The sequence below is a fragment of the Mauremys mutica genome, chromosome 1, assembly GCF_020497125.1.
Source record: "Mauremys mutica isolate MM-2020 ecotype Southern chromosome 1, ASM2049712v1, whole genome shotgun sequence".
NCBI lineage: Eukaryota > Metazoa > Chordata > Testudines > Geoemydidae > Mauremys > Mauremys mutica.
The window spans coordinates 300,209,149-300,281,237 of NC_059072.1; the positions used below are offsets into that span (position 1 = coordinate 300,209,149).

General features: G+C 41.5%; 1 long non-coding RNA gene across 2 annotated transcripts; it reads right to left on the reverse strand.

Annotated features, from left to right (window-relative positions):
- Positions 1-9,732: 9,732 nt before the first annotated feature.
- LOC123348691 lies at positions 9,733-46,978 on the reverse strand. 2 transcript variants are annotated; one of them, XR_006573243.1, is made up of 3 exons: positions 46,806-46,978; positions 11,722-11,824; positions 9,733-9,938 (listed from the first exon to the last, which is right to left on the reverse strand). It is a non-coding gene; the product is annotated as an uncharacterized LOC123348691 (long non-coding RNA). The 2 variants fall into 2 exon arrangements; XR_006573244.1 differs by lacking the exon at positions 46,806-46,978 and adding an exon at positions 40,730-40,812.
- Between the last annotated feature and the right edge of the window lie 25,111 nt (positions 46,979-72,089).

Genomic DNA, 72,089 nt, shown 5'->3' on the forward strand with positions numbered 1-72,089 from the left:
ACACCTAAATTTTAAATGCACAAAACATTTCATAACATAGAAAATAGCAGGCATTCTATTTTCCTTTGCAGATTGTACCTTTCCAAGGCATGTGGCATCGCATTCTTACATAATGTCACATAATGGCTCAACCTCCAGAGCATCATTCATCTCTTGTTTATTTCTTATTTTAATGATGCCAAGTTTCAAGTATATTTTTCATCATTAGGGCCAAAGGTGTTGTCCCTGATTCATGGAAAAATAAGTAATCAGGAGCATAACTATTATTATTAATAATGAATCTTTGTATTAGGTTAGAATCCAAAGACCTGAACCAGGATTATAGAGGCACTGCACAAACACAGAAGACCCTGAAGAGCTTGCATAAGTAGGAATTTTAGGAAAAAATAATCAAATTAAAGTAAAGTTAAGATCTCTTTGGAAGAGACATGAATCTATAGAAGGTAAGAACATGAGACTATAGATTTAAATATTATCTGTGGGGGGGGGCTAATTCCTCAGCTATACCATGCCACCTTTCAGTTTCCTTGATCCTGAGGCTAAAATGGCCACCGAACAAGCTGCTTCAAGTGGAGTGTTCCCATAGGCAGCCAACACTGAGGAGGGTGAAGGAGATGGCTTATAGTTGGTACATAGGGCACTTAGTCCAGGGCTGAGATAGACACTGATGTGTATGTATCTTTATAACTGAAGGAAGTCTATATACAAATATATGTATGTAATATATCAGAGAAAGTGGGGATTTAATAATTAGGAAAATTCTCAGATAATAAATCTGACTTCTAGATGGGAACAAAAAATGTCACTCTTGCTTGAGCCAGATTTTAATGCAATCTTCAAGGTGTAAGAAGTGTGGAAAATCAATGGCAAATCCCAGTGTCCTTATGCTGAGATATTCAAAATGTTAGCTCTAATGGGAGTCATATAAAAGTGGCCATAAACCAGTACTGATCAGTTCACACATGTGCTGTAAAGAGATACAGTTCAGAATTTAAATACCTCATATATCTTTTGTAAAAAGCTCCCCCCCAACACCCATAATAATAAGTTTAACCAACATTGCAGCCTTTCTCAAAACTGAGACCACAGATGTAAAGGTAGATAATTTTTGAGAAATTATTTTCTTTTGTTGGGTAATTATCATTAATGAAAGAAAATTTCCTTAAATCCTAATAAATCAGGGACTGAATTGACTGACCATGCATCCAAATTGCTGCATTATTCACACTGGAATTACTCCAAAGATTAGCTGCAAATTGCCCTCTAAATTGAATTTATGGTTTCATTTTTCATAACTACTGTGTTGTGACAGATGAGAGGAATTGCTGAGAAAAATGACAATGATGGGCCCAATTTCTTAGTACTCTATCTTCAAGACAGACCCAAACTATCTCTGTTTACCATTAGGCATTGTATAATCTATTTTGGCAAGCATAAAAACCTGTTATGAAACACAGTAGATCCTATTTTATACACCATTCAGTAAAAATATCATGGAAAAGCTCTACATTTCTTTTTGAAAATATAGGCCAATCAAATTAAAAACAAAATGAAGCTATAGAGACAGCTACTGAACAGAATTATTGATTAGGGACTATTAAAAAGCGTATTGTATATCATCATCATGTATCTTCTTCTAATCATTTCGAATAATCCTCAATGACTGAGCAGTGGATAGCACAGAAAAAAAAAAAAGATTGCCACTACCCACCGAACTGTACATAACATATAGCTTTTGTACAGTGGCTAGCACAATGGAGCTAAGGCTCACAGGTAATAGAGCAATACAAATAATAAATAACAACAATAATCAAGTTTAACAAAGCTGTTGGACTATTATATAAAAACTGATTCAAAATTGTAGGCTGCCAGATATGAGACAAAGGATTTGCCCCAAAATGGCTCTCTAACATACAACTTGCTTCCAATACAGAAAAAAATAAAAACAATTTTGTAGGCTTTCGAACAAGCTTAGTATTGTCCAGGGCTCTTGGGCTACACATGATTGAAAGCAAGTTTTGGATTATAGTTAGTCACAAATACAGTTGGTGCCTGAAGGTTTATAGGGACAGAAAATATAGGAACATTTATAGTGTTAGTAAGATAAAGTCAGTACAATTGATACGAACATCTACAGCTTAGCTGTTTCTAACAATACACAAACTGCAAGTGTCCTTTGATACTGAAACTTTATTGTTTAACTAAGCTCAAGGGCCAGATTCTTTCCCCCTTACACACATTAAATAGTAGCTTACTCAGCAAGAGTATTGGCAGAATAAATGGATACTGAGTGTGAGGATGGTAGAACTTAGCCTCGTGATCATATCTGTGTATATAGAGTCCATGTTTACCCCTTTTCCACATCTTTTAGATGCACAAATGGGATCAACATAAAGATGAGCACGTAGCCAGTACTGGGGCCATCTGCTAATGTACAGCAGGAGGGCTAATGTCCATCCCATCTGCTGGTTCTCTGCCAGCCTTGGGATGGACAGAAGACAAGGGGAGTGGACTGAGGGGAAAAAAAGGTAAGAGGGGTTATATCCCCAAATTTGATCCACACACGGAGTGCTACAAATATATTGGATACAATAAAACTGCATGACCCTCGCTTCTTGTACCTAACAGCTGGAATAAAGCAGCGCCCAGTGCATCAGGAGTATCTGTATGAACATGAAAGAGGAAAAGTATTTAGGGCCTGTTCCAGCTCCCACTGGAGTTATTGGAAAGATTCCCATTAACATCACTAGGAGTGAGATCAAGTCCTTAGAGCAGAGCACATGATGCCTGGCATGAAACCAGCGAGGGCACTAAATGGGAAAGGCAGGGCTTCCCACCCTACAGTGGTCACTGGAAAGGATGACTTGCTTCAATGACAAGGCCTCTCTCTCAGGAGCCCCATTGGCCAACATCATCAGCTAGATGGACAGAGATTGGTGAACCTGGATATGATCCTGCAGATCCACCAGTTATGGGAATTTCCTGCTTCCATCCCAGAATTCTAGTAATAAAATAATAATACCAAACTTTTATGTACTAATTTTCATCAGTAGATCTCAGAGCACTTTACAAAGGAAATCAGTATCCTTATCTTCACTTTACAGTCACAGAGAGGAAAAGTGACTTGCCCAAGGTCACTCAACAAGACAGATGCAGAGCCAGGACCAGAACCCAGGTCTCCCAAATACCAGTCCAGGCCACACTGCATACACAAGTCAGAATCTGGTCCAGATGACACCAGTCTCCACTCAGTATATACACATAACTCCATTTAATTCATTCCCATTAGATGCTCTGATACCATGGTAATGAGGATAGCATAAATACTCAGCTAGACAGATTAATGGGAATTTCCTGTCCTTGATGATGATAATTATACATAGCCTGTATACAACACGATTTTCAAAGCACTGTACAAAAAAATATAACTAATCAATCATGACAACAGCATAATAATTACTCTAAAGCAAGTTAAGTTAAGTAGTAGTATCCCTATTTTACATGAGCAGCAGCAAAGAAAAGGTCTAAGATGTTGAGAAATCTGCTTGTGCAATTCCAGTAACCTTGCGTGCAAAGCTGCATTCACGTTTATGTGAAAATGTAGCCCTAAAACATTTCGCCCAAGGTCATATAGAAAGTCTGAGGTAAAACCAGGAATAGAACAGTGGCCTCCCAGGCCAGTATTTTAAACACAAGACCCACCTGCAATATGCAAGATAGAAATTGCTGTTCTTATTCTTTGAAGTTTTTCACTTTGGCAGATTTACAATCTATATGCAAATAGATGTACCCTCTTATTTTTTCATAACCGTCTAAGCAATTAATTGAACTGGTTACGGTTGGCAGCAGGATAGTCCACAATGGAAATTGTAACAGTTAACATATACTGTGTGTCCATTCCATCTTCACACTAAGGGCCTCATCCAGCAATATGAATGTCAAGAGGGCCAACCTGAATATATGAATCTGCTATGCTGTCTTCTACTTTTTCAAATTACTTCCACAGTAGAGCATTTTTCATAGTAGAAACATGACTAATAAAGTAAATGGTTACAGAAAAGTGCCAAGATTGCTCTTGTTTGGCATAACTGTTGTTTCCCTATCACCAGTGCTTAATTTCTAATGAAAGAGGTGCCAGGGATCAAGCAACTGGGTGCCTGGGCACCAGCATTTTATTTTTTTTAAAACTTTCCTGACACCGCAAGCCCAGAGGTGCTGGTGCTCAGCCCTGGCAAGCCCCTGCACAAATTAAGCACTGCCTATCACTCTGTCATCAAGACCATGCCAGTAGCTCTGGTCAAAAGAATTCAACAGAAAAGTTTCCTGATGGAAAATACTCTTTAATTGACATCTAAGCATTTGTGGGAATGTGCCTATTTTGACTAAATTTTCAACAAGAGAAAATCAAAACAAATTTTGCTTCAATGTCTAAATATTTTGCTTCAACACGGTAAAAACATTTTGTTTTTACTAGGGCTGGAGATTAATCGCAGTTAACTCATGCAATTAACTCAAAAAAAATTAACTGATTAAAAAATTAATTGTGATTAATAGCACTGTTAATAGAATGCCAATTGACATTTAATTAAATATTTTTGGATGTTTTTCCTACATTTTCAATATATTGATTTCCATTACAACACAGAATACAAAGTGTGTACAGTGCTCACTTTATATTATTTTTATTACAGATATTTGCACTGTAAAAATGATAAAAAGAAATAGTATTTTTCAGTTCACCTCATACAAGTACTGTAATGCAATCTCTTTATCGTGAAAGTGTAACTTACAAATGTTGATTTTTTTTTGTTACATAACTTCACTCAAAAACAAAACAAGTAAAACTTTAGAGCCTACAAGTCCATCACAATACCAGGATTTTTTTTCAGTAGTTCCAGTAGCTATGTGATGCTGTCTCATAGTGTCCAGGATCGTGAGTCACCCTGTCACCCCCACCTCAGTGAGAGAGATCCCCAGTCTGTACAGCCCCAGTCTGTTAGCCACCCAAACAATCTTCAGGGCTCTGACAGTTCTTACTTTGCCTTGCAGGTTAGCACTTCATGTACCCAGTCCCTGAGATCCTCTGAAGCATCCCCCTGTAGTGCCCAGTCCCTGTCACTGGACACTCACAGTAACTGCCTGGTTTACCATTCCCAAGGGAACAGTATACACACAGCTCCACTGGTACAACTCAGGATCAGGTCCTTTAGAACAACAAAGCACAGGATATAGTTATAGTGAAACAATCAAATTTATTATTAAAGATTAATATTAAAGAGCTACTGAGAAAAGATCATGGAAACAGAAGTGATTAAATAGAAAACAAAAGGTATAACATACTTATTAGAATCTAAATTTAACTTTAACAGACTCAAACCCTTGTCTAAAACAATTTTACACCGAAAGCTTCCTTGCTGCATTTCCATCCAGGACAGGCTGGAATCCTGTTTTCATGAATATAATCTCACTTCTCAATTACTTTTTCAGGTGCGGGATGACAGGGTGTTGTCCCTGGCCCCCAGTTATACTCCAAATCAGGGGTCGGCAACCTCTGGTCAGGTTTGGCCGATCGCAGCTTCCACTGGCTGCGGTTCACCATCCCAGGCCAATGGGGGTGGCAGGAAGCCGCAGCCAGCACATCCGTTGCCCGCGCCGCTTCCTGCCTCCCCCATTGGGTTGGAGCAGCGAAACATGGCCAGTGGAAGCTGCAATCGGCCAAACATGCCAATGCGGCAGGTAAACAAATTGGCCCAGCCCACCAGGGTGTTTACCCTGGCGAGCCGCGTGCCAGAGGTTGCCAACCCCAAGTCCAAACAAACCTTTGGAGTGCATCCCCAACCAAACCTCTTTTACCGCTACTGTTCTCCGCTTCCTACATTTAGCTCAGACTGGTAACTGTGAATGACAATACTCATTTTTTCCATTTCCACAGACAGATGGATTAACATCTCTGGTCTGGCAGGAAAACAATTTCTCACCTCTACTGGAGTGTAACACATTGATACACACTAAGGACATAGTTTTAGTATATAGATATAACTTTAATATAATCAGTACATACATTTCACAATGATAGCAATGACCAGCATGATTCATTTAAGACCTTTCATGACACTCTTTATAGATAGATACTATGACAGCAGTGAGGCTTAGGCCTAGTCTACACTAGAAAACTACATTGGCATAACTACGTTGGTCAGGGGTATGAAAAATCCAACCACTGAGCAGCATAGAATTCTTCTGTCAACCTATCTACTGCCTCCTGGGGAACTGGATTACCTCTGCTGATGGGAGAATCCTTTCTGTTGGTGTAGGTAGTGTCTACACTGAAGCACTACAGCAGCACAGCTGCAGTGGCACTATTGTGCCACTGTAATGTTTTAAGTGTAGACAAGCCCTTAGGGAATTTGTCAGCCCTGATAGGAGATGCTGACATAGTAGTGAACCCTCTGACACCAATGGGCCACTGCATCACAAGCTAATTTTAGCCTATTTATTCTTCCAGATCATATTTCCTTTGTCTCCTCTTTTAGTTTCAAATATTTGTTCATCATTTGTGTGAAATTCACCCCAGTTCAGAAGATTCCCTAAAAAAAGTTTTGTACATTTCTAAGTTCCTATATAAACCTTTACAATGGGGTTTAGTCATGTGGGCCATCTTTTCCGAGGTGAATGTCACCGCTTGAGAATAATGTCCCAGGTTAATTCTGGTGATATGACTTTATGGCTACAAACTGCTCATTCTTCCAGCTGGTTATGATTTCTGAAAACACTCTGATCTTACAGCAATCCGTATCACAGTATGAAACCCAATATATTTTCTCTTCCGTGTCATATGTTGTTATAGTTTGCACTTGCACAGCCATTCATTAATTGTGAGCTAGGGAGCTTCTGCATCAGCTGAATACACTTTAGCTAATATGTACATTGAAATATCAGTGACACTTTTGTGCTGTTGAAATGAGTTAATGAAAACTATGCAAACCAACTGCTCCATAATGTTTATTGTCTTTTCCATTTCCCCACATCTATAATGAACTAAAACAGACTTTCACCTTGCAATAACTTCTTTCTGCTCCCAATTAAGTCAGCAAGAGATTACCTTTGACACCTATGAGGCCAGGATAGAATTTTACATGTTGAAAATACAATAAATCAACATATTGCATTTTATCAGTATGGTATCATTGTTACTGAATTAAATCTTATTTTAACTATATGTATATTGCAGTCTGTTCACTATACGGGGTTTTTTTTGTTTGTTTGTTCCCTGTTTATCTATTTAACTGGAGAACATTTAATCTTATGACCTTTTTGGTAGTAAAGACTTCAGCTCTTTTCTACTCCTCCCACCAATGAATTGGGAAAAATGAAGTTCTTCTCCATTATTACCCAGGGTGTTTGTTATGGTTGTCCAATAACTGAAACTGACAGTTTCAGTGACAGCAGCATCTTCTAGGCTTTGTGGCAGAATGGTGGCAATAGATCAGTTAAAGTTAGCAGCATAATGTTTGTCAAAAATGAGTTCAGACCAGTACAATTTCTAGGTGGAACAGGCAAAAAAATGTAATTTTCCATTATTTTGTGAGTTAGTAATCAATTCCTATATCTTCCGTTTAATTAGGAATTTGAGTTTCTCTGATACACGCAAAGGGCATTTTGACACATAGAGGCATGGCAAAGTAAGACATATTGTAATAATTAGTTGAATTATTCCTGGCATGCCATGAACAATTAAAGGATTGATAACTACACTGCCAAATAGTGATATATTGGAATAAATTGACCGACAAAATTTTTCAGTTAGGAAATGAAGCTCAGATGGATCATCAATAAAATACCACTGTGGAGAGCAGACTTTGAGGACTTCAGTGTTTTACATTTAGAAAATATGAATATGATAACTGTGTTTAATGATTTGAAGAAGCTATTTAAAATATCATTTAGAATATTTTTTGCCCCGTTTAATTGCCTGGCCAAAGCCATAGTCACTGACAGACACACTAATGTACCATGCAACCTATGTTTAATTTTGTATTCTGATCAAATTGAGATACCTGATAGGTCTCTTAATCAACCACCCCCGCCTTCTGTAAAGAAATAATTTTTTCTAATTTTTAATGCTTGCTGAGTTACTCTCGGTTATGTGTCATGTGATGCCATGACATATGATACAATGCTGGTTATTAGAGGGAATGCAATCTACAAAAATAGTCCTAGATTCAGTTATGGTCTTAAGTACCTTGCTAATTTCATGCATGTGAGTAGTCCTTTTGCTTCAGTAGAACTACTGCTTAAAATTAGACACATGATTAAGTAACTTGAGTCAGGGCATATATTCTGAACACTGGGGTCAGGTCTCAGAGGTGAAGAATGATACTAGCAATGCGACAGGTCAGAACAGATATCACAGGCATACCATGGTGATGGACATGGTATAAGAATAGAGCAGAATGTCAGATAGGTTATGTGAAACAAGAGGTTTTTAAACTGTTTGTGCGCAGCTGGCATAAGAGAGATGCATTCCGGCCTGAAAATGGGTTATAGCTAAAAGTGTGAATGCAACCCTACATTTGTATGTTTCCCCACAATATTTACTTACTTACAGATACTGACTTTTAAAAAACTGGAAATCTCTTCAACATTCTCCCTTTGTTTTTAAACTATTATTTTTCATAATGTTATTTTTCAGAAATCACCATATTAAAGGTTCTCCAATGACACTTCATTAACAGGCAATGCTGCCCCATCCTCTGGGGTTGTGAAGAGTCCCTTGCTAGTGGAACTAATGCATTTCTATGTGTGCGGTAGAGGACTAGCTTTGTGTAACACTGACAGACCCCGATCGTCGGCAGGTGGGATCGAACCTGAGACCTCTAGAGCTAAATGCATGAGCTAAAAGCCATATTGCCCTTAGAGAGAGATTAATGAGTCTGCTCTACAGCCTTAGCTAAGTGGTTTCGGTGCCACTACATGGGACAGAACACCACACCCAGTAGGTGTGTGGGTTACACCTGCACAATATATAGCCTGGCGCCATGTACAGTAATATACAAGACTCAGGTGAGGCATAGCAAACCTGGGCAACAGTAGGGCTGGCAGATCTGCGGTCCATAGATCCTCCCTTCCTTCTCTAAAGTGAGCCCTACATTAGGATCACAGTATAGTGGCCACAGAATAGCACCCTAACCACATAGCCCTTCTCCATTTCAGGATGCAATCTTTAGCTTCATGTCACTCAGAAAATGCAAAAGGTTCCAATAATAATGTTACTTTTTATGTGTTGTATTTCTGTGGTTGAAAGTTGCAAAACAATGTTTATGAACATCTGTTCACATTCTGGTTCATCCATGTTTGTGTTCCCTTGCCATGCCTTATTTGTGAATATTATTATTGATAATGATATTCTGTGTGACTTGGGAAATGTCTGTTCTTCATAAGAATACCCATATATCCCTGCTTACAAAGGGAGTGGCAAATGTACAAGAATATTTGTTATCCACAATTCATTATTTGTTATTCTGATGTTTTAAAAGTGTTGCTTAGACAAGCAGAGAGCAGAAACTATATCTTACAAATTAGGTGACCAATCACATGCCACGAACAGTGAATAATGAAGAGAAATAGTCAAATCAAACAGTTTGTAAGCAACAGGTAGCCTAAAAATCAAAAACTCCTCACAAGCACATCAAGTAAGGCTCCTGAAGACTGCATGAGAAGTTCATTCTTCCTCTGGATTCTTCTGACATCTATTTTAGTATTGTGCAGGTTTAATGTCTACATTAAATGTCGGCTTCCCCTGGTCATTTTCTTTGGAAGTGCAGTTTGAGTTATAACAATGGTATCAGTCATCCCAAAGTCTTTATATTTCATTATTTATCTCTTTCTGAGAAAGGTCTCTTCATATTATCTTGTGTGTGTTGCTACTTCCTTTGATTCTGTAGAGTAGTGTCAGAGTTAGTATAACTTCAAAGTAAAGGTTACACAATTTCTGCATTTAGGATTCGGAAACTTTGACCAAAAGGAATAGTAATATGAGATGCAGCATCCTTAGATATTTGAGGATTTCCATCCTTCTCTAGAATGCACTCTTATATTCTTACTTTAAAGAAAGTAGTAGGCTTGTGTACCTGACTACTGTATCTTTTGTAGTTTCCTGTGTTGCCTAAGATACTGTACAGCTTACTTAGATTTCACAGATTATGGATCTAACAAATTATTCTAAGTCATTGGAAAAGATTAGGAAAAATACATAGATCTAATTGGCTGTTGATGGGTTGTCTGAGTGAAATGAACATAACTATTTCACAGGTAAGAAGCCGTGTGCTAGATCATCTGATTAATATGTTCAAGGAAAGGCCCAAAAGAATTTTGCATATAATGTGCCAGATTCATGGCATAAGCGGACTAAGCTCAATGGAGTTGCACCAAGGATGAATTTGGTCCCTTACTTTTAACTTACCAGATATTGATTTTGGCCCATCCTTGGAATATGATACCCCAGAACTTGTATGTTTTAGACCAATTAAAGTATGGGTCTGAATTATCCATTGGTTTGGTTTTCATGTGATAAAACAAACATCTGACTGGTGAGATTTTCCAAAACTTAAGCAATTATGGGAGGGGACAAAATTCAAATCTTTCTTCTCACCCTCCCCAAAGTTTGGTAGCTCAAGCAAAATGAAATCTAGATCCGAACCACTGTGGTTTGTGTTTTCTAAATCCAAAATCCAAATCAATAAGCTTTTGCAAAAACAAAAAGACCTCTTCCTCCAGTTTCATTTTGGACAAGCTGCCAAAATTTGGTCATGAAGTATCATCATGAATGTTCTGGGTCTGCAAAATGGAGATAAGAATATCATGACAATAGTCTCTCCATTTTCTGGTGTTTCTTGCTTTGAATGGTATGGAAATACTATTAGAAGAGTCTCTCTCTTCTAGCTCTTCCATTTCTAGTCCTGAATTGAACCAGGAAGTGTGAAGACAGACAACAATGAAAAATACTAGAGGCAGGGGAAGGGAGAGTTGAAAGAGAGACTCTTCTTGTCCAACAGTTAGTGAATGCTTGTCTCAATTCTTATTTGATCCAAACTGGTTCTCTCACCTCTAGTTCCAATATTCCACCATTTTCATTTTTTAACAATTCTGTTATTGCATCTCATCAAATTTCGATTCGAACAAAATGAAACTCTGGCATCTAAATTTGGCCTTCTCTTCACCACTTCATTTATAGTCTTCAAAGGAAATTATTTTACTTTCACATCCTTATCTTGTATATCCAAGAATATCCTCACCTTGTTGCTACAGACTTAATGACCATTATCATGCACGCTTATGTACCTGCTAAATTGACTTTAGTCTTTCAATGTGGTCTAAATTGTGTTGAATCTGCTCTCTCCATACTACGAGCACTCCAGGCCACAAGTGCTTTACAAGCTGAACAACTTTAATTTGGTGTCTTTTGTACGGACTAGCCCTTCAAACCTGTCTTTAAAACTTTAAAGGTTCTGTCCATCTTGCCTCAATATTACAAATGCATATGTAACCTTTAGAGAAATCTCACTGCAAAATGATTATTTTCCGCACCAAAAAAAAAAATTTGCTCATTGAATTAGGCATTTCCCCCCCATCAGATGTTTCTTATGATGTATCTGCCTATCATTACATCTTTTGCAAGATAAAATATACTGTTTGTTGTAAGGTGTAGATGCTTATTCTTACCTGCCTTTCATTTCTTTGGTCTATGTTCCAACTCTGTTATGCTCGATGGCATGTAGATTTGAAATGGCTGTTCATACGCTTTTCCAATTATCAGCTAGATTCCCTGTGAAGGCAAGGAGTTCAGAAGGTTTCATTTTCTATTATTCTTGTTTATTTCACTCATTTTTAATCTTGTCACAATATGCAATATAAAAAGGCGAATTTGTAGTGTAAGTAAAACTTATAAACATTTACTTAAATACAGGCTCCAGACGTGCACATACATACATATTACACAGACAGAGAAAGCTGAAAAATGGCATTCCAAGCTAGGGATGAATCCTATATCATCTGCTGTATTGATGCTTTAACACTACACTAAGCTCCTTACATTGTTGTGTCCACTACTGCCATATAATTATTAACACTTTGTACTATAATAATACCTATAGGCTCCAATTAACATCAGGGTCCTATTGAACTATGCTCTGTACAAACATATAGTGAGAGACAGCCTTCACCATAAAGATCTTATAATCTACAATCTTACAATTTGAAATTCACTTTCTGTAAATATTTTGCAATATTCACTTCGTATTGGGGTGGCCAGTAGACAGAAATGATGTTTCATGAAAAATTGAGGTTTCAGTATTTGTTTCTGTTACACTAGGAAATGAAATCAAGACTGAAATTTTGCTAGGAAAAAGAAAAACAAAAACAGACCTAATCCCCCCTCCAAATTGGCTAGGGAACTTAACTTCAATTTAAGAGGCTCACTATTCTACCTGATTCTGACCCAAGACTTGAACCTAGGTCTCCCAAATCGCCACTGATCTGGCTGGATGTTTCTCTCTCTTTTCTTGACAGTTCCAGCCTGGACCTGAAAAATCTTCCCAACAAAAGTTTTGTAGCTGCCAATGTTTGTGTGTAAAGTTTTGGTTTCAACACATCTTCACTTGCCAATAAAAAAAAATATTTCATCAAGAGGGTCTTCACAAGCTCTACTTGAAATACACCTGCTGGCCCTGAACTTGCTCCTACTGAATGAAGCACATGGAATATCTCCCATTGACTTCAGTAATGTCAGATCAAGCCTTTGTGAGCATTCTTGCTAGTAAACTCATTCTCGATGCATCCCAGAAAGTAAATACAAAAAGAGGCACCCAGCTAAAAGGAACATATTTAAAATGCACAGAAAAGTTTGTCTGTCTCCAGCTATGCTTCTGAATAGATTTAATGGGTTTCAAAAGACTATAAAGCAAATATAGTCTATATAATCTGTACTCCATCATCTGTGCCCATGTCTACATTTCCTGCTTGATTTAAACATTCTTCTCCTGGCACACAGATATGTATAACTGTAACTATGATATCAGCATTGGCATAAACTCGGAGGACCCATGTAGAACAAATGTCACTTGAAGGGTGATGCAGGCTGCCTACATTATATTATGATCAGACTTTGGTCACAATTACAAGCAAATTTTAATTTTACACAGATGTTCGTTGGGGGTGAAAATAAGATAATTAACTTACTGATTTGTGCTGGAATTAGGTTATGAAATAGTTCAGAAAACTGACCAACTTCTGAGTGGGCAGCATGCCCTCCAAAGAGAGTCAAAAGAACACACAAGTTAGAAAATAAATGAGGAAATGAGCCATATTTGTTCAATGAAAGCTCCAAGCTGATGATGTTGAAACAGCCATCTGGTGTAGCTCGGCCTCCTGTGGTTAAGGGGATGTGTCATTGCTAAGAGGGAATAATGCTGTGTGGAGGTGGATACAGTCATTCTAATCAGTCTGCATCCACTTTTGACTCTTCACAGGAGGCCTACATTCGGAAGGGTGAAATAAGCTTCTGCTGTCCAGTTTTGCTTTGCAATAACAGCTCAGAATATTTCACAATAGTACCCTCTCCATTAAAAATTCACTCTGCACTGATTCTCTCTAGCTAGATCATTTTCTAACATGGAATATTTGGAATTATCACAAACCTTGATCCAACACAAATGTTTTCCATGCTCTTCTAATTCTGTAAACAGTTTATAATTTGGTTTGTGTGATTTATTTATATTTTCCCCTCCAATCAGAATGTTTTAATGAACCAAATAACCCACCACCCACCTCAGATCCCAAACACACACATACACACACACACCTTGGGAAGGGGGGCAGGGAATGACAAAGGGGATGTGGTAGAAATAAAGTTATCATCCTTTCTGAAATCAATTTATCATTTGGAAGTAATTCATCAATATTTCTTTTTTCTCCTCTTTGCATTTGTTCCTTATGGTGGCAGCTACCAGGAGGAAAATCTTTGATATAATCACAGACATAATTGAAGATGATTGGTAGGATAGTCACCCTTCACTTAGGGTAAAGATAAGAAGCAAGTAGATGCCTTTATGAAGTAAGAAAGCTGAAACAATAGAAGTCACCACTCAAGAGACTAGTAACTCACAAGCTGAACTATTTGAGCTGAGGGACTGATCACAAATGTAGTAGGTATACGTGTGTTGGTCTGTCTGTCTCAGATGCAGAAAGCCCAAAGGAAAGCAGACAGAAAGCCAATGAACAGCCAAAGAAGCACTGGTGAGTGTGGCCTCAGGAGGCAGCCAAGAGAAAGCTTCTTTGGGGCAGAGTGCTGACTAGAAGCAGATTTACATTTCTAAACAAGGAAACTGCCTCCTCTTTGATTCCTATCATATTCAGGAAAACAGGCCTTTGTGTACATACTTTGTAAATAGGATTGCATCAAAGAAACACGACTATCATCTATTTCTCCTCCTAACAGAAACAACACAGCAAGGCTCCAAATATTGGCTAACTGCTCAGTTGAAAAGGGACAACTATATATAACTACTGTGACAAAGTTCCTCCTCTACCTTGGTGGGTCCTGCGCTTATTTGGAAGATTTGCTCACCTCAGTGATCTTCCCCACAGTCTGGGTCAACTTCTCCTGTGTCTGATCAGGAGTTGGGAGGTTTGGGGGGAACCTGGGCCCACCCTCTACTCCGGGTTCCAGCCCAGGGCCCTGTGGATTGCAGCTGTCTATAGTGCCTCCTGTGACAGCTGCGTGACAGCTGCATGACAGCTACAACTCCCTGGGCTACTTCCCCATGGCCTCCTTCAAACACCTTCTTTATCCTCACCACAGGACCTTCCTCCTGGTGTCTGATAATGCTTGTAGTCCTTACTCCTCCAGCAGCACTCCCACTCCTTGCGCCTCTTGCTCCCAGCTCCTCACACACACTTCCTCTCCTCTGGCTCCCTCTCGCCTGACTGGAGTGAGCTCCTTTTTAAACCTAGGTGCCCTGATTAGCCTGCCTTGATTGGCTGCAGGTGTTCTAATCAGCCTGTCTGCCTTAATTGGTTCTAGCAGGTTCCTGATTACTCTAGTGCAGCCCCTGCTTTGGTCACTCAGGGAACAGAAAACGACTCATCCAGTGACCAGTATATTTGCCCTCGACTAGACTCCTGTACCCCACTGGTTTGGATCTGTCACATTACATGTATAACACACACACACTTGTATTTTGCAGTGTTCATGATTTTAGTTTCTGTGCTAGATCCTCAACTGATGTAAATCAATATTGCTCCATTTACTTCTAGAGAGCCACACTGATTTATACCAGGTGAGGATCTGCCCCAAATTTAATTAAAGATAACAGATTATTATTTTTTTTTATGGAAGTCATGTCTTTTTCTCAGTGCTTAGTCTTTTATTTTACATCCTTGCAACAGGCCAAGTCAGCTGTGCAGCCTGATTTTTATATCTCATAGTAAATTCCAAGTGCTGACGTGTTTATTTTTAAATCATTTTTCCATTACTCAAGTCATATATATTACCATAAAAATAATATTCACACTTTTTGGACAACAGGACATCAATACGTATTTGGAACTATGTCACCTGCGAAAGGAGGCTCCTCTTGAGAGCCCTAGCTGTACCTTTGTTCAAATAGTACCCTCTGGCCCTAACCTCTACACAAAGTAATTTTAATTCCAGCACAAATCATTAAGTTAATTATCTTATTTTCACCCCCAACTAATATCAGTCTGAAAAACTAAAATGTGCTTGTAATTGTGACCCAAGTCTGATCATAGAAGCAGATGTCAACACATGCTAATAAAGGCAGTAGTTAGTACCAAAGAAAAGAAGTTTTGAAAAACTGTTTTCCTCCACACCAGCGTCCTCGTATATTTTCAGCAATCTTGTGAATTCTGTAATTACTTTTATAACTAAATGTTAATGTGGGTAAACTGGAATTCAGCAATTACAAAATACCATCAGTTAGAGGTGGACTTTAAACAGAGCCCCAAGCAAAGGTGGGTGTATAAGTTGTACCACCTCAGAAGCAGCCCTGGGATACACTGCGATTCATGGACACACCTGTGAGTGGTAACTCCTCTCCTGCCTGTCACTCATTTGATCCAAGGGTGGAGGATGGGGTAGTAATTTTCTGCTGCTTTGTACTAGCAGCAAATCAGCACACTCCCAACACGGGTTCAGCTGGGCTGAGACAACAAGTAAGAGGATGGAGCTAAGGTTCCACATATTCAGGACCGCTGACAGCAATTCCGGGCCACAGGGCAGAACAATCAATGGGCCCCCATGCATGCACAAGCTATGCCCACGGGAACGCAGTCCATCTCTCATTTGGGCGGTGCTGCTCCTGTGGCCTGGCTGGTGCCCAGTGAGCTGCCAGCTGCGCTGCTGGGCGTGCTCTTCTGGCATGGCCAGTGCTTCCACATGCCTGCCCAGTTGGCAACCCTACCATCTAATTGCACAAACCCAAAGACCCTTGTCCTGCCCCCTGTTCAACCCCTTCCCTGAGGCCCTGCCCCCTGCTCACTCCATCCCCCCTCCACCCACTGCTCACTCTCCCCCACCCTCACTCACTTTCACCAGGCTGGGGCAGGAGGTTGGGGTGTGGGATCTAGGAGGGAGTTGTGGTGTGGGCTCTAGGTTGCGGCAGGAGGTTGGGGTGCAAGAGGGGGTCAGAGGATGAGCACTTACCTTGGGAAGCTCCTGAAAGCGACCAGCACACCCCTCTGGCAGCAGCTTCTAGGTGGGGGGTCCCATGGGATCTCTGCACGCCTCTGCCTGCAGACACTGTCCCCGCAGCTCCCATTGGCTGCAGTTCCCAGCCAATGGGATCTGCAGATTTGGCATTCGGGGCAGGGGCAGCGCACGGAGATCCCCTCTCCAGGGGCCTCAGGGATGTGCCGGCTGCTTCCGGGAGCAGTACAGAGCCAGGGCAGGCAGGAAGCCTGCCTTAGCCCCACTGCGCTGCCAGCGGCGGTGGCCAGGGACCCCAGGCCTTTTTAAATTGCCCAGGCTCCTGCGCAATTGCCCCCTCAACCCCCGTCGGTGGGCCTCCATATATTCCCTGCCTTCTCACTGCCCACCTGCCTGGGATGGGGAGAGGGGAGAAAAGGCAAACAAATCCTTTTATTCCTATGTCTCCAGATCCAAGGTCCAGGTAACTGGTATGAGGGAATAAAGAGGGTTCTTACTCATATAGAAAGAGTCATGATCAGTCCCAAAGGCACTGATTTATATATTGATCATCAAATTGGAGATGTACTGTACTCTTTTACCTAATTTCAGTATGGACTTTTGTGCTATAAAAGACTATTTTGTACAATGCCTTTCTCCTATTTCTTATTTATCTTGAATATTTTAATTAAATCATCAGTTCATTTTCACGTTGGTGCTAATTTTGGAAGATGTCTCAACCAGTATTTGTTTATAAAAAGCTTCTTGTAAGCAAGGCATGCATTAAGCTTCGCCTGGTAATCTACTGTGTTCATTATCACAGGGCAATTGCTACTGCTGTATCATTAAGCTTTAAATACTTTGTTCTCTTTTATCTTCATTCGTGATACATGCTTTAAATTATTAGGAACATGCTGCAATTTTTCCCCTTAGCTGGCACAAATGCCATTCCACTGACTTCTGCTATAATACTAAATGTCCCAGGGAAAAAAACAACCCAAAGACCATTCATTTTTTTAATATGCCTTTTCTCAACATACTTGTTAGCTGAGTGAATTAACAAATAACCCACCATTCCCCAAGGGAAGCCTCAAATCCATACTATTAATGACCATCATATTCTTTCCAAACAAATTAATTACATGTGTTGACTTGCTAAAATCTTCTTAGTTTGAAAACATTCTCAGTAGCCTATATCATGCATCATTTCGGAAAAGAAACAGAACAGATTGATTGCTTTCTAAGTGTAGATATAAGAGTAAGAAGGAATCCGTTTTAAAATCTCTTTCTTCCAAGTCAGAGTTATTCAACAGAATGCAAAGAAAAGGTACTTAAGATATTGTTACCCCTTTATGACCTGAGCAGATAGTCTACGTTTGTGCCCCTGCGGGTTGTTTCCACTAGGAGGAGAAACTGATGATACAGCCAGATATTTTCTTTGATGTAATTTTATTTATTTACAAAGATTATACACAAAGTCCTGTTTTCATAAACACAGAGCAATTTCCATGCCTACCTTTCCAGCCAGCACGCTGTGCTCAGAAAGTTCCCTCTCTTTGCTTTCTCTCGGGTCCTCATTACCAGCACTTCTTTTACTATCATCTTAGTTTTCTAGCTGCTTTTGTCCCTTCTCTCATATGCCTGCCCACCTATCATACAACCAGCAAAACATTCTCCGATACATATTTCTAATTCCTGGGCAAATTTAAATATGCTTTTTTGGGGGCAGTGACATGTATCTTTGTTTGAAGGTGAAGACCACTATTATTTCATAAGAGCCTAATGGTTTCTTACAGCCATTTTAAAGGAACAGCAGTGGTTACAACCCTAATTTCAATGCCACTTCACCCAGCCCACAGCAATGTTATTATGCTGTGATTTTTCCTGGAAATCTTGTGTTTCTTTTATAATATTGGAACAGAAATAGATTTAGCTGAACAATACATAGGGGAGTGACTTTGATTACAGCTTGTTGATTTAATATAAAGAATAAAAACAAGGTTTTTTGCCTTTTCTTAGTGGTCTAGCACAGCACTTTTCAAAGCGGTGATCTCTTGTCTGATCATCCAGCCATGTTCTTTCAGAACCCGTCTGCCCTCCCTCTGCCCATTATACCTCCAGCAAAATAAATGATGTAACAATCTCTTCTCCAAGTGTTCCAGTCAAATTATTCACTGTAAATAAATTTAATTTTTTTTGTCTGTCAATAGTTTGAGAAGAGACTTTGATTTCAAATATATTTGCTTTTCATACTTATATGACAAAAGGTTTATGCAAGTAAATTTCACTGAATAGGGTCTACAGAGTAGACTGACAGTTCTCTATCCATTGAGAGTGTGAGAAAGGATATAATTTTCTCCCTGATTGACTGAAACCTTATAAACAATGGAATAAGAAATAACAAACAACCAGCAGCAGTTAACAGATAGTAAATGTAAAACAAATACCCTTGTTCATACACAAATATTCTCATTCATCTATGAAGACAGACAGCTGCAAAACAGACATTTTCCCAGAGAAGACACATGCCTGCCGATAGTGGGGGGAGAAGAGAGAGAGGGCAGAGTTGAGGGCAGATGGGTTCAGCCGTGTTACTGAGCACGTTAAGTCCATGTGAGCATGATTGATATCAACCAAGCAGCAAATCTGGGAGGGCATGTGATCCCACATGCCCCCACTCACTTTGCCTCTGCATTTTCCAAACATTCATAAGCAGAAAAACCCATTCACATGAACATTCGTCAATGATGATGAAAATGGGAAATGGTCATGGTGCAATCAGACATTCAGACTCTAAGCAAACTTTCACCAACACTGTTTTTACAGTGTTTAACCAACTCCATCCAATGATGTGTAATGGTTACAATTCCAATATTTTCTTGCTAACTAAGTAGCCCACAAATCCTCATTCTTCCAACATTTGTCTGTCTCCCCAAAGGAAGGACACTTTTTTTGACTGCATTGCTATCCAGAACAGAGTTTGCCATCTAAGCAAGCACACATTTCATTCAAGAACCTAAAATAGAATAACTTTCTTTGCTCCAAATTCAGGAGACAATGTAGCCTAATGGACAGAACACTAGACTCAGAATCAGAGCTGACCCAAGCTCGTGGAATAAACTCCCACAGGAACGTAGGCACATTTCTTTGACAGACATATAGGAACATGTGTAAATTAAAAAAAAATGCTTCACTTCACACTGTTCTCTCAGTGGGGAGAGGAGAGAATGAACTACTTGTGACATATGTTAGTCACATTACTTAATGCTCTACTGGAAGGTGTTTAGATACCACAATGGTGAATGTGCTATATGACCCTGTATAAAACATTAATAACTGATTATTTTTAAAAATGTGTTTATGTTAGGAGCCCTTATTTAAAAGGGTACAAATGTCTGTACCACCAGCCTAATAATAGCATAGAATAGAATGCAGAATAATGAAAAGGAAAAAGTCAAGTCATTAAAATTAATGGATAAGATGCAACTCAGTTTCTATGCCAGCTTCTACCACCAAAGATCCTGGTAGAGGCCTCTGTGAGGGACATTGAATCTAGAGAAAGAGAATACAACCTCACTTTTGCTCTAAGAATATGTCTACACTGCTGCTGGGAGCATGTCTCCCAGCTCAGGTAAACAGACATGCACTAGCTCTGCTCATGCTAGCGTGCTAAAAATAGCCATGTAGATGTTGCAGCATAGATGACAGCACAAGCTAGCACCCAAGTGCAATCCTGCTGGACCCTATGTGTTCATAGATGGTTGGATGGCTCATGCTAATATCCATACCATAATGGCCACACTGCTATTGTTCCAGCACTAGCTCCAGCACAGCTAGCATGTGTCTGTTTACTCAGACTGGAAAGCACAGTCTTTGCCACACTGCAGACATACCCTAATGGGCCAAAATGGGCCAAGAAAGTTGGTAATGCTAGCCAAGGAGAAAGCATGCCCAGGGCAGCTAGGGCATACACTATTCAATACAACTTCAAAGCAGCCTTCACTGGAGCCCCAGCTGTAACAAAGCTGATTGTCCAAGAGGAAAACATATAAGGAAGGACAGTACTACCATCTGTCCTTCTTCCTGATGAAACCCCTCTGGCGAGCCCTGTGCCAGGATGGGGGAATCTCTTCTAGCCTAATAACTTTTTATATTATTGCATCCTCAAACATCACAAAGTAATTTGAGAAGGCTCACAGGAAAGAGAACCTAATATGCAATCACTCCTACAACTCATTAATTACCCAATAGACATGAATAATGTTTTCAAAACTCTAAGAGAAAGTAGGCAACAGGGGTGTTACTAAGAAGGGAGTGTTAAATTCCCGAGATTCATCAGTGAATGTCATAGTGCTAGCTAATGAATTATTCCTGACATTAGAGAAGTCGTTTTCTGTTGTCTGAAACTTTTCACCTTTGGGAGTTTAAAGTAAATGCCAGCTTGGAAATGTGTGCTCCTGAAATGTATTCTAGCATCATCCTGCGAGACGAAAATCAGCAGCTTGTCGACAATTTTCTTAGAGCATTTCATACAGAACCAACTGCCAATACTCCATCTAGTCAGATGCCCTGCATCCCAACAGTGACCTAATTCTGAAAGAAAGTTAAAAACCAAACATGATGCATCCTGTCAACTATGTTGCAGGTTGACTGGCCCCTATGCTAAGGAGCTTACCCTTGACTTTGTATGATGAAGGAGAATAAATAGAACCGCTAGACTGACATTTACTATAGCAGAGGTTCTCAAACTATGGTCTGTGGACCACTGGTCACATGGTGCTAGCTCTTCCTCCTTATTTCTCAACTGCTAACCTGCATTAAAAGGCCACTAAAACTGGCCAGATGCATTATGACTTCCAAATACTACTTTTTCATTTGTATAAAAATTACTTGTAAGCAATTGCTGTAATTGCCACAAGGCTGTGAACAGGACTGCAGGTGGCTCACAAGAGAATCCCTGCATTATTTTATAAACCTCGGTCATATGCTTTCCAATTATTTTTTCTTTCCCAACTTTTAGAAGTAATTCTATGCTTTATAATCTCATCACACGGAATATCTTCAACCTCCCACTTAACACAATTCCAGCCAGTTTTCCTCATCTATGAATTTTCTTCATTTTCTTTTTCAACACATCTTTTTAAAGTCAAGGTCACCAAAACCAAATGCAGTGTTCAAGATGTGCCAGAGATACTTATAGCCAGTGACACATATGTCCTCATTAGTCTCTTTCTTTCTTAATATAACCTAACATCCTAGCTCATTCCCCTGAAGCCTAACTCTGCAATCCTTACTCATGGTGAGTGATGTTAAGTAGTCCCATTTACATCAATGGGACTAATCATGTGAGTACAACTACTCAATGTGAGTAAAGGTTGCAGATTTTGGCTTGTGAAATATCCAGCTATGACTCTGGGAGGGTAAAAAACATACCAGTAATATACATAAAGGAAAACGTTGGCTTAACAACAAAATCTTAAGGGATGCATTTCTCCTTCCAATAGCCATCCCTGAGCAAAGCATTCTAATTAATTCCTTCCATCTAATGTGGTGAAAGAAGTCTCCTGGGACCATTTTCACTTACAACAGAGTCTCAATGGGAAAGGTAACATATGTTATTTCCCTAAGCTTCAATTACCACTCCTTTTACTTTAGCCAGAGATATTGTGGTCATGCCACTACTAACAGGAGGCTTTAAGAGGACTTTAAACAAGTATATGTAGAATCCAACAGAGAAATCTTTTGATTGAGTTACTGTACATGCCTTTCTATCCTTCACAAAACCATTCTGTAAAAACAGTTCACTCCCCATTTAGGAAACTTGTTCCCCTGTCAGCTCTTACTGTTGAAGCAAAGACTTAATCCTGATTTGTAATCTTTAAACTTTCACTCAGCATAGTGTCTAAATTCTTCCAAACAGCAAGGTTCGCTTTCCTGGCACGACTAGATTCTCTTATGACCAAGTAACAAGGAATTATTTTCCTCTTTGGCGATTCAAGTTCACAGACTATTTATAGCACCTATACACACTATTTGAGAAGCCTAATTTTTTAAAAAAATGTATTGCTACAAAGGGCTGCTATGATAAAGTTAGGAAACCCTGCTCTAAAATTGATCTTGGTATTTTTTCAAGCAGGAATGAAATTTACTTGTATATGTTTGGGATTTGTATTTAAAATGAGCAAGGGACTTAAGTGTGATGGATACATATTACTTTTTCTAGAGTATAATCAATGAAGACAATTGGAGAATTTCTTTCCATAACTTCCATGGGCTTTAGATCAGGCCTCTAGAATAGATCAGTAGTGACATACAGGCAACATATTTTCAATAACAATTGGTCTTCATAAAGTGTTGCCATACATAATATATAAGCTATGGTCAAAATTTCCAAATACAGGAACTGAAATTTAGGCAGCAAAATACACATTTAGGCATATATAGAAATGCAGCCTCACTTACCTCAACTTACTTCAATGCAATCTGTAGCTCAGGGGTTCTCAAACTGAGGGGCAGGAACCCTCAAGGGGTCACAAGGTTATTACATGGGGGGTCACGAGCTGTCAGCCTCCAACCCAAACCTCACTTTGCCTCCAGCATTTATAATGGCATTAAATATGTAAAAAAGTGTTTTTAATTTATAAGAGGGGGTCGCACTCAGAGGCTTGCTGTGTGAAATGGGTCACCAGTACAAAAGTTTGAGAACCCCTGCTGTAGCTGATCAGCACCTTTGACAATCAGGTCACTTTTATTTACTGGGCTACATTTAGGCACCCATGTTTGGAATCTTTGGTCAAATATTCTCTAGTTATTATTGTGGTATATACTGGGCCCCATAATATGGGTTTATATTGAACTTGTGGACACTGACCACATTGTAGAATTTTGTGGGCTGCACATTGACTATCCTAGAAACTTTCTCTGTCTCCTTTTCTTGCATATGTTTAAATGTAAAGAGCTCTATGATCCCACCCATTTCATCAAGTGAAGGGCAGCAAAACTGATGGCTTCATAGCATGCTCTTTTCTGCTGCTATGCACCCCTTTCTTCTCCCCCCCCAAAGATGTTGTGGGAGCCTCTTCACTAATGCTGTTTGCAGTGGGGTTCTTCAAGGGGGCTGAAGAATAATTCTTTAATAAGATTTAAATAATTATTTTGAAGTTCTTTAAAGCGACACACACAGAGAGAACCACCAGCCTAGCAGTAACATGGAAGAATAGAATGTCCTAAAAATAGTACAAAGTAATTGAAATCAACGGGGCAGATACAGCTCAGGTCCTATGCCACATTATACGGTGTTTTTCCATTTTCAAAGCACCTAAAATCATGAATGAGTTATCATATTGTTATGTGAGAAGGTGTTAATGGCTGCCATCAAGTGTTTCTTTGATCTGTGGGCAATAAATGACCTCATTAAAGATAATGGGAGTGCTAGCTACCCTTCATTCAAGCTAAATGGAAGAAATAAATAAGCTCCTTTATGGAATAAGATAGCTGAAATAACAGAAACCACTGCCCAAGGCACTGGGACTCATGGGAAGAGAACTAACTCAGGGAGAATAAGAGGGTTTTCTCTGAGGAAAGAATGAAAATTGATTGATTGCAGCTTTGTGTATCTGTGTGGGTGTCTGAATCAACAAGAAACAAAAAAGTGAGAGACCGTGAGGATAATGTCAGCAGATGGTGAGAGAAGCAGTCATGAGTGAGGCCATGAGAGAGAGCAGTGGAGACAGAGTTCCCTGGAGCACAGAACTGACTGGAAAAGCAGGATTTCTGAGCAAAGAAAATACCTTCAGTTTGTTCCTACGTTGTTCAGGGAAACAGGACTTTGTGGGCATATCTACACTGCAATGTAGGCCCAGGTTTCGAACTCAAGCTCAAGCCTAACCCCCTTTCCACACAAATCACACAGGACCCCATGGGGGTAGAGGGTCTGAGCCTGAGTCAAGCTAGGACCCAGGGCTCAAGTTCTGTTGCTTTGCAGCTTAAATGCAGCTCCACTGGACTCATACTTTTGGTGGACCCTCAGGGTATCCCACAATCCTACAGACTGACTGGTTTTTGTCCTGTGGACAGTCAAGTTTGATGGACAGCCAAGTTTTCCCACACTCTACCATGAATAAAGAGCTAGATCAGCCACATTTCAAAAGGGTGTTAGGAAGTCTGGTTTGTGGTTGATTGGACACAGGTCTGTATACTGAAACGTGGATGCAGGCCCAGGTTATAAAATTCTTAATCTAGAGTTGACAATCCATGTAAATACTCAAGACCTTTAATCCAGGGTCTGCTGACTTGAATTCCACTAACCCCAGGCTTACATAGCAGTGTAGACATACCCTGTGTGCATTCCTGTTTATTTACAAAGAAATACCTGAGTCACATACTCCATTTGTCTCCTAATGAAAACAGCCTGACAAGGCCCCAAATATTGGCTAGCTGCCAAGGGGCAACAACCAACTATATTTTTATATTATACATGCTTGACGAGTGTTTTATTACTATGCAAGTCAGCTAATCACTACAAATCCCTAATACTTGCATACACTTTTCATCCATAGCCCTCAAAGCATTTTATGAATGTGGATATCATTAGCACCCTTTCACAACTAGAGGAACAGCCATATAGAAGTAGGTAAGGGACTTGGCTAAGTTCACATGAGTTTGACACAGTCAGGGCTAGAACCTAACTCCCCTGACTCCCAGTGTGGTTCCCCTGTTGGTTGCACAATGTGTGTGAACTGAGTGCGTGTGGAGTGAATTTGAAACACAGGAATTCAGAACATGGCAGGAGCTCCAGATCTCGTAACGGTCACTTGACTTTAAGTTAAACCTGAGCTGCTCATATTCAGCCAAGAGGCTCTTTGAAGCCACCGCTGCCATGAGAACCCATGCTATCTGAGGCAACTTTTCCTGCAAACATAGGATCAGAGATTTCTAAAACAACAGTGTTACTCCTGAGTCTTAGCAGCTTCAAGGTGAACACAAAGCAAAACATCCATCCCAACTAGAAACAAAAAATATATAGATAAGTGGACAGGAATATAGAAACTAAAACGTGCATTAGCTACAACTCCAACATCATACCCCTGCCTCCATAGTTACATACTTTAATGTATTTGAATTGGTAGCAGAAAATCCACTGGATTTTTTATTTGGGCTATTCTTAGGTTGAAAACTTGTTTCCTAAATACTTTTTGCTGCTTCTCATGATTATGGAAACTAGAAAACACAGAGGAAAACAAAGGAACTCAGACAGTAGAATATAACAGCCAATAGCAGAGGCACTTCTATGCTGAATATTACAAGTGTACTAGCACAAGACCTCCATATTAAACAGGTAGAGAGTAAGATTTTAAGGAACATTGAATTCTTAACTTTTGCCACAGTTATCACGAGAACAAAAAGACCTGTGCCAAATAACTGAGTTTTTCCACAGTGCTGGGTCACCAGGATTAATATTGCCTTTAAAATCTTTCCTTTGTCTTATATTTGATGGGGTACCTGAAGGGGTTGATATTAGCTTAAACTATAGCCTGACACTGACTCATTCAAGGCCTCTTAATGCCTGTCTTGGAACTGCCAGATCTGGAGTACCTGCTGCTAATGCTTCATATGCTTTTCATCAGCACATCGTGTCAGGACAACCTGACACTAGCAGACAAATGGATATTTTACATTGCAGTGTTGCCTTCCGCTTCTTAACTAATCAGCCATAACAGGAACGGAAATACAGAAAAAGCTCACAGTGGTTTGATGGGGTTTAAGCAGAATTTTTTTTTAAGTTTAAAGTAAAGAGTAAAGGTTTCTTTTTACCTTAAAGCCAAGAGGCTCATAATAATTTATGTAAAACAAGCAAAGTAATGTACAATAATGCTTTACCTTCACAGAACACCTAATATCGGAGGCTTTCAAAGCACTTTACAAACATTAATTCATTTAGCCTCACAATACTCTTATTAAATGGGTGTCAACTTGGTTTTACAAGCAGAGTTGGAGTTGCAGTTGGAGGCCGTGAGCTTCAAAGGAAGGTTTGAAAGCTCGAAGCCTCTGGTAATTGGCTGAGCCTTAATCAGTGGGCGGGGCATTCACTCAGGCCAGGGCTTTATAAAGCCGCGCACAAGCGACCAGGGGCTGCTAACAGGGAGTTTCTCAAGGGGAGTGGGAAGGGAGCGGGGGGTCCCTTGTCGGTCCTATCTGTTCCCCCGTAGTCCCCTTAAAACCTATAATCCAAACCACATTTCAAAACCTCTTTCTTTAAACCACCCTTCCATTAACTAGGAGACAATGCAGGCAGAAGCCCAGCAGCATAGTGGGGGCTATCCAGTTTATTGCACTGAGTGTAGCATGTATGATTACCTGCCCTGGGGGCGGGTGGCGTATGTGTGCAGTCGGTGCAAGGAGCTCCTGGCACTCAGAGACCATGTACGGACTTTGGAGACCAGGGCGGCGGAACTGGAGGAGCTAAGAGAGGCAGAGAGGTATGTTGATGAGGCTTTCCAGGACACTGTAGAATTGTCCCACCTCCGCTCAGACAACCCCTGCGCTGCTGAGGAGGAAGAAAGGCCCAGGGAAGCAGAGCAGTCAATGGGAGCAGAGGGAAACCTTCCCATAGTTGGGACCCTCCTTCCAGATGGTGCTGGGGTTGCCTCTTCTACTGAGGTTACCTCTCCGGGGGAGGGAACTCCAGTTTCTAGGAAAAGGCAGGTGTTAGTAATGGGAGATTCGATCATTAGAAACGTAGATAGCTGGGTTTGTGATGACCGGGAAAACTGTATGGTGACTTGCCTGCCTGGTACAAAGGTTGCGGATCTCTCGAGGCATCTAGACAGACTTATAAGAACATAAGAACATAAGAACATAAGAAAGGCCGTACCGGGTCAGACCAAAGGTCCATCTAGCCCAGTATCTGTCTACCGACAGTGGCCAATGCCAGGTGCCCCTGAGGGAGTGAACCTAAAAGGCAACGATCAAGTGATCTCTCTCCTGCCATCCATCTCCATCCTCTGACGAACAGAGGCTAGGGACACCATTCTTTACTCATCCTGGCTAATAGCCATTTATGGACTTAGCCACCATGAATTTATCCAGTCCCCTTTTAAACATTGTTATAGTCCTAGCCTTCACAACCTCCTCAGGTAAGGAGTTCCACAAGTTGACTGTGCGCTGCGTGAAGAAGAACTTCCTTTTATTTGTTTTAAACCTGCTGCCTATTAATTTCATTTGGTGACCCCTAGTTCTTGTATTATGGGAATAAGTAAATAACTTTTCCTTATCCACTTTCTCAACATCACTCATGATTTTATATACCTCTATCATGTCCCCCCTTAGTCTTCTCTTTTCCAAACTGAAGAGTCCTAGCCTCTTTAATCTTTCCTCATATGGGACCCTCTCTAAACCCCTAATCATTTTAGTTGCTCTTTTCTGAACCTTTTCTAGTGCTAGAATATCTTTTTTGAGGTGAGGAGACCACATCTGTACACAGTATTCGAGATGTGGGCGTACCATGGATTTATATAAGGGCAATAATATATTCTCAGTCTTATTCTCTATCCCCTTTTTAATGATTCCTAACATCCTGTTTGCTTTTTTGACCGCCTCTGCACACTGCGTGGACATCTTCAGAGAACTATCCACGATAACTCCAAGATCTTTTTCCTGACTCGTTGTAGCTAAATTAGCCCCCATCATGTTGTATGTATAGTTGGGGTTATTTTTTCCAATGTGCATTACTTTACATTTATCCACATTAAATTTCATTTGCCATTTTGTTGCCCAATCACTTAGTTTTGTGAGATCTTTTTGAAGTTCTTCACAATCTGCTTTGGTCTTAACTATCTTGAGTAGTTTAGTATCATCTGCAAACTTTGCCACCTCACTGTTTACCCCTTTCTCCAGATCATTTATGAATAAATTGAATAGGATTGGTCCTAGGACTGACCCTTGGGGAACACCACTAGTTACCCCTCTCCATTCTGAGAATTTACCATTAATTCCTACCCTTTGTTCCCTGTCCATTAACCAGTTCTCAGTCCATGAAAGGACCTTTCCTTTTATCCCATGACAGCTTAATTTACGTAAGAGCCTTTGGTGAGGGACCTTGTCAAAGGCTTTCTGGAAATCTAAGTACACTATGTCCACCGGATCCCCCTTGTCCACATGTTTGTTGACCCCTTCAAAGAACTCTAATAGATTAGTAAGACACGATTTCCCTTTACAGAAACCATGTTGACTATTGCTCAACAGTTTATGTTTTTCTATGTGTCTGACAATTTTATTCTTTACTATTGTTTCAACTAATTTGCCTTATGTGTAGTGCTGGGGAGGAGCCGGTGGTTGTGGTACATGTAGATACCAATGACATAGGGAAGGGTAGGAGAGATGTCCTGGAAGCCAAATTTAGGCTGCTAGGGAAGAGACTGAAATCCAGGACCTCTATGGTGGCATTCTCAGAAATGCTCCCAGTTCCACACGCAGGGCCAGGCAGGCAGGCAGAGCTTCAGAATCTCAATGCGTGGATGAGACGATGGTGTAGAGAGGAGGGGTTTATGTTCATTAGGAACTGGGGAAACTTCTGGGATGGGAGGAGCCTATACAGGAGAGATGGGCTCCACCTAAACCAAAGTGGAACCAGACTGTTGGCACTAAACATTAAAAAGGTTGTAGAGCAGTTTTTAAACTAGGAGATGGGGGAAAGCCGACTGCTGCAGAGGAGCATGTGGATCGGACACAGACTTCTCTTAGGGGAGAGTCTGATGATAGAGAATCTCCAGGTTATAGTCAGGAGCAGAGGACGGAAGAGGATAATGTAAGGGCCGGATCAGATGATAAACAGTCAGATAAAAAAGAATCTGGCACATCAGAAAAGGGCAGACAAATAAACAGGGACAAGTTTTTAAAGTGCTTGTACATAAATGCTAGAAGTCTAAATAATAAGATGGGTGAACTAGAGTGCCTTGTGATAAAGGAGGATATTGATATAATAGGAATCACAGAAACCTGGTGGACTGAGAGCAATCAATGGGACGCAATCATTCCGGGGTACAAAATATATTGGAAGGACAGAACAGGTTGTGCAGGGGGAGGAGTGGCACTATATGTGAAAGAAAATGTAGATTCAAATGAAGTAAAAATCTTAAGCGAATCCACATGTTCCATAGAATTTCTATGGATAGAAATTTCATGCTCTAATAAAAATATAACATTAGGGATCTATTATCGACCACCTGACCAGGACAGTAATAGTGATGATGAAATGCTAAGGGAAATTAGAGAGGCTATCAAAATTAAGAACCCAATAATAGTGGGGGAATTCAATTATCCCCATATTGTATGGGAACATTTCACTTCAGGACGAAATGCAGAGATAAAATTTCTCGATACTTTAAATGACTGCTTCATGGAACAGCTGGTACGGGAACCCACAAGGGGAGAGGCAACTTTAGATTTAATCCGGAGTGGAGCGCAGGAGTTGGTCCAAGAGGTAACTATAGCAGGACCGCTTGGAAATAGTGACCATAATACAATAGCATTCAACATCCCTGTGGTGGGAAGAACACCTCAACAGCCCATCACTGTGGCATTTAATTTTAAAAGGGGGAACTATACAAAAATGAGGGGGTTAGTTAAATAAAAGTTAAAAGGTACAATGACTAAAGTGAAATCCCTGCAAGTTGGGTGGGCCCTTTTTAAAGACACCATAATAGAGGCCCAACTTCAATGTATACCCCAAATTAAGAAACACAGTAAAAAGAACTAAAAAAGAGCCACCGTGGCTTAACAACCATGTAAAAGAAGCAGTGAGAGATAAAAAGACTTCCTTTCAAAAGTGGAAGTCAAATCCTAGTGAGGCAAATAGAAAGGAGCACAAACACTGCCAACTTAAGTGCAAGAGTGTAATAAGAAAAGCCAAAGAGGAGTTTGAAGAACGGCTAGCCAAAAACTCCAAAGGTAATAACAAAATGTTTTTTTAAGTACATCAGAAGCAGGAAGCCTGCTAAACAACCAGTGGGGCCCCTTGACGATCGAAATACAAAAGGACCACTTAAAGACGATAAAGTCATTGTGGAGAAACTAAATGGATTATTTGCTTCAGTCTTCACGGCTGAGGATGTTAGGGAGATTCCCAAACCTGAGCTGGCTTTTATAGGTGACAAATCTGAGGAACTGTCACAGATTGAAGTGTCACTAGAGGAGGTTTTGGAGTTAATTGATAAACTCAACATTAACAAGTCACCGGGACCAGATGGCATTCACCCAAGAGTTCTGAAAGAACTCAAATGTGAAGTTGCGGAACTATTAACTAAAGTTTGTAACCTGTCCTTTAAATCGGCTTCGATGCCCAATGACTGGAAGTTAGCTAATGTAACGCCAGTATTTAAAAAGGGCTCTAGAGGTGATCCCGGCAATTACAGACCGGTAAGTCTAACGTCGGTACCGGGCAAATTAGTCAAAACAATAGTTAAAAATAAAATTGTTAGACACATAGTAAAACAAACTGTTGAGCAATAGTCAACATGGTTTCTGTAAAGGGAAATCGTGTCTTACTAATCTATTAGAGTTCTTTGAAGGGGTCAACAAACATGTGGACAAGGGGGATCCAGTGGACATAGTGTACTTAGATTTCCAGAAAGCCATTGACAAGGTCCCTCACCAAAGGCTCTTACGTAAATTAAGCTGTCATAGGATTGAAAGGACCTTTCATGGATTGAGAACTGGTTAAAAGACAGGGAAAAAAGGGTAGGAATTAATCATAAATTTGCAGAATGGAGAGGGGTAACTAGTGGTGTTCCCCAAGGGTCAGTCCTAGGACCAATCCTATTCAATTTATTCATAAATGATCTGGAGAAAGGGGTAAACAGTGAGGTGGCAAAGTTTGCAGATGATACTAAACTACTCAAGATAGTTAAGACCAAAGCAGACCGTGAAGAACTTCAAAAAGATCTCACAAAACTAAGTGATTGGGCAACAAAATGGCAAATGAAATTTAATGTGGATAAATGTAAAGTAATGCACATTGGAAAAAATAACCCCAACTATACATACAATATGATGGGGGCTAATTTAGCTACAACGAGTCAGGAAAACTCCAGCCCCATACTGGGACACCAGGACGATCAGTGTGTCATCTTACATGCCTATACACAAATGCAAGAAGCCTGGGGAACAAGCAGGGAGAACTAGAAGTCCTGGCACAGTCAAGGAATTATGATGTACTTGGAATAACAGAGACTTGGTGGGATAACTCACATGATTGAAGTACCGTCATGGATGGATACAAACTGTTCAGGAAGGGTAGGCAGGGCAGAAAAGGTGGGGGAGTTGCGTTGTATGTAAGAGAGCAGTATGACTGCTCAGAGCTCCAGTATGAAACTGTAGAAAAACCTGAGAGTCTCTGGATTAAATTTAGAAGTATGAACAACAAGGGTGATGTCGTGGTGGGAGTCTGCTACAGACCACCAGACCAGGGGGATGAGGTGGACGAGGCTTTCTTCCAGCAACTAACAGAAGTTGCTAGATCACAGGCCCCGGTTCTCATGGGTGACTTTAATCACCCCAATATCTGCTGGGAGAACAATACAGCAGTGCACAGACAATCCAGGAAGTTTCTGGAAAGTGTAGGGGACAATTTCCTGGTGCAAGTGCTGGAGGAACCAACTAGGGGAAAAGCTCTTCTTGACCTGCTGCTCACAAACAGGGAAGAAATAGTAGAGGAAGCAATAGTGGATGGGAACCTGGGAGGCAGTGACCATGAGATGGTCGAGTTCAGGATCCTGATACAAGGAAGAAAGGAGAGCAGTAGAACAGAGACCCTGGACTTCAGAAAAGCAGACTTCGACTCCCTCAGGGAACTGATGGGCAAGGTCCCCTGGGAGAATAACATGACGGGGAAAGGAGTAGAGGAAAGCTGGCTGTATTTTAAACAATCCTTATTGAGGTTGCAGGAACAAACCATCCCGATGTGTAGGAAGAAAAGTAAATATGGCAGGCGATCAGCTTGGCTTAACAGTGAAATCCTTGCTCGTCTTAAACACAAAAAAACAGCTTACAAGAAGTGGAAGATTGGACAAATAATAAGGGAGGAGTATAAAAGTATTGCTCAGGCGTGCAGGAGTGAAATTAGGAAGGCCAAATCACTCTTGGAGTTGCAGCTAGCCGGAGATGTTAGGAGTAACAAGAAGGGTTTCTTCAGGTATGTTAGCAACAAGAAGAAAGTCAAGGAAAGTGTGGGCCCCTTGCTGAATGAGGGAGGGAACCTAGTGACAGAGGATGTGGAGAAAGCTAGTGTACTCAATGCTTTTTTTGCCTCTGTCTTCACAGACAAGGTCAGCTCCCACACAGCTGCACTCTGCAGCACGGTATGGGGAGGAGGTGACCAGCTCTCTGTGGAGAAAGAAGTAGTTCGGGACTATTTAGAAAAGCTGGACGAGCACAAGTCCATGGGGCCGGATGCGCTGCATCCGAGGGTGCTAAAGGAGTTGGCCGATGAGATTGCAGAGCCATTGGCCATTATCTTTGAAAAATCATGGTGATCGGGGGAGGTCCCGGATGACTGGAAAAAAGCTAATGTAGTGCCCATCTTTAAAAAAGGGAAGAAGGAAGATCCAGGGAACTACAGGCCAGTCAGTCTCACCTCAGTCCCTGGAAAAATCATGGAACAGGTCCTCAAGGAATCAATTCTGAACCACTTAAAGGAGGGGAAAGTGATCAGGAACAGTCAGCATGGATTCACCAAGGGCAAGTTGTGCCTGACTAACCTAATTGCCTTCTATGATGAGATAACCGGTTCTGTGGATGAGGGGAAAGCAGTGGATGTGCTATTTCTGGACTTCAGCAAAGCTTTTGATACAGGCTCCCACAGTATTCTTGCCAGCAAGTTAAAGAAGTCTGGGCTGGATGAATGGACGGTAAGGTGGATAGAAAACTGGCTAGATGGTCGGGCTCAATGGGTAGTGATCAATGGTTCCATGTCAAGCTGGGAGCCGGTATCAAGTGGAGTGCCCCAAGGGTCGGTGCTGGGGCCAGTTTTGTTCAATATCTTCATTAACGATCTGGAGGATGGTGTGGACTGCACCCTTAGCAAGTTTGCAGATGACACTAAACTGGGAGGAGTGGTTGATACGCTGGAGGGTAGGGCTAGGATACAGAGGGACCTAGACAAATTAGAGGATTGGGCCAAAAGAAATATGATGAGGTTCAACAAGGACAAGTGCAGAGTCCTGCACTTAGGACGGAAGAATCCCATGCACTGCTACAGACTAGGGACCGAATGGCTGGGCAGCAGTTCTGCAGAAAAGGACCTAGGGGTTACAGTGGACGAAAAGCTGAATATGAGTCAACAGTGTGCCCTTGTTGCCAAGAAGGCTAATGGCATTTTGGGTTGTATAAGTAGGGGCATTTCCAGCAGATCAAGGGATGTGATCATTCCCCTCTATTCAGCACTGGTGAGGCCTCATTTGGAATACTGTGTCCAGTTTTGGGCCCCACACTACAAGAAGGATGTGGATAAATTGGAAAGAGTCCAGCGGAGGGCAACAAAAATGATTAGGGGGCTGGAGCACATGACTTATGAAGAGAGGCTGAGGGAACTGGGATTGTTTAGCCTGCAGAAGAGAAGAATGAGGGGGGATTTGCTAGCTGCTTTCAACTACCTGAAAGGGGGTTCCAAAGAGGATGGATCTAGACTGTTCTCAGTGGGAGAAGATGACAGAACAAGGAGTAATGGTCTCAAGTTGCAGAGGGGGAGGGTTAGGTTGGACATTAGGAAAAACTTTTTCACTAGTAGGTGGTGAAGAACTGGAATGGGTTACCTAGGGAGGTGGTGGAATCTCCTTTGTTAGAGGTTTTTAAGGTCAGGCTTGACAAAGCCCTGGCTGGGATGATTTAGTTGGGTTTGGTCCTGCTTTGAGCAGGGGTTTGGACTAGATGACCTCCTGAGGTCCCTTCCAACCCTGAGTTTCTATGATTCTATGATTCTATGAAAAAGATCTTGCAGTCATCGTGGATAGTTCTCTGAAGATGTCCACGCAGTGTACAGAGGCGGTCAAAAAAGCAAACAGGATGTTAGGAATCATTAAAAAGGAGATATAGAATAAGACTGAGAATATATTATTGCCCTTATATAAATCCATGGTACACCCACATCTCGAATACTGTGTACAGATATGGTCTCCTCACCTCAAAAAAGATATTCTAGCACTAGAAAAGGTTCAGAAAAGGGCAACTAAAATGATTAGGGGTTTGGAGAGGGTCCCATACGAGGAAAGATTAAAGAGGCTAGGACTCTTCAGCTTGGAAAAGAGGAGACTAAGGGGGGATATGATAGAGGTATATAAAATCATGAGTGATGTTGAGAAAGTGGATAAGGAAAAGTTACTTACTTATTCCCATAATACAAGAACTAGGGGTCACCAAATGAAATTAATAGGCAGCAGGTTTAAAACAAATAAAAGGAAGTTCTTCTTCACGCAGCGCACAGTCAACTTGTGGAACTCCTTACCTGAGGAGGTTGTGAAGGCTAGGACTATAACAATGTTTAAAAGGGAACTGGATAAATTCATGGTGGCTAAGTCCATAAATGGCTATTAGCCAGGATGAGTAAAGAATGGTGTCCCTAGCCTCTGTTCGTCAGAGGATGGAGATGGATGGCAGGAGAGAGATCACTTGATCATTGCCTGTTAGGCTCACTCCCTCTGGGGCACCTGGCATTGGCCACTGTCGTAGACAGATACTGGGCTAGATGGACCTTTGGTCTGACCTGGTACGGCCGGTCTTATGTTCTTAAGCAGAGTAACTGAAAATGTGATTCTTAGTTTCTCTGTGCCTCAAAGGACCTCAGTGATGACAGGCACAGAATTCTGGGGGCAAAGTTAGATCCTAAGGGCAAGATAGTCACTTACCCAAAGTCATGGCTAAACGAGGTCCATAAGTTGCCCCATTATTCCCTCCATGGGCTACTTGCATTTCTGGTCACAGTGCGGTGGAAGGAGGGGAAAGGAGGTCCCCCTCCAATGCAGGTCTGGGAGGGGGGTGTGAACAGGAAATGGGAAAAGCTTTGACACTACCCCAAATATGCCAGCCAGCACAGCTGAGCTGGTGGGACAGGGGAAATAATCTGATCCTGGTTAATGTCTGCACAGATTACTTCCCCCTGGAACAAATAGAGAAGAACCAAGGAATGAATTGTGATTTGCTAGTCTCAATTCATTCTCTGGTCTGCTCATGGGAGAGTGTAGCGATGTTCTGCCTCTTACTCTGGGCAGGTTGTAAAGTTGTATCTGGTCCTGATGACTAGGTTGATGTTACAGAGAAGGCCTGTGGCAGATTCAAGATCTTCTGACTAGGTGTCCCAACCACATAATCATCTCCTAACTTCTTTTCCCTCTAAGGAAGACAACAGTGAGTGACAAAGGCACTGACAGCATTAACAATAAGTAAGTTTTCAACTGCATAAACAAATTTCCATGGGAGAAAGAAAAGGCACTTGAACAGCCCAAAGGTTTTCCTCCTACTGAATATCAAAAGCGTGCTACAAACAATGGAGGTGTGGGAGTTTCTCAAAGAATAGGTTGCAAAAAACTTTTTTAATGGAAAGTATTAGGCAGTCTAAATACAGGGGTTTCTACAAGCTCCCCCTAGTGTGTTTTATATATAGTTCCTTTGTCTCATACAATGTCAATTCCCCCCAAATTAAAGTAAACAATATGCAACAAAAGAAAAAATTCTACTCAACCCTAGCCTGCAGGAAATCCTGTTCAAACCTAGTGGGCAAGGCTCCACTGTTGATGATGCATATGGGTACCAACAACACTGCTTCACATGAAACTTCACAGATTACAGATGACTTCAGACAGTGCTGAAGGAGCTGAATGTTCAAGTGATCTTGGACTCCTTCCTGTCCCGGGAGCAAAGAAAAACAGAAGATACCTAGCCAGCTTGCAGTAAGTGGTGTAAAGTATGGGGTTTTGGTTTTGTGAACTTTGAGCCATCTTCTGTCAGGAGAGAAGAGAGTATAGTTTGGATGGCCTCCATCTCAGTAGAATAGGCACCAATCTTTTAAGGGAAAGGGTGGCTAGAGTAGTCAGGTCGGCATTAAACAAACAACAATAGCGGAATGGTGAAAGAGGGAACAATTATCACAAAATCAAGATTCTAAGAACAAAATTAATCAAGGCACCATGAGATTTGAAAACAAGAAATTCTTTAATTGGCTGTACACCAATGTTATGAGCCTGATTAATAAACAAGAGGAATTGAAATTGTTCATTTACAAACATAAATTCAACCTAGCTGGTATTACTGAAACGTGGTGGGAGATTTGTATGACTAAAATGATAAAATAATTTGTTATAGCCCATTTGGGAAGGATTGATCAGGCAAAAGGGGAGGGGAGGGTGGCACTGTTTGTAAAAAATGTCATTACCTGTTTCCTAGTTGTGGATAATTCAGAAGCAAATTATCTTGAATGCTTATGGATCAATGTTCTAACAGATAAAGTAGAAAATGGGGTACTAGTTGGTATCTGCTACAGATCACCAAATCACCTTAATGAACCATCTGACTTAAGCACCTATGTATAATGGCAGAGGGGAAATGTGTTAACATGAGGGACTTAAAATTTTCATGACACATGCTGGAGGTCTGATGCTGGCAGTACTAAAACGGTCCTTGGAATTTCTAAACATTATAGATGACAATTTCCTAACTCAAAAAAGGTTGCATCCAACACAGGAATTCTATATTAGTCCTCACCTTGTCGGATAAAGAGGAATTGATCACAGCAGTAAAAGTTAGTGGTTGCTTAGGTGAAAGTGATCATTAACTTGATTACATTTGTAATCAATTTCACAAAGCTAAAAATAATTATGAGCCAAATCAGTTGAGAGAAAGAATTTAAACAGAAAAGTTTGAATGATAATTGCGAAATGTTTAAGACCATTTTACTAACTACCCCAAAACCCACAATTAAGAATTACACTACACTGAAGGGGGAGGGGGGGCAGAAAAAGCCTGGTTAGGAGAGGAAGTGAAGGCAGCTATATAAAATAAAATAAATAGTAAAAAGTGGAAATTGATAGCAATTAATGTCAATCAGAACCTAGAAATTGTGCAAAATGAATAAGCCAAGCAAAAAGACTCAAGAAGAAATCTATGGGAAGCAGAGTTAAAGACAATAAGAAGGAGGTTTTTAAAGTATATCAACAACAAAAGGCATTGGTCCTGTTCTAGAGGGAACTGATACAGCTGATGATGATGAAGAAAAGGCAGAAGTGTTGAACTTACATCCAAGTGTTTTAAAAGAGCTGCCTCTGGCCCATTAGTTCTGATTTTTAATAAATCTTGGGACACTGGAGAAATTCCAGAGGACTGAAAAAAAGCGAATATTGTGACAATATTTTCAAAGGATAAACAGATTACACAACTAATTATAGTCCTGTCTGCCTGATATTGATCCTGGGCAAAACAATGTAATGGCTGTTACAGGGCTCTATTACTAAAGAATAAAAGAAGATTAACATAATCAACACCAATCAACAAGGGCTTATAGAAAATAGACCCTGCCAAACTTATTTTTTTTAATATTACAAGTTTAATTGATAAAGGTAAGAATGTTGATGTAATATACTTCTATAATTTGACTTGCTGCCTCATGACATTTTCATTAAAAAACTAGAATGATATAAAATTAAACTGGCACACACTTAATGGATTAAAAGCTGACTAACTGATAGGTCTCAAAATGTAATTGTAAACAGGGAACCATCATTGAGCAGGTGTGTTTCTAGGGGAATCCCACACAAATCAGCTTTTGACCCTGTGCAATTTAATATTTTAATCAATGTCTTGAAGAAAATATTAAATCTCTCCTGATATAATTTTCAGATGGTCAAGATGGGGGAAGTGATAAATAATTAAAAGGACAGGTCACTGACATAGCAATCTGGATCACATGGTAAACTGCATGCAAACAAGCAATATACATGTCAATACAGCCAAATGTAAGACCATACACATCTATAGGAACAAAGAGGTACTTGCAGGATGGGGGACTCTATCCTGAAAAGCAGTGATTCTGAAAAGGGATTTTTTTTGCAGGCAATAAAGTAGTGAGTCTTGAAGATTTTCTCAGGGAGGGTGTTTCATGAATATGCAGTAACATGGAATGAAGTGGGGAGACGTTTGTGACAGAAGCTGTATAAGTAGGGGCATTGCCAGCAGATCGAGGGACGTGATCATTCCTCTCTATTCGACATTGGTGAGGCCTCATCTGGAGTACTGTGTCCAGTTTTGGGCCCCACACTACAAGAAGGATGTGGAAAAATTGGTAAGAGTCCAGCAAAGGGCAACAAAAATGATTAGGGGGCTGGACCACATAACTTATGAGGAGAGGCTGAGGGAACTGGGCTTCTTTAGTCTGCAGAAGACAAAAATGAGGGGGGATTTGATAGCTGCTTTCAACTACCTGAAAGGGGGTTCCAAAGAGGATGGATCTAGACTGTTCTCAGTGGTACCAGATGACAGAACAAGGAGTAATGGTCTTAAGTTGCAGGTGGGGGAGGTTTAGGTTGGATATTAGGAAAACCTTTCTCACTAGGAGGGTGGTGAAGCACTGGAATGGGTTACCTAGGGAGGTGGTGGAATCTCCTTTGTTAGAGGTTTTTAAGGTCAGGCTTGATAAAGCCCTGGCTGGGATGATTTAGTTGGGAATTGGTCCTGCTTTGAGCAGGGGGTGGACTAGATGACCTCCTGAGGTTCCTCCCAACCCTGATATTCTAAGAATCTAAGCAGACAAAAGGGCATTCAAGGCTGGCATCACAGCCAGCATGGAAGGTTTGAAAAGGCAGAATCCTCAGCTGGTTATTTACCAATTCCCTATAAGCTGGAGTAGCCCTGGAGATTCAGCACAGCAGTTTACTCTTATGAGTAGACGGCAAATTCAAGGAGAGACATTTAATGCCAAGGAAAAGGTTTTCCTTTCCAAAAAGTTCTCCAACAATAGCAGACAATTTTCCTTATTGGAAAACTGTCAATGTATGATACACTCATGTAGTCTATGGATCACTGGTGGTATAGACCCACCTTCAACCTATACTGTTCTATTACTTGTTAATTAATGATATAATAGACCATGATGGAGTCTAAAGAACCTAATTTGTTCTTTATTGCTCTTTCTCCCTCTCTCTACTTTCTTTTAACCCCTTGTGTTTTCCTCTTCCATGTGCCATTATTGAATATATCCAGCACCTCACAAGCAGCACCTACTCTTTTACAACACTTAATCTGTCTTTCCACTTTCCTATCAGCTTTTATTGCAAGTTGAACATTGTGTATGTGCTTTTTGTTATTTTATTTTTAAGTCAAGAATGAAGTGATTCATGTTTAGGTGAAATTCCCAAGTTTAATGCATCAGCAGGACATAGCTTCACACCAGCATATTATCTTAACTTAAAACACAACATACTGTCTTGTTCCATTTCAATTTAACCACAAAAACAGATTTACAATGCTAAAAGAAAGTTGAACCTTTGAGTGTTTTGGTGCTACCCATGCATTGAAGCAAGTAATAGCCTTTTCAATACCTTTCATCACTAAAGAATACTGACTGCTCCAGGGAATTAACCCTCCTCATGCATTCAGAAGCTATACTTGCAAATTCTGGGTCAGACGGCTATTATATGAAAGAATTTGGGATAGTGCAAGAAAGATAAGAAGAACAAACATTGATATCTCCACATGGGCTTCACACATTAGTAAGCCATATCTTGCTTTTATGGTTGTGAGTCCAGATATATCCCACTTGGGGGTTAAAATTCATTATGAGATTTACTGTGAATTTCCAAGTGTGAGTGACACTTAAGTTTCTTTCTGCTGATAAAAAAAGCAGTTACCCTTGAAGTTAAGGCTGAATGGTATTTGAAAGGCTGGTGCTATAGAATGAAGCCTAAATAAAAGGATCGGATAGTAAAACTTGACTGTATGATATTGGAATCTAATACTTATTCATCGTAAGACAAAACATCTGTTACTTACTCCATTCTTTATCTATACCTCTTGGACTGCCACATAAAAGGATGAAACACTTCCTCCTCTTTATGCCCAGCTATACAATAGAAGATGTCCTAGTTTAAAATAGAACAGAGAATAAACCAAGAGGACTCGGAGAGTGATAGTATTACAGTCCATCATCTTTAAGGCAAACATCCTGCTTTTTTATTAATGTAGTTCACAGACATACTAAAACACATGTTCAGGTCCCTGATCATAGCGTTCAAAAGACACCTACTGTCTTGAAATGCTTCTGTACATAGGTGGACTGCATTCACACATTTAAGATCTATCTGTCTTTCCTCTTCCTAATGTCTATTCCTGTTACTGTACTTTTCAGTAAACACTATTCTTTTTCTAATATAGTTATATAGAATTACTACTCTGATATGTATTATTTTTGGGCAGAGGTTTTGGGCAACATTCCTTGAAATGCTATTTCACGTATACACATATAATTAGCAGATTGAAGTCTTGAGGTATAATTTTTGGACGCTGCAGCTATTCTTCTACATTGTTTCTATGCATCTAATTCAAAAGACTTTTTAAACTATTATAGAACCATGAGACAAAAATCAGTTTATTGTCTTCGTTTTCTAATATGACAGTGTGTGTGCGCGCACACACACACACACACACACACACACACACACACCCCTTAAATGCATCCAACACTCTGAAGCTACAGTTGGTTTGTGTGCCACCTTGGTATCTTCATTAGGACAGACATAGGGATTCTGCTACCACCGATTTCTTTGCCAAGTCCTTCACCCCTTTTAATGGATGCTTTCTAGAGCTAGTCAGGAATCTTTTTACTAACCATTTTTTCTATAGAAAACATGAATTTGTCAAAATTTTTCACAAGAGCATACCAGTTTCATTGAAACTTTCCTCGGGAAATGTTTCTCATGTACAGGATAGACTTTCTGGTCCAACCCAGTAAGAGAGAGCCCCGCGTCAAAATAGCCAATAGCCTAATGATTATGGCACTCATTGAAGATGCCACACACTCAGGTTCAAATCTCTGGTCTGAAGCAGGCAGGAGTACAATAAAAAGCAGGCTATTGGCTGTTCAGAAGTGGTATCTATCTTTTTTAGAATAGAAAAATGGGAGCTTCTGGAAGCGGTGGCTAGCACATCCCTCGGCCCACGCCGCTTCCCTCAGCCCCCATTGGCCTCGAGCAGTGAACTGCGGCCAGTGGGAGCCACGATCGGCGGAACCTGCGGACGGGGCAGGTAAACAAACTGGCCCAGCCTGCCAGGGGCTTTCCCTACACAAGCTGCATCCCAAGTTTGGGAAACACTGCCTTACAGTTTCCAAAAGAGCACACTGGGTGAAACTTCATCCCATGATGAGACTCCAAGATAGCTAGGGATGAATCAGGCCCTGGGTATTCTGTTAATCCAGATTTGCATTACACATTACTCAAGCCAAAGATCTGACTATCCAAGTTTTATAGAATTTAGGTTTAAGATTTCTAGTTATGATGCATTCAGAGTGTTGGCTTTACCCTATAAAGCCCAAAACAGTCTGAGGCCTAGTTATCCGAGAGATCAAATTTCTCCTCTGATCAGATTGCCATGCTTGCATTCAGAGGAGATTCACAAGCTGGAAGTTTCTTGCTGCGCAAGGGAGGAAGCTACAGATAGGGCATGCCCCTTCAAGACCCCCTAGACTCAAGAGTTCACCCTTCCCTCCTCATGGTTTATTGGGGGTTAATTATTGGGAGATTAGTTATTTATACTGATAGAATGCAGTCTTATTTGATATATGGAGTAATGATTTGAGACCGTTTTAATTGTCAGAGTGCCCGGAGTACAGAATTGATGTCCATTAGTTGGAATAACACCTTTTTAATCATACAATCATAGAAATGTAGGGCTGGAAGGAATCTCAAGAGGTCATATAGTCCAGTCCCTCATGCTGAGGCAGGATTAAGAACAAAGAAATGATAAAGAGTATACTGAGCCAATACGACTGTAGATACATATCCCAATTAATAGTTACTATTGTGGTGGAGATAGGTGGATGGATGAATACTTTAGGCTTTCTCATGTAGCATGGTGAGACGCTGGATAGGAGACTGTAACGGGGCGGATCAGCCCCGCACTGATACAGCAGGGATTAATCCTTCTCTCCTAGCAGAGGAAGCCACGCCCCTGACGCTCTGCCGGGCATGTTTAAACTTGGAAGTCAGGTTTAAAAGCCTGCAGAGCTGTTCAGTCGGGGTGGGCCACTGGAGGGAAAGGAGGCTTGTCGCTCTCTTCAGCAGAAGAGAGGCTTGCACCCCGAGACACAAAGGCCAGACACACCCAGCCATGCTGCAGAGGGGAAGCCAAGGATGCCGTGGACCTGGCTGAATCTGACAATATGGTAGGAAGTGACCCAGGGAGTTCTTAAAGGGGAATGGTGCTGAGACCATTCAGGCCGGTGTGTTTCAGGAGAATCCCTGATGGACCACTGGTGAGGAGAACTTGCCACTAACAGGGCCTTGGGTTGCGACCTGGTGGAGTGGGCAGGCCCGGGTTCCCCTACCTGGGCCACCCCCCTTTGAGAGGAGCTGGCCCCACACAGTGAGTTATGTGGACTCTGGCTGCTAGGTCACATTACCCCACTAGGGGAGAGGAATTAGGTGGACTCCGGCCATTGGGCTGCACCGCCCCAGGGGCACATTGTATGGACCCCAGTTGCTAGACTGGCTACCCCAATTGGCAAGAGGAAGTAGATGGACTCAGGCCATTTGGACCACCCTGTGCAAACTACAGAAGGGTTTAGAACATGGACTTGAGTGTACAGAGGCTGTGCTACCTAATGCCCCCCTGACCTAAGGGGCCAATGAGGTACTAGCACCACCACAGAGATATACAACTACCAAGCCATCCATACATGCTCAGCAGTTGCACAAGCAGCAACCAAACATGATGGCAGCACGATCTTCACATGGGTCAGAGCTCAGGAATGTGAATGGAGACAGGCCATCCTTGGCAAAATGCTGCTGAGTGTGTATGTACAACTCACTGAAATGAGTAGCCATAGCGGAGAATAGAAGTGCAACCAGTGCTGGATTGTTCCATCACTGATCTCCCAGAATGGCGTGTAGCTCCACACAAACCTGACCTTCGTTCTATACTAGTGTTTCCCAAACTTGGGACTCTGTTTGTGTAGGGAAAGCCCCTGGTGGGCCGGGACAGTTGTTTACCTGCCCCGTCTGCAGGTTCAGCCGATCACGGCTCCCACTGGCCACGGTTCGCCGTCCCAGGCCAATGAGGGTGGTGGGAAGCAGCGGCCAGCACATCCCTCAGCCTGTGCCACTTCCTGCAGCCCCAATTGGCCTGGAGCAGTGAACTGTGGCCAGTGAGAGCCACGATCGGCCGAACCTGCGGACAGGGCAGGTAAACAAACCGGCCCGGCCCGCCAGGGGCTTTCCCTACGCAAGCGGCGTCCCAAGTTTGGAAAACACTATCCTATTGCACAGTACAAACATCTTCATGCTATTTTTGCAGCTTTCCAAAGACCCTAAATGCTGTCTGCTGTTACCAATTTGGATAGAGTGTCTTCAATGTGCCTTGACATGTAGCATCTAATCTACAAATATGTTCTAATTTAAACCTAAACATGAATTATCTGATGTAACACAAATACAGTGACATACTTCACCAAACTTTGTGCTTAAAGATAATGCATGTTTTAAATGAGAAAGGATCTCATTTGCATTTGGGGTGGAGGAGTAGACGTCTGAATAAAGTAATTTAAAGCACAGAGAACACACAATACGCAGTGAATCATAAATAGAATAATAATAATAAAGACAGATCAATGGATCATTTTTCTCTGTTCTGAAATACCACTTCATGACCTTTTCCATACATTAGCTACTCCTCCATTTCTTATATAAACTTTTCATTAACTATTTTGTTTTCCTCTTTAACCCATTAGTAGCTCCTGATTTGTCCCCCTTAGATTTGCATGGCTTTCCATTATACAGTATATTTTACGTATTTCTGAACAGCAGCAGATGAGCAAAGTTCACAACAAGAGAGAAAGAGGATCATATTAGTTCAGCAACAGGCTAGTACTTTCTAGCCTATTTTGTTTACCAAGGATTTAGCTGTTTGTCATTTTCTGCTGTGCTATAGACCATGCAAACAAAGGCTTTAAAGTTCAAATGCACAAATTTGGCCACAGCTGCAAATAACAAATCGACTAGTCTTAGCAATGAAATGTTAATTGGTGTCTGAGCAATTCACTTCACAGTACAAGAACCTACAACACTTAATCTTTGCCAAATTAGAAAGTTTTAGTAGATGTGTATATCAAAAGAATGAGTATATAGGGCCATTTTCATACATAACATGAAATCAGAGAGTCAACAGTTTTGCTTGCATTTAGGGAAAGTGTAAAACTACATAACTGAAGCTGGTATATAGCCCCCTCTTAGGCATGTACCCAACAGGAATCTAGGACAATAAGAAATTGATAACTTCACATTCCTTTTATAGAGATGAGGGAGATAGAGCAATAATGGAAAAGGATATATGGGTCTTGTCAGCTCTTCAGAAAGCTTGACCTAAGTTCTCCAGCAAGAGAACTAGATTCTGAAACAGACCAGCGTAACAGACTAAAACTTCTGCAGCAGTTTCAGTTTTAAAAAATTGAAGTTTTTTTTAATTCAATCTGAAAATGAGCACAAAATTCCTACTGTTATTTATTTTAGTAATAAACTGACTTATGCTGCCTCTAGACGTCTAACTTTCATTGGGATGTCAAATTTTGTACTGCAAACATATAACCATAACACATTCCAGGTACCTTGTGGTTTTGCCCATTGGATAGGGCGGAGTTGGGACTGTTGGCATTAGAAGAGGTGTAAAGGGCAAATTTGGGATTGTGGGGAAAGCACGTTAGCTGGATGCTTTTGATAAAATAATCAGCTATTAAACAGTTAACAGTGTTGACACATAGCATCATCATCAAATTTCAAAGTTAACAGGAGATAAATGAGGAAGACCACACCACTCAAAGCTGCTGTTTCTGGTCCTCAACAGATATCACTGCATTTGTTTCCAGTTTAGAAGATCATCTTCATAACCACAAGGGCTGGAAACTTTTTTTAAAATAATGTCTTAAATTCTGGAGCACAATTCAATGGCCAAGGAAGGATCCACAGCAAATCACTTAGCCAGAAAATATACAGAGCCCTGATCATAACTACCAGTGACAGATCAGGTTCTTACCCTGAGTCAGAGCACACAGCTCCTGAGCCAGAGGCAGTTGCTGCCTCCCTTCCTGGAAGTTAGCAACCAAAAAACAATAAAGCAAAATAAACCAGGGTCTAAATGTCCCTGAGCAGGTTTGTCCTGGGGGCTTTCTTACAGCTAGAGAAACACACTTTCCCCACCCCAGAAAAACCACACTTAGCTCCTTATATAGCCCAGATGGAGTTAACAAGCAGTGCCTGGCACAGTGAGTCAGCAGAAATTCAGCCAGCTTTATAAAGGTTTCTAAGCCCCACACACACACTCACAGCTTAGTAGAAAAGCGCTGCTATGGAGTCACACTACCTCAAATAGAGGTGGCTGACAAACACTATCAACATGAGAATGAAGAGAAAAAATGACTTGTCATTTGCTGCAATTCTGCAATTTATTTTTTTTAATTCTTCAGTAACTTGTTTTGTAAAGAACTATTGAATCCCTTGAAGTTCCCTAAAAAGCAAATCATTGTTAGAAATAGTAACATTATTGTCTGTATTTTTTGGTCTAGTTATGGTTGTACGTAGACCAGAGTGAACTGGATTGTTTAAAATAAGAACTTCCTTGAACCCAGGCCCATCCCTCAAATTACACAGAATTTTTGGAAGGTTTGAAGATGTTACAGAGGTGTCAGGGACCAGACAAGCAAGGACCAGCACCTGGTCTGCTCCCTAACTATCTTTGCTGCTAAACAACCAGTGAGCCCAACTGCAGAAAAGCCACAGTGCCTGATTAGCTGCTGGTTTAGCAGCTCTGCTTATAAGTCTGGCCCCACAGCAGACCAGTGGCTGTTCTACATGTACCATACCTTCAGCTATGTATGTCCCTGCTTCCACTCCTCTTCCCTCCAACTCCAGACTTCTGGCTTCAGTCTGTGGTTCTGCTGCTTGCTTACAACTATGGCTGACCTTCTTGTTCTGCCATTCAGCTTCCATCTCTCCAGTACTAATCCCTGGCTCCACCTCTGGCTTACAATTCTGGTTTACCACCTGGCTCTGGCATTTGGTTTCTGTCCCTATGATACTGATGCTTGGCTCATTTCCTACACTCTGCCCACCTGGACTGAGCTCTAACAGGTAGGCTGAACTCTTGCTTCTGCTGCTATGCCTAACTGCCTATGGCCCTCTCAGCTGCAGTTTGAGCAGCCTCATACAAAGACTAGGGGCCCATCTCACCAGCATGGACCCCACTCAGGCCAGTTTTTCCCCTTGTGGAGCTGGTGGGTGCCATACAGAACTTGCAAGTGCTGGTGTCCACCTTGCAGGTGCAAAATATGGCTCTACAAGCCCAGGTGGCTTTGCCAACAAACCAGCTCTTGCCCCTGCGGGAGCCAAAGGTCCTGCTCTCCGACATGTTTAGTGGTGAGCATGGCCAGTTCCAAGGTTTCCTAAACAAATGCCAGCTTCTCTGCTTGCTATGCCCTCAATTGTTTCCCAGAGACCAGTCCCAAGGAGGGCTCATGATTAGTTTGCTCACTGGGGTTCTTGAAACTATCTAGTCCCCTCTTGGGCTAGATGGACCCGTTCATTCAAGCCATGTCAGTTATCTTTGGTGAACACACACGCACCCTTCGAACCTAAACTGCTGAAGCCATGCTGGAAATGCTACAGCCAGGGCATCTATCAGCTGCCCAATGCGCTGCCGAGTTCTGTCGCCTCTCCAGAGACACAGAGTGGAATGAGGCTGCGTGGCATCATCAGTTTTGGATTGGGCTGAAGGATGATCTAAACAACAAACTGGCACGGGTCAAACTGCTGTCCCATCTCAATGACCTGATTGATCTATACAACAGAACTGGCCACTGCCTTACTAAGCAGTGGCATGAATATAGCCCAGCACCTCAACCCCTGACAATGTCCTGGCTTCCCACTTCTTAACCGTGTACCTCACTCTGGAACCCATGCATATTGACCAGGGCCACCCACACCTGTCAGAGGGTGAAAAGAACCAATGCTGAACTTTGGTCCTGTGTGTGTATTGGCCTTAAGATACCCTAAAAAGTTCAGACCAGCTTCAGGGTCATGAAGTGCTATGCCCAACCCCAATAAGTGGGTCTGAGCTGAACAGATCCCTCTTCCACTCCAGAAACCATTCATTTTCATGTGCCTCTGTTGGGATGGCAGCAACTGTGAATCCATCCATCCTTGATGCACTTCTGACTGCAATTGCAGCTCCTACTCTTGATGAGACCAGCATAGAATCATAGAAGATTAGGGTTGGTAGAGACCTCAGGAGGTCATCTAGACCAATACCCTCTTCAAACGAGGACCAACACCAACTAAATCATCCCAGCCAGGGCTTTGTCAAACCAGGCCTTAAAAACCTCTACGGATGGAGATTCCAACACCTCCCTAGGTAACCCATTCCAGTGCTTCTCCACCCTCCTAGTGAAATAGTTTTTCCTAATATCTAACCTAGACCTCCCCCACTGCAACTTGACACCATTGCCTCTTGTTCTGTCATTTGCCACCACTGAGAACAGCCGAGCTCCATCCTCTTTGGAACCTCCCTTCAGGGAGTTCAAGGCTGCTATCAAATTCCTCCCCCCTTACTCTTCTCTTCTGCAGACTAAACAAGCCCAGTTCCCTCACCCTCTCCTCATAAGTCATGTGCTCCAGCCCCCTGATCATTTTCATTGCTCTCTGCTGGACTCCCTTCAATTTGTCCACATCCCTTCTGTAGTGGGGGGCCAAAACTGGACTCAATACTCTGGATGTGGCTTCACCAGTGCCTAATAGAGGGGAATAATCACTTCCCTCGATCTGCTGGCAATGCTCCTACTAATATAGCCCAATATGCCATTAGCCTTCTTGGCAACAAGGGCACACTGCTGACTCATATCCAGCTTCTCATCCACTGTAATCCCCAGGTCCTTTTCTGCAGAACTGCTGCTTAGTCAGTCGGTCCCCAGCCTGTAGTGGTGCATTAGCCTTAGCCCTTCATGTTAATGGATTTCTTCATGGAGCTACCATCCTCTCAGGGGTACATCACAATTCTAGTGGAAGTCAATCACCTGATGAAGATGGCCCATTTTATACTGTATCATAGTCTCCACACCACCCAGGAAACAGCCCATCTATTCAAAGACAATGTCTTTCACCTTCATGGATTGTCCACAAGCATAGTATCCGACCAGTTCATTGCTCACTTTTGGCGGGAAATTCTGCACTTCCTGAGCATTGAATCTTGCATCTTGATTGCTTACTAACTAGTACCATCAATTAGACAGAGTCAATCAAGTCCTGGATCATTACCTACACCGCTTTCCAAATTACCACCAGAATTAATGGCTGGCACTCATTTCCCATGCAGAATTTGCCTACTACTCCCCTCCTATCTCCCCTTCTTTTGGTTAGGCTTAAAAAGCCAAGTTCTTTGAGTCTCCTCTCATAAGGTAGATTTTCCATTCCTCTGATCATCCTAGTAGCCCTTCTCTTCATCTGTTCCAGTTTGAATTCCTCTTTCTTAAACATGAAAGACCATAATTGCACACAGTATTCCAGATGAGGTCTCACCATTGCCTTGTATAATGGCAGTAACACTTCCCTATCTCTACTGGAAATACCTCACCTGACGCATTCTAGGACAGCATTAGCCTTTTTCATGGCTCATAGTCATCCTGTGATCAACCAATGCACCCAGGTCTTTCTCCTCCTCTGTCGCTTCCCACTGATAAATCCCAGCTTATAGCAAAAACTCTTGTTAGTTCCTAAATGTATGACCTTGCACTTTACACTATTACATTTCATCCCATTTCTATTACTTTGGTTTACAAGGTCATCCAGATCTTCTTGTATGATATTCCGGTCTTTCTCCGTCTTGGCTATCCCTCCCAACTTTGTGTCATCCACAAATTTTATTAGTGCACCACTCACTTTTTTGTGCCAAGATCAGTAATAAAAATGTTAATTAAGATTGATCCTAGGACCAATCCTGAAGAACTCCACTAGTAACGTCCCTCCAGCCTGACCTCAAGTTCACCTTTCAGTATGACCTACTGTAGTCTCCCCTTTTAACCAGTTTGTTATCCACCTTTCAATTCCTCCAATTTAACTAAGAATTTCCCACGTGGAACTGTATCAAATGCCTTACTGAAATCCAGGTAGACTAAATCTACTGCATTTCCTCTGTTTAAAAAAATCAGTATCTTCTCAAAGAAGGAGATCAGCTTGGTCTGGCATGATCTACCTTTTGTAAAACCATGTTGTGTTTTATCCCAGTTACCGTTCACTTCTATGTTCTTAACTACTTTCACTTTCAAAATTTGTTCCAAGACCTTCAGTACAATTGAGGTCAAACTAATGTTTGGCTGTCTGCTCAAAACCTGCGGCCTACCCATCCATCCTCAAAGCTAGACCACAGATATTTGGAAACAACTTAATCTGATAGCCTTTCTATTGCAGCTGCGAGAATCTCTCCAGGTCGCACCATGTTCCATGTCTCCCTCCTGAAACCCTTCGCTCATTGCAGTACTCCTCCTCCCTGACAATAATTGTGCATGATCAAGCAATATGTGGTCCAGCAGATTCTGGACTCCTACCTGGTCCAGGAAAGACTCCAATATCTGATTTTTTAGTAGGAGGGATACGGCCAACAGGAGTGTTCACAGAAACTCATGGAACATATCCACCTGTGTGTCTTCCACCAAGTCTATCTTGAGAAATCCAGTCCAAAGTCTCCTGGGAGGTGACCCTGAAAAAGGGGGGTTCTGTCAGGGACCCAACCAACAGGTCCCTGACTGACTGTGCTGCTAGGCAAATAATGAGCCCCATCTGCACTGCCTCAGAACTCAGAGCAGCCACAGCCCCTGACTGGCTACTGCCTTAGCAGCCCTGCTTATAAGCCTGGCCCCCAAAGCAGATCAGTGGCTGCTCAGGATGTATCCTCACAGCTGTACTTGTCCTTTTTCCAGTTCCAGCTTTCCTCCAGCTTCAGACTTCCATCTTTGGTCCCTGGCTCTGCCTCTGAGTTACAATTCTGGTTGACCCTCCAGTTCTGGCATTTGGCTTCTGTCTCCTCAGCACTAATCCATGGCTCTACCTCTGGCTTATGACATCAGTTTATCCCTGGCCCTAGCATATGGGTTCTCTCCCACCAGTATTGACCCCTGGCTCATTTCCTGGACTTTACCCACCCTGGATCCAGCTCTAACCAGTAGGCATGACCACCCCTGGCCTGGTCAGCTACAGTGGGTAAAATAACTTGCTGCAGTGATGGGCCTTATCAGGCCAGCCCTATGGGTGAGTCCATAGCACTAATTTAGCGGGTAAATCTCATCCCACAGTGAGGGTCCTATCATTGTCAGGGAGAAGCCAGGCATTCTGTCTCCTCCCCATAGGCATAATATACTTCCCACTGAAATCAGTGGGAGTTTATTATTGATTTCAAAGTGTACTGATCCAGCCCTGACTTCTCATGTCTCTCCCATCCCACACCTGTGCAGTAAGACTCAGTTGGTCAATTGACTGCTTTGACAGCTTTCAGATAAAAAGTTGTGTTGTCTTTTGCTCGTCACACAACAAAATAAATATGAAGATCTCACAGGGGCACAGCTGGACCCCAAATTTACTAAATGCACACAAATGGGCGGGCCTAGCTACATACATACTGCTTCTCAGAATGGTTTTAGGCAGATTCTACAATACAGAACACAATGAGTGCTACTACTGGGCTCTCAAATCATTTAATGGGATAATATCTTATTCACTACCCAAGGAACTGCAAGGGTTACCCTAAACTTGTATTTGTATGGTCCATGTTGTGCAACAATTAGACAACAGTGAAACTCTTTAATATACTTACACTGACTACATAACAACTCATTAAGATTCTTTTCCACCTCAGTGGAAGAACAATGACACTTGCACTGAAACTATCAGATACTCCAGACTCCTATCATTTCAATCGGAATGTGGATTTCATGACTGCAGAAGGTCATCAAGTCAAATACTGTGTCTGATTTTTAAAAGGGTTGGATAATTTTATGACCATTAATAACATTTACGTTCTGCAAGCGAAGAAAATGTAATCAAATGTCGTGCTTCAGAGTGCAGGCTTATTGCCACATAGGTCAGGAAGAAATTTTCTCCCATGTATATCATTGCATAAAAAAGGAAAAATAAACTCATAAATATAGTTCATGAACTGTAATATTTAATGCAAGAAAACTTGGGGCTTTGTTTTAAAGTGTCCTCAACAGTTTAGGACTAAATAAAACAAAACAGATATACAGGACTAAATTGGGCCCAGCAGCAACCATTGTATAGTTCTCAATGAAGTGTGCTTGTACCAAATGTTTGATTTCTTATTAAGCCCCAAAGATTAAATTCCAAACCTTCTGGCACTCTGCATAACCTGTGTCTCATTTGAAACAAACTCATGGAACATTTCCCCACGAGAGATGAATTTGAGGGGAGTGTAAGTATGAGGGAGGCTATTTCCAACAAGAAAAGAGGAAAGGAATGAAAGAAAGGAAAGGAAATGGACAACAGTTAACATAAAATAGACGGAAGGACAATTATTACATAGAAAATTACCGGACCTAAGCATTGGCCTGCTATCACCTTGATCATTCTGCTTTTATGTTGTCTTTTATCTGTTTTTGTCCTTTTGGGTCCTGGTCCCACAAGAGGTCTGCCATGTTCGACATATTGCACAGAGCCTTAGATTGCAAACTCTGGAGAAAAAGGACCTTGTGGATGTCTGTGTTTATATATAGAGGCTATGATTCTTGACTGGTGCCTCTGAATGCTACTATAACAATAATAATAAATCTGTTTTTCTTAGAACTCCCACACTTTAACACTATCCCTCTACCCCATTTCATTCCCCTCTCCTTCCCACCTTCCCCAAGCATACACACACATAAATCTGTAGACTTGGAGAAATTAAAAACTGCTTCTTCAGTTTCTTATCTGTTAAGGAGAAAATATATTAATATCCATTATAAACAAACTTCAGTCTTAAAAATCAGTAGCTGGGCCACCCAAGAAGAGAGAGACTGTTTGTGTTTTAAAAATAAAGGGAATAAGAGAGGTGTACTTCACAGATGAGGCTAAAAACAGTTAATGTCCACTAGTTTGTTTAATCTACCAAGTAGTAACTGAAGGACTTTCTGAAGCAAGGGTGGAATAGGACACTAAGGAAGATGTTGTTGGTTAGAAAGGAAGTAAGAGTTATGCCTGTCTCTGTGAGAGCTCAGTAACTGACAATGACTTAAAGTCTGATAGGGGTATCCTAAGATATAGTGTGCAGATAAATGTTTTTGTTTACCTTTTAGGTTTAGCCCACAAGATCTTGAAGGTCACTAAGACAATGGAAATGAAACTTAATTAATCTTGATATGATGGGCACACTTTAAAAAACAAAAACAAAAAACACCCTAAAGTTTAGTACCTTTGATGTGTCTAGCTGTTTTGCTTTTTAATAGGCTTCAGAAATTCTGTAGGCTTAGGGAAAACAGATTTGCCTTTAAAACAGCAGCTAATTAATGGATTACCTTGTTGGGCTAAAAGGCTTTTAACGTGTTTGTTTTTAAAGGGCTTTGCTGTATTTAGAAAATGGGTCTGTTTTGTTTTCATATAGAGGAAATTCTATTTGTTTAACAGATCTATTCTTCATCAGCTTCAATTTGTACTGTATATGTAGGAAAACTCATAAAAGAACCCAGGATCGTATGGAGGAAAATGGCATGTACGAACATCTCTTTCCAGAGATAAGGTAGGCAAGGAAACTCTTGGACACTAACTTTGAAACACAAGAATTTTATAAACATTTAAAAACTATATAAAAATGTTAAAGAAATCAAAACATTTCTAATGATTGGGTGCCTTACTTGTTCAGTATCCTATCAACCATAACTCTACCTCACAGTGACATCAGCCTAAATCATTTTATTTTATTCAGGGTCCAATTTTTTTTCTGTTTATAGAAATGCTATAAAGGGGGTTTATGCACATATTCCAAGAGCTCCTAAACATAACTTAAAATACAAGAGCAGCAATTTTAGATAACCCACCACAAATCCCCTTCTCTCTCATGCTGTTCCCCTCCTCTACAATTACAATTTGCACTCCTCCACACCCTAAACAAATTTCTCCCCTGTCTCTGAAAGAACGCTAACAAAGTTTAACTATAGATTAGCATAGTCTTAGGACATAGGACCTGTTCCATGACATTTACATTTACAGATGTAGGGCATGCTCTATATAAATATACCACGTCTGAACACACAAGAGAAAACGTGCCACCAGCGAGCTTTGTTGCTGAAGATAAAAAGAAAAAGCCAAAAAAGCATATGAAAAAAGAGGATGGGGAAAAAAGAGAAATAGCAGAAGTTATATCACCTGCTTACATTCGACATTGTAATTAGAGTGTGTTGGATTACACATTATTAATTTTTCATATAAAAATGTAGGAAACCTCATCTGACTCTCTCAATCTCAAAGGACCAGCATCTCCATTGTTCTTTGAGGTCAAGAGAATGGCAAAGATGCATCATCAATATTTATAGCAGCAAGTCTTTCATACTTAAGAGAATAAGGAATGGTCTTTTATGTTTTCTTTTAAATAGAAGATGAAATACCAGTGTAAAAGTTTCAAGCCTTCCACAAAAGTTTCCTGAATCTTAGCATTTGGTTGCCTTTACTGTCACCCTTTCAGAGGTTAAATCAAAATTATCTGTGAAAAGTTGCACTTTTGGAAGTAGTAGTGGAGTTAAAAAATATATAATGGAATGTATTGACTGTAAAATGTTCCTGGCTATTAGGCTGAGAAGAATCGAAAACACTTTGTGTGTGAGTGTTGTCAGTTAGTTGTGGCACTGGAAGATCAGACAGCAGAATTAGAGAGACGGGTGGATTCTTAGGAAGATCAATGAATATGACAGGTTAATAGATGACACACAGTTAGTGTCAAACACAAAGGGAGCAGTGACACTAGGAAAGAAGAACAAGCTGTGTGTGAGTTGCAAAATGAGTCCTTTGGAGGCACAGTGCACAAAAAATAAAATGACATAAGGGGCAATGATCAGGTAAGAAGAGGTGTGTGTATGCTAAAGAGATGTGTGAAGTAACTGTCTCCAAGAGATTTCTGGCATTGAATGTCACTGATGGTGAGTTAGAGGATGGGATTGTATAACTTAAGAAAAGAGAGTGAGGGAGCTGCAGAACATCATAATAATAATTAATAATTAATAATAGAGAAGTATTGGTAACAGAGGGCTCAGAGGTCTTTTCTGTCAGATGAGCTGAGATTAAAGGAAGAAATAAGTCTACAAAAGTTAAATATATTACTAAAAGGGTGTATAGTAGTTAGGCCAGGAAACTGGGAGGCACCTGTTATATCTGTTGTGTATGTTGTGTAGTTATATAAGAGAGGCAACAGAATACATGAAGAGTGGGTCAGAAAACTGGAAACTAAGATGGTGATGTAAGGCTTTATTTGATGTTATATGACCAAAGATTAGTAGAAGGATTTCAATTGTGGTTAGAAGGCTGAGAATGACTGGATGGTTGGTTCCTACATATGGTTTGAGATTTGGTTTAATCAGTGTGTGTGTGTGTGTGTGTGTGTGTGTGTGTGTGTGTGTGTGTGTGTGTGTGTGTGTGTGTGTGTGTGTGTGTGTGTGTGTGTGTGTGTGTGTAGGTCACTGGAGTCATGAAATCTCCCATTAGCTTCAATGGACTTTGGATCCAACCCTTCAACTGGTATTAAGAAGCAGCCTCAATTCCAAGTGTGCAAACTTTTTCCCTGCTATACATCTCGATGGAGGAAAGGCAAAGCCAAAAATCAAACACACAAATGTTTCAGTGGAAACAGTGAGTGAAATCCTGGTTATGTCTACACTGCACAACTCTTGTGACAGTTTGTAGGGTACATGTAGCTACAAACTGCAGTAAAAAGCAGGTTATGCCCACACTTTGGTGTGTAACTACCTGTGTACGTGAAAGGCTCTGGCAGCAAGGAACTCTCAGATCCTTTCCCCACTGCTGTAGTCTTTAACTGCGATGGGTGTGATGGGGTCCTTGGGCGTGCAACCTAGCACTAGGATACTGCCGAGCCCTCTGTCCCTCTAACCTGGGCTTCATCTCAAACTGGGTTGCTGTGACAAGCTGCAATCCTCCGGCAGATATTGCACTTACACAGACATCCACAGGCAGGGACTCACTCAGTTGAGTTACATGAATGCTTCTCTCAGCTACTCATGAACTAACAATAGAGAGACTCCAGCCAATTCTCTCCAGCTCCCCAGCCTAGTATCACAGAACTGTACCATCCTGCCCTGGTCAAAAGCCTGACTAATGTAAGTTTATAACCCAATCTGCCCCCCCTTAATGTGGAGAAGACATGCACCAGCTTTGGTACCTGAGCTGAGGTTTCCCAAGCAGTTCAAGCAAAACCCATTGTTTTAGGTAAAATACAAAACAGGTTTACTGATTACAGAAAGATAGATTGTAAGTGGTAGGCATTAAAGGATAGAGATGGTTATCAAAGAAAATAAAAATAAGCTCACAATCTAAATCTTAAACCTTATTACACTCGGCAGTTTTTAGTTCAAGCAATTTTATCACCCCCCTGGATATTACAGTCCTTAATACATAGACTGCAGGGTCTCAATGCATGGATGAGATGATGGTGTAGGGAGGAGGGGGTTAGATTTTTTAGCAACTGGGGAAACTTTTGGGAAAGGGGGAGGCTATCCAGGAAGGATGAGCTCCACCTAAACCAAAGCGGAACCAGATTGCTGGCACTTAAAATTAAAAATATCATGGAGCAGTTTTTAAACTAAGAGCTGGGGAAAGCCGACAGGTGCAGAAGAGCATGTGGTTTGGACAGCGACATCCCTTAAGGGAGGATCTATTAATGGAGAGTCTCTATGTCCTAGTAAGGAGGAGAGGATGGAAGATGATAAAATACAGGTAGGATTTGATGAGAAACAGTCAAATGGAAGGTTTCAGAGTAGCAGCTGTGTTAATCTGTATCTGCGAAAAGAACAGGAGTACTTGTGGCACCTTAGAGAAATGGAAAAAAGTCCCATTCAATTACATCATGTAATGTCAGACAGCTAAAAAGTGAAAAGTTTTTTAAATGCTTATATACCAATGACAGAAGTCTAAATTTGTATTAAATGAGGATATTGATATAATAAGCATCACAGAAACTTACCGGAATGAGGATAGTCGATGGGACACAGTAATACTAGGGTACAAAATATATTGCAAGGACAGAACAAGCTGGTGGGGCACTGGCACTATATATGAAAGAAAGCATAGACTCAAATGAGGTAAAAATCTTAAATGAACCAAACTGTACCATAGAATCTCTATGGAAAGTAATTCCACGCTCTAATAATAAGAATATGGCAGTAGGGATATATTACTGACCACCTGACCAGGATGATGATAGCGACTGTGAAATGCTCAGGGAGATTAGAGAGGCTATTAAAATAAAAAAATCAATAATAATGGGAGATTTCAACTATCCCCATATTGACTGGATACATGTCACCTCAGGACAGGATGCAGAGAAAAAGTTTCTTGACACCTTAAATGACTGCTTCTTGGAGCAGGTAGTCCTGGAACCCACAAGAGGAGAGGCAATTCTTGATTTAGTCCTAAGTGGAGAACAGGATCTGGTCCAAGCAGTGAATATAGCTGGACTACTTGCTAATAGTGATCATAATATAATTAAATTTAACATTCCTGTGGCGGGGAAAACACCACAGCGGCCAAACACTGTAGCATTTCATTTCAGAAAAGGGAACTACACAAAAATGAGGAGACTAGTTAAATAGAAATTAGAAGGTACAGCACAAAAAGTGAAATCCCTGAAAGCTGCATGGAAACTTTTTAAAGGCACCATAATACAGGCTCAACTTAAATGTATATCCCAAATTGAAACACATAGTAAGAGAACCAAAAAAGTGCCATTGTGGCTAAACAACAAAGTAAAACAAGCAGTGAGAGGCAAAAAGGCGTCCTTTAAAAAGTGGAAGTTAAATCCTAGTGAGGAAAATAGAAAGGAGCATAAACTCTGGTAAATGAAATGTAAAAATTTAATTAGGAAGGCCAAAAAAGATTTTGAACAGCTAGCCAAAGATTCAAAAAGTAATAGCAAAAACATTTTTAAGCACATCAGAAGCAGGAAGCCTGCTAAACAATCAGTGGGGCCACTGCATGATTGAGATGCTAAAGGAGCACCCCTCAAGGATGATAAGGCCATTGCAGAGAAACTAAATGAATTCTTTGCATCAGTCTTCATGGCTGAACATGTGAGGGAGATTCCCAAACCTGAGCCATTCTTTTTAGGTGACAAATCTGAGGAACTGTCCCAGATTGAGGTGTCATTAGAGGAGGTTTTGGAACAAATTGATAAACCAAACAATAAGTCACCAAGACCAGATGATATTCACCCAAGCAACTCATATGTGAAATTGCAGAACTACTAACTAACTGCTAACCTATCATTTAAATCAGCTTCTGTACCAAATGACTGGAGGATAGCTAATGTAATGCTAATTTTTAAAAAGGGCTCCAGAGGTGATCCTGGCACTTACAGGCTAATAAGCCTGACATCAGTATCAGGCAAACTGGTTGAAACTATATTAAAGAACAAAATTGTCAGACACATAGACAAATATAATTTGTTGGGGAAGAGTCAACATGTTTTTCGTAAAGGGAAATCATGACTCACCAATCTACGAGAATTCTTTGAGGGGGTCAACAAGCATGTGGACAAGGGAGATTCAGTGGATATAGTGTACTTAGATTTTCAGAAGGCCTTTGACAAGATCCTTCACCAAAGGTTCATAAGCAAAGTAAGCTGTCATGGAATAAGAGAGAAGGTTAGCTCATGGATTGGTAATTGGTAAAAAGATAGGATAGGAATAAATGGTCAGTTTTAAGAATGGAGAGGGGTAAATAGTGATGTCCCCTAGGGGTCTGTATTGGGACAGTACTAGTCAACATAATCATATATAATCTAAAAAAAGGGGTAAACAGTGAGATGGCAAAATTTGCAGATGATACAAAATTACTCAAGATAGTTAAGCCCCGGACAGACTGTGAAGAGCTACACAAGTATTTCTCAAAACTGGGTGACTGAGCAACAAAATGTCAGCTGAAACGCAATGTTGATAAATGCAAAGTAATGAACATTGGAAAACATAAACGCAACTATACATATAAAATGATGGGATCTAAATTACCACTCAAGAAAGAGATGTTGGAGTCATTCTGGATAGTTCTCTATAAATATCCACTCAACCTGCAGCAGCAGTCAAAAAAGCAAACAGAATGTTGGGAATCATTAAGAAAGGGATAGATAATAAGACAGAAAATATCACATTGCCTCTATATAAATCCATGGTACTCCCATATCTTGAATACTGCATGCAGCTGTGGTCACCCCATCTCAAAAAAGATATATTGGAATTGGAATAGGTTCAGAAAAGTGCAACAAAAATGATTAGGGGTATGGAATAGCTTCTATATGAGAAGAGATTAATAAGACTGGGACTTTTAAATAGAAGATGAAATACCAGCTTGGAAAAGAGTCAACTAAGGGGGGATATGATTGAGGTCCATAAAATCATGACTGGTGTGGAGAAAGTAAATAAGGAAGTGTGATTTACTTCTTCTCATAACACAAGAACTAGGGGGTCACCAAATGAAATTAATAGGCAGCAATACAAACAAAAGGAAGGTGGGTATTTTTACACAGTGTGCAGTCAACCTGTGGAACTTTTTGCCAGAAGATGTTGTGAAGGCCAAGACTATAACAGGGTTCAAAAAAGAACTAGATAAGCTCATGGAGGATAGGTCCATCAGTGCCTATTAGTCAGGATGGACAGGGATGATGTCCGTAGCCTCTGTTTGTCAGAATCTGGGAATGGGTGACGGGAGATGGATCCCTTGATGATTACCTGTTCTGTTCATTCCTCTGGGGCATCTGGCATTGGGCACTGTCAGAAGACAGGATACTAGGTTAGATAGACCTTTGGTCTGACCCAGTATGGCCATTCCTATGACTTCCCCCTGAAGCCTGGACGAGTGTCTTCAAATGATCTTCATCTTCTCGGCATTCCAGTAGTTTCCAGCATAGGTGGGGGAGGAGAGAGGCCAAGACATTCTGCAACTGTTCCTTATTTTATACCCTTGACCCATTTCCCTGGCAGACACTAGCCCAGGCATGTCCTGGTGGGCTTTGCTGAGTCACGGTGATCAATCAGTTCCCACTGAGTGGTGTTTACATAGTTGAATCATACAGTTGATTAATGGACCGTCAAGATCCACCTGGCCGCAATAATGCTGCAACTTGTGACAGACATTGATAACAACCATACAGCAAAATCTCATAACTTTATATTCTAACGATATACACATTTGGACAGAACAGTGGGTTTCAGCAGATAATTACTTTTCATAGAATCATAGAATCATAGAATATCAGGGTTGGAAGGGACCTCAGGTGGTCATCTAATCCAACTCCCTGCTCAAAGCAGGACTAATTCCGAACTAAATCATCCCAGCCAGGGCTTTGTCAAGCCTGATCTTAAAAACCTCTAAGGAAGGAGATTCTACCACCTCCCTAGGTAACCCATTCCAGTGCTTCACCACCCTCCTAGTGAAAAAGGTTTTCCTAATATCCAACCTAAACCTCCCCCACTGCAACTTGAGACCATTACTCCTTGTTCTGTCATCTGGTACTACTGAGAATAATCCAGATCCATCCTCTTTGGAACCCCCTTTCAGGTAGTTGAAAGCAGCTATCAAATCCCCCCTCATTCTTCTCTTTCGCAGACTAAACATTCCCATTCTCTCAGCCTCTCCTCATAAGTCATGTGCTCCAGCCCCCTAATCATTTTTGTTTCCCTCCGCTGGACTCTTTCCAATTTTTCCACATCCTTCTTGTACTCCAGACGAGGCCTCACCAATGTCGAATAGAGGGGAATGATCCTACTTATACAGCCCAAAATGCTGTTAGTCTTCTTGGCAACAAGGTCACACTGTTGACTCATAACCAGCTTCTCGTCCACTATAACCCCTAGGTTATTTTCTGCAGAACTGCTTCCTAGCCATTCGGTCCCTAGTCTGTAGCAGTGCATGGGATTCTTCCGTCCTAAGTCTAGGACTCTGCACTTGTCTTTGTTGAACCTCATCAGGTTTCTTTTGGCCCAGCCCTCTAATTTGTCTAGGTCCCTTTGTATCCTATCCCTACCCTCCAGCATATCTACCACTCCTCCCAGTTTAGTGTCATCTGCAAACTTGCTGAGAGTGCAGTCCACACCATCCTCCAGATCATTAATGAAGATATTGAACAAAACCAGCCCCAGGACCGATCCTTGGGGCACTCCACTTGAAATCAGCTGCCAACTAGACATGGAGCCACTGATCACTACCCGTTGAGCCTGACAATCTAGCCAGCTTTCTATCCATCTTATAGTCTATTCCTCTAGACCATACTTCTTTAACTTGCTGGCAAGAATACTGTAGTAGACCGTATCAAAAGCTTTGCTAAAGTCAAGGAATCAGGGCCGGCTCCAGACCCCAGCGCGCCAAGCGCGCGCTTGGGGCGGCATTTTGCTGGCAGGGCGACAGGCGGCTCCGGTGTGACCTTCCGCAGTCATGCCTGCGGGAGGTCCACCGGAGCCGCGGGACCAGTGGACCGCCCCCAGGCATGACTGCGGAGGGTCCACTGGTACTGCAGCTCTGGTGGACCTCCCGCAGGCATGCCAGCGGATGCTCCACCGGAGCCACGGGACCAGCGGAACCTCCGCAGCCACGTCTGCAAGAGGTCCCCCGGAGCCACGGGACCGGTGACCGCCAGAGCGCGCCCCGTGGCGCGCCACCCTGCTTGGGGCGGCGGGATTCCTAGAGCCGCCCCTGCAAGGAATAACACATCCACTGCTTTCCCCTTATCCACAGAGCCAGTTATCTCATCATAGAAGTCAATTAGGTTAGTCAGGCATGACTTGCCCTTGGTGAATCCATGCTGACTGTTCCTGATCACTTTCCTCTCCTCTAAGTGCTTCAGAATTGATTCCTTGAGGACCTGCTCCATGATTTTTCCAGGGACTGAGGTGAGGCTGACTGGCCTGTAGTTTCCCGGATCCTCCTTCTTCACTTTTTTAAAGATGGGCTCTACATTAGCCTTTTTCCAGTCATCCGGGACCTCCCCCGTTCGCCAGGAGTTTTCAAAGATAATGGCCAATGGCTCTGCAATCACATTCGCCAACTCCTTTAGCACCCTCTTTTAGCATACCTTGCAGCGCATCCAGCCCCATGGACTTGTGCTCGTCCAGTTTTTCTAAATAGTCCCGAATCACTTCTTTCTCCTCAGAGGGCTGGTCACCTTCTCCCCATACTGTGCTGCCCAGTGCAGCAGTCTGGGAGCTGATCTTATTTGTGAAGACAGAGGCAAAAAAATCATTGAGTACATTAGCTTTTTCCACATCCTCTGTCACTAGGTTGCCTCCCTCATTCAGTAAGGGGTCCACACTTTCCTTGACTTTCTTCTTGTTGCTAACATAGCTGAAGAAACCCTTCTTGTTACTCTTAACATCTCTTGCTAGCTGCAACTCCAAGTGTGATTTGGCCTTCCTGATTTCGATCCTGCATGCCTGAGCAATATTTTTATAATCCTCCCTAGTCATTTGTCCAATGTTCTACTTCTTGTAAGCTTCTTTTTTTGCGTTTATGATCAGCAAGGATTTCACTGTTAAGCCAAGCTGGTCGCCTGCCATATTTACTATTCTTTCTACACATCGGGATATTTTTTCCTGCAACCTCAATAAGGATTCTTTAAAATACAGCCAGCTCTCCTGGACTCCTTTCCCCCTCATGTTATTTTCCCAGGGGATCCTGCCCATCAGTTCCCTGAGGGAGTCAAAGCCTGCTTTTCTGCAGTCCAGGGTCCGTATTCTGCTTCTCTCCTTTCTTCCTTGTGTCATGAGATACCTTACATGGCATGCTTTGAATGAAATACTACAACTATATATGAATGATGAATATGAAGGTTACCAGGTGCTATTCTGAGGTATAGTTTGGCACAGTGGGGAAAGTTTTCAGCAGCTCCCTCCACTGGGGAAAGGCTCCTGTAGCGGGGAGCTGGCAGAGTCTTTCTCCACTACTTCCTGACTGCCAGAGCCCTTCCCCCTGGCCAGAGCCTTTCCCTGTTGAGGGGGGAAATGGGCAGTTAGCAGGACACCACACTGCTAAAAAAGAGCAGTGTAGACAGGGAAGCACTACTTGGGCAAGTAGAGAGCCTATAGCGGGGTGGGCAAACTACGGCTCATGGGCTGGAGCCATTTTAAGCTGGTCCACGAGCTCCCACTGAGGAGTGGGGTCTGGGGCTTGCCCTGCTCTGGTGCTCCAGCCAGGGAGCAGGGTTGAGGGCTGTACCACGTGGCTGCAAGAAGCCGTGGCATGGCCCCACTCCAGCTCCTATGCATTCCAATGGCCCCCTCCGGCGCTCCAATGGAAGCTGCAGGGGCAGTGCCTGCAGATTGGGCAGTGTGCAGAGCTACCTGGCCGTGCCTCCACGTAGGAGCCAGAGAACGGACATGCTGCTGCTTCCGGGAGCTGCTTGATGTAATCGCCACTGGGAGCCTGCATCCCCAAGCCTCTCCCCATGCCCCAACTTCCTGTCCCAGCCCTGATCACCCTCCCATCCTCCAAACCCCTCAATCCCAGCCCAGAGCACCCTCCTGCACCCCAAACATCTCATTCCCAGCCCCACCCCAGAGCCCTCACCCACAGCTGGAGCCTACACTCCTTCCTACACCCCTGCCCAAGCCCTGTTCCCCTCCTGTTCTCATCCCTTGGTCACAGCCCAGAGCACCCTCCTACACCCCAAACTCCTCATCCCAAATCCCACCCCAGAGCCCTCACCCTGCCCCCCCACCTTACTCCCCCACCCCAGCCCGGAGCCCCATTCTGCACCCTGAACTCCTCATTTCTGGCCCCACCCCAGAACCTGCACCCCCAACCATAGCCCTCACCCCCTCCCACACCCCAACCCTAATTTTGTGAGCATTCATGGCCTGCCATACAATTTCTACAATTCCTCGGCCCAAAAAGTTTGCCCACCCCTGGCCTATAGTGTACATATCCACAGAGTTCAGGAGTGTCTTTACTCATCTAAACAGTGCCTCACCAGCTGCACTGCTATTTATACCTGAGCTAAAGGTGTGTGTAGTGTGTGTACTCTACATGCCACCAAAAGGAGCGTGCAGTATAGATCTCCGCTGTCCCTCTAGAAATTCTGGACTTTGCCCAGTGCTGGAGCAGCCTCCAGCTTCTCCACACTGTTCAGAATCTCTTCAGCACTGCATGTTGTAGCCCCGCTTCCAGCATAATCCCTACGCCAGGATTTATGGGAGAGAAGGAGAGATAAGTGAAGGCAGCCTGCAGCTGTCTTCCGTAGTTCCTGCAATCTTCCCCCAGATGGGCCCAGGAATTATACACCATTCTGGCCCTTTTAGCAAAGTACTGGTCTCAGACTGGATATGAGAATTTCACTCAAAGGCTTTTTCTCCAAAATGCCAAACAGAGAAATATTAACAGCACATAATAAATGAAGATTTTTATTTTATTTTTTTTGTGGGGATAATAATAATGAGAATAACAAAAACATGGCAAAAAACTCTCAAAGCATTCTGGGTCAAATTCTGATATCTTTGATCAGGCTAAATATTACCTTGCTTACTCCATTACACTAAGTCAGAGTAAGGGTATCAGATTCCAGCCCTTAAATACATTAATATAGAGAGTTTCCAAAATGGACATGAAAACACTGTCCAGCTGTAAGAAGAATGAATATATGGGAAGGAACGATATGCAGTGTGGAAGGAAAAACTACGTAATTTTAGCTGACACAATAGAAACTGTTTAGATATAAATTATAGTCAAATAAGTTAGTCAAGTGAATTTTGGCAACAAGCCTTTAAAGAGGTTGAAGAAGGTGGATCATGGCATCTTTTTAGAGATAAGAAATGCCTATGAACAAGGCAAGAACATTGATCATGAGGCATTTTAATTACTCAGATATTGATTAGGATAACAGGAATGCAATTATAAAGACGAACACATTCTTAAAGTTACATGTTCTTAGTGCAGGCTTGTTTTCTTTCAATAGCTTGTTGAACAGGCTTTATGATCAGAGGCTATTCTGGACCCATTCCTTAGAAATGAGCTAAGTATGATAAATCAGTTTTAAGATGGGGAGCATCTCAGATCAACTTATCATTTGATTTGAAATACTCATGAGACAATACTAGTGTACTAGAAATATTTCTGGCTTTTGGAAAGGTGACTTCAAAAGAATGCTAAATGCCTTGAAGAACGTTGTTTGGAAATTTATAAGGTATGAGAAATCTACTGAAGAAAAGTAGGAAATATAATATTTAAGGAACAACTGACAAAGTAGCAATGGAACATCATCTCAAGCAAGTAATCCTTGTGCTAAATATAACATAAAATAGTTTGTTGAGTTAAACAAAAAACCATCACTCACTCAAACCAGGAAACAGCAACTATATAGTGTCACTTTAGCTGAAAAGATGTGACCTTTGAGTACCTGATACTTTGTCAATTTATGACCTCTCTTGCAGATCTTCTCTTAGGAAACAGCAAATCAAGGGGATGCTTGTGCCCTGTATCTCCTGAAATTTTTGCAGTTTATGGCTAGCTCAATTCTTCTCAGGCTCTGGGACCAGTTTAGAGGACATAATAAGCGCTTTTTTTTGTCTTGGAGAAGGGCACTCCTTCAAAAAGTGTACTGTGGGTAAGGTCCTTTCTTCCTTCAAGATTCAAAAAAGAGAGGAGCACCAAACTACAATATCTTCTCTCAGGTTCAAGAGTGAGAACTTTCTTCTGGTTTCAAAGTGCCTATCAATACTGAAGCTTAGTATCATCTGGCAGATGCCAGGTTGAGAGGAGTTATCTTCACAAGGGGATATCCATAAAGAATCCACTGAAGTTAAATCCACTGTGCAGAGGTCAGATGCCTTTTGGATATGTGAGGTGACTGGGTGAAATTCTACAGCCTGAATTATGCAGGACATCCTACTAGATCATCATGCTGGGTTCTTCTGGCCTTAAAATCTATTAGTCTATAGTGATGTCAAAGGGAGTGCCTTTCATTGTTACTAGGTCCTACACAAGAAAAAAGAAAGAGAGGCACTAGAAGATCCAGGTATCCAATTTGACTAGAACTCATTGCAGCTGGTAATCTATATCTAGGGATCCCCAAATGGGAAAGACTTGCTTGGAGTCAGGGTGGGCAGACTGGTCCTCTGCACTGAATACCTTTCAGGTTTTGTCCTTGTCCCCTAACGGTTCTGTTGAAGGAGATGTTAAAGGATTGATGCCATCTGAGACCAAACAATTCTCCTAGTGTATCCATGAAGTTGATTCCAAACAAGTTTTGTCCTGAAGTTTCAGCCCCTAAATGTAGGTAAAACTGCTGATGCTGTGGAAGTCTCATATCTGGGACAATCTGGTGCTATAATTGGATCCATGGGAGCCTCTATTCTGAGTGCAGCCACGCTGAGTTGCATGGGGCTCTTGGAGCTGAATGGGGTATTCTTTTAAACCTTTTCTATCTCTCTAGACTACTCCAACTAAAATGGGCTATTGGTCACATGGGCCTCCACCTTCTGTCTTTGCAGCATAGTCAGTGAGAAGGGGTGTTACAGACAGAACACCATGCCAACCTAGATATAAGTCACCACCACCAGTAAAGGCAAAGAAACTTGTAAGAGGCTTGTCAGCCCCTTCCACATGATTCTCCTGGATCAGTTTTATTGTTGGATATGGTTTCTGTCTCATACGAGGTAGCATCAGTGGGTCAGTCTTCTGCAGTGCCACCCTCTTTCTCTTATGAGGAGGTTGTAATGGCTAGTTTATCTCCCATGAATAACACACGGGCCTTTATGAACTTGGTAAATTATCTAACTCCTGCTGTCAAAGTCCCTTTGGTGAATCTGCCTAAGAATCCGCCATAGAGGCACCCTCAGCTGATGTCTTAAAGTCTGTGAAGGTAAAAAGCAGCATAATGCTAATACTTGAAGTCAGTTGAACGCAGGGCTCCAGAGATCTGCAGATACTGCCTAGCAGTCAAGAACTGCTTTCAAAGGTTCTGTGCCTGTGTGGACAAGCACACAAGTGCTACACTTTGGCTGCATGGAGGCTATACATTTGGAAAAAGAGCTATTTTAATAAGAAAACACTTTTTCTGAAGCAGCTAATGAAGAGGTAACATTTTAGGAAATCTTAAAGCCCTCCAGGTGCCAGAGCTGTTCTAACTGGAATAAGGTTAATGTAGGACTGTGCCACCGTGCTACAATAACATATCTTCTTAGAACACTTTGCTTCTGTGAGTAATTTTCTTCAGAAAAATTACATTAAACAGTGGCTGTCCAAGCTAAGGGCAATATTTCAGTCCATATTTCTTTTTAGGTTTTGCACCATGTTCCATCACATAGCACACATAATAAGACTCATCATATGCCATCAGCTAATACTTTGAAATGTCAGGCATTTAATAAAATGAAAGGGCACAAAGTTTTAAAGGGTTTGCATTGCCCTGTTAATCAGCACTTGAAAAATATTTAAAGAACTCAATGACTCAATTTGGGAGCTGATTTTTGAAAACTATAATATATAGTGCCTGAAATCCAAATATCCCAACAATTATGGGACTAATTCCATCCTGAAATGTATACTTGTATATGCTTCAGATCAGGTTTGCCTAAGTCATTTATCAATACAGAGCACCAGCACAGGGGTTCTCAAACTGGGGGTCGGGACCCCTTAGGGGATCGCAAGGTTATTACATGGCGGGTCACGAGCTGTCAGCCTCCACCCCAAACCTCGCTTTGCCTCCAGCATTTATAATGGTGTTAAATATATAAACAAGTGTTTTAATTTATAAGGGGGGGGAGGTTGCACTCAAAACATGCTATGTGAGAGGGATCACCAATACAAAAGTTTGAGAACCACTGCACTAGCAGCTCTAAAAGAAGCATGCAGTGAGAGGTGGCTCTCAAAAAGCATCCCCCAATCTGCTTTACAGGACACACTGACTAGGAGGCAGAGTTCACTTAGCAACTTCGATCACTGACTATTAAAGAGTATCTCATTACTACTAAGGGACAGAGAAGGAAGCAAAGCTGACAACTTGGTATCACTAGGCATTTTCAAGTGCCACCTCCCTATCATTACAAAACAGGAAGATAAAAAGTTTAACAAAACCAACAAGTGGAGAATTTTACTGTCACTCTTTGCAATCAAAATATACTTCAGTAGCCTTATTATTGTTTAATTTAGTGTTCTCCTCGGTGTCATCTTTCCATACAGCTCACATAGAATCAAATTCTGCAACTCTTATCCACACTGACTAGCAAGCATTTATTCAGAGTAATACAATTAGCTAACTTCAGTGGGACTTCTCACTTGAGTAAGAGATATTCAGTGAGAGTAAAGGTTGCAGAATTAGACCTTTAATTGATAAAGAGCATATCCTCCTCCAGTTCACTGTGATTAATTAAGTCACTGTATTTTCAAATAGAATGGCAATTTTCATTGTTGGTGGGTAACTGGGTAACTTACAATATTGAGGAAAAAAGGCTTTGAGCAGACAATCGTAGGTGCTGTAAATAGTAATAAAAGTAATAAAATGACATACAAAATGACATGATGATAAACAGTGGCCATATCTCTGATTTCTCTTTAGTAGCAGACAAGGACAACGTTCACACAGCTGTAAGTCATTCAAGAAGGTGGGCAACCCATGAATCCCGACATCACACTTTTATCACCTCCAGCTCTATCAAAAGGCAGTTTAGTAGGTAATAATGTGTAGAAAGTTCCCCAGTGGTCTAAGTTGACAAAGAGGACCTGATTCACCCAGACATGTACTGTACAATGATATGTAATGTATATCTTCCTGCACTATGGGGTTCCCCTGAGAGAATTAATCTTTGAAGAGGGCAGGCAATGGTCACATCATCTAACTTCTCTTGGGTTCCCCATTAGATGTAGGCAGTTTTTATTACCTTAAGAGGTTACACAGGAACCCTGTTGACCAGCACTGCTCTGGGAATATATTGTATCTCTCTTAGGCTCTGCGGGCCCCTGGAAAATGTCCCCAGTGGATAGGAGATCTTTTGCTTTGCTCCCCTGAAACTTCTCGTCATCATCAGACTTGATAGTGATTTTGGGGCTGAACCTCAAAAAGTGGTTACTATGGAGAGCTGGCCCAGTAGGTGTAAAAACCTGTTGGCAGACAGTTCTGTGAACAAGGAACAGGGCTTAGATTAAACCTATTTGGTGTTGTCCATTATTATTTCCTCTTTGCAAAGAGTTAGTTAACTAAAGACTTCCTATGAAACATTTGTGAACATACCTAAAATATGGTCCAACAATTTAATTTGCCAGCTTTAGTGCTAATAAATTGCCCATACAAGTTGCCAGGCCAGAACTGTCTTCTCTGATCCTAACCCCGATACCCAAGTCTTTTAAAAAATTATCTTCTCTTTTGGTTCTTCAGAGGGGAAGTAATCATGGGAGATGTAGCCTGGATGGCAATCCCAACCCATACAAACACATGTGGACATGAGGCATCAAACTACAACTCCCACGAAGCACGCAGCAGCATAGCCAGTTCAAAATGTTTGAGTTGTCAGACAAAATATTTTGGGTTTGGGGCATTTGGTTTGCCACAGAAAACAGAAACTTTTTGCAAAAAGGTGTGTGCAGTTAAAAACCCAATTTTCCATCGAAAAAGGAAAATTTTGACAGAAAATTGTCTACCAGCCTTACTTTTTTACATTTACCAGTCTACGCCTTTATGTCACTACAACCTTGCCTTCTTTTAGCTTCCCATACTGCCCAGGATTTTACCTTTAGTTCTCCATTGGAGCTGGCTAAATAATGGAAAATAATATTCACAATAATTTGACGTGATAGAAACAAGTTGCTGAAAAAAAACTATTTGCAAATATCAGTTGACTAATTTGTTCTACTGTTGCCATCACAACCCCCCTTTTTCCTCCATCCTAAAACTCTCATACACAAAAAGTCCCCTCTTGTAATAAGACACAGCTTTTAAAAAAGCTAAGTTGATGTAATAACTGTAACTTTTGTATGATTTGAGTAAAAAGTACTGCTGTCAACTATTGCTTCCTGTAGCGTGAGCTGTTGTGTGCCAAATTATCGTTACATTACCAGCTGTAATATCAGTCTATTAGACTCTTCATCAGAGTATCAGACCACTTCATACATGCCTGTAATGTAATTGTTCCATAAGGGAAAAGTGAGTCTAGTGGTTAGAGAAGAGGATTGTCACTCAGGAAACCTGGATTCGATTTCTTTTTCTGCAGCTGACTGCAACACAAGAAATTCAGATCTTTGTTGCAATGTACCTTTTTCACAGTAGCAAAGGAGAAGAGATAACTGCAGGATATTCACTGTGCTAGCTTATTCCAAATACATATGTAGTGCTTTGTTCTTCCTCTTGGTTTCTTTTTACATTGAAACAATTTGCACATGTGGGCAATAGGAAACATTTTTGTTTTTTCATGAATCTGAAAAATCTCCAGCTTTTTCCTCCATCTGCCTAAGAGCTATTTTCATTAGCACATTGCAATACTTTATATGGCCTGAAAGCTTCACTGTTACCATAACAAATCTGGTAGCCTCACCCTCTCCCACTCTTTCCCTGCCTTTTCTCATGTATAAGGCGCTGCTTACTTATTTTTCAGTTTCTTTACGTTGTTCACTTATTATATGTTTTAAAAGAATCAATCCTGCTGTTTTTTGCCAGCAACATGGTGAGTGGGACTGGGAACTGAAGTATTTTAATTTTAACACTACACCTGTTTTCCTCTAAATACCATTGCCAACCTGTTTCTCTGTGAGTAATTTAGGAGCTGATTCACACTCACCCACAGAGATATCTTTGTTCTTGAAGGAATTTGGCATTTTAGACGTTTAAATAAATTCATCCTTTCAAAAGAAAGCCACTTAGAGACTGATTTTTCCTACTTCAGCTGCTACTTAGAGTATAAGCCACTGTGGGGCCTGATCTTTCAAACCTTAACATGCCTGAAGTGTCCTTGCTGATGGGAACATTCACATGTCATTCAGATGAGCCAAGATTTACAAGAGTGGAACCCGTAAGTACAGTCACTAGCCAATGGGACAGATGATATAAATTTGTCATCACCTGTAGGAAAGATTTTTGGTCCCATCCATATTACATCTTCCTTTGTAACAGCAGCTAACACTATTGTGCTGGCCTGTGCGGATGCACAGTTAAGAACATAGTCTGAAAAGATGATCTGGCAATGTTAATGGCTCCTGTGATGCTGTATTAAAAAGGAAGATAATTAGTTACATTAATACAGTCATCGCTGTTACAAAATTGCAATAAATCTTCTACAAGGTATGTCATGTAAGGTATAAATGGAGAAGTTGTAGACAGCTAAGTATTAGTATCAAGTTTAAATCCATGTATCATCTTTGTATATGGAGTTATGAATATTTGCTATGTGTTTGTGTCTCAAATCTGTTGTTTTCTTGGGTGATGTCCCAAGACAGATTTGCATCATGGCTAGCCAGTCTGCTTGATGGCCCATTAAGGACAATCAGCTCCCCCAGTGAGCCCCTCCTGGAGACATTTCAGAGTGCACTGATGCTATGGCTGCCCCTTGATTCAGCTAGGCATGTAAGGACATGTGATCTAAGACTCCATCTTCCTGTGCAGTTGGGCTGAGAGTATAAAAGGAGACTGACATCACTTTGTCTTCATTCCTGCTCCACTTCTCTGGACATGATTTCTAACAAAGGAGAGCTTAGAACGATGGACTGATGATCCTCAATCTAATGGGTGAACCAGAGAGACTTATTACAAACTTACAGACTTCCATCACTGCTATGAACTTGATCCATGGACTCTGAAATCACTTGTAATGTGTGTGATTCCTTTAATCATTTAACAACTCACTTCTTTTCTTTTTTTATTAATCAACTTTAAGTTTTTAGTTACTAAAGGATTGGCTACATGCATGGTATTTAGGTAAGATCTA